The following is a 71758-nucleotide window of genomic DNA, read 5'->3' as shown; positions in this document are numbered from 1 at the left end:
TCAACAAATGATCTACACCCATCTCTATATTCCCTCGTACCCCTAGACTTTGTCATCCAAGTCTTGTCCATTTTCTTCTCTACGTACAATACAAAATAGTATAAAAATAAAGCAAGTAACATATTAGGAAGGTCATTATTTTTTTAGACCATTAATCTATCTCAGAGGGAATTGTTTATATATAATATTTTTGGTTTACATATATGATATACAAGACTTTTTCAATACACTTGAATAATAAAATGACAGTAATGGTGATCAAACAAGGATTAAGAATCTCTTAAATTATCAGTTCAAATTTAAAAGAATTCGAATAAATATCGTAAAAGATCATTTGTATTTGATTATGTGGTCCTATGCAAGAGGATCTTGATCCATCAAACACACAGACACCTTATTTATGAAACGCAGCCCTCATAAATGTGGGGCAAGAAAGTCTTAAATTGAGTGACAATTTCTTTTTATTTTTCTCTTTTATTTTTTATATAGATGAGTGACAATTTCTTACTACCACTTTTAATTGGACCACTAAATACCCAAGGAGGCCCAACAAGAAGCTACCAAGGCTTTTATATTCCCTACTTTTTCTTTTATTCAGAAAAAATTTATCACAATTTGCCATAATATAGATACAAGATTAGTTTCATATGTCATGCAAGGAAGACTGTACTGATTTTGACGCCTAAAGAGCACTGACTAACCCTATTCGCTATAATTTTAACTGGATCTCTTTTTTATTTTCAAGCATAATTTACTTTAATTTGTCTCTTTTACTGTTATTCTTGCCTTTCTATGTATATATAATTTCTCTTTTACTGTTATTCTTGCCTTTCTATGTATAATTTGTAACAAATTTTATGTCTTTAGAAATAAAAAGAGACATCATATAAAATGAAAAGTGAAAGAGCCAAAGAGACAATATTCTTTAGTTTATGAAAAATAACAAAACAACTAAATAATAATTGAAGGGAAAACATAACATTAAAAAAAAATGATTCAAATTTTTTCGCCAAGGTTGGGTTCTTTTTTTTAAGAATGATGAACTAGAAATGATAGAACGTCCCTTGTCCGTCACTTTTTTATTAAAAAATGTGTATTTTAATTTAAAAAAAAAATGAAAGAATGATAAAATAGTATATTTTTTTTAGATCCTCGATTTTAGTTCTTATCATGATAAGTATGGAGAGAAAATGTGACCTAATAGTTGGATTTGATAAAATATTAGACTAAAATAAAGTTATAAGTGGTGCATCTTTATAATAAGTCTTAATTACATCAAGTTATCTTAACTTAAACATAACCCATTTCTTATCTTATCTTCCAAATCAAAGAAGCCAAGGCATGAGAATGGCATGCCAGCACTAATCAATGTCACAAGCTCAATCTCTTTGTTTATGTTACTTTTAAACCAAATCTTCTTCTTCCCTTTTTTTTTTTCTTTTTTTTTTTTATTTTGATTTTAAAATATTTAATACATTTGAAACCAAAGTTTAAGCCTATTATAAATTCGGGACCTCGGTTATATTTTTCCATCTAATGAAAGTACAAATAAACTATTCTAATAAAAAAATAAATAAATAAATAAAAGCCAACAATATGCGTTGTTTTGTTTATTTTATTAGAGTAAAATAATTGTATTTTCGTATCTATTTCTATTACCTATTTGATGGAAAGACTGACGAAGGTCTGGGATTTAGAATGAACATAAATTTAAGTTTTGAATTTATCAAATTTTGAATTGAAAATTTGATCAGTTTAAGTCAAAATAAAAAATATTATAGACTGATAATTTATAACATTCCTCCGATATGTTAACATTAACATTCCTCCGATATGTTGACATAAGTTAAAGTTTCTAAATAAACTGATAATTTATAGAAAAGAATCAAGCCACTGAATGCACTGATCTTGGGCAAAAACCCCAACAAAAACCCCAAACAATAGAGGCCAAAATAAATGCACCAAGTAATAAAAACGAAAATACTAACCTTGGGCAGGGGTGATCTTGGGCGGCCAGGAATGGGCGGCGTCGGTGGTGGCCGGCGTCTAGCTGGGCGGAGAGCTAGAGATGAGAGAGAGAGAGAGTGAGAGAGAGCTAAAGAGAGAGAGAGAGAGAGAGAGAGAGAGAGAGAGAGAGAGAGGGAGCTAAAGAGAGATATTGAGAGGGAGAGAGAGAGAGAGAGGAGATGCATACCTGATCGGCGGTGGGATGCGGCGGCCGGCGATAGCTCAGATGAGAGAGAGAGGGAGAGAGAGGGAGAGAGAGAGAGAGAGTAGAGTGAGAGGAAGCTAAATCAAGAGGCCTGCAGGTTTCGTGCTTACAGGGGAGAACCGCGCGTTTTTGCGCGGTTCTATGAAAATTTGTGGCGTGTCTGACTGGCACGCCACAATTTTGTGGCGCGTCCAGTGAACACGCCACAATTTCTGTGGCGTGTCAGTCAGACGCGCCACAAAATTGTGGCGTGTCCGTTAGACGCGCCACAAAATTGTGGCGTGCTGATGTCAACACGCCACTAATTTAGTGGCCTTTATTTTCGACATGCCACTAATCATTTTAGTGAGGTGTTAAAATATAACATGCCACTAATTAGTGAAGTGTCAAACAGTAGCTTACTGTAGACACGCCACTAAATGCACTGTTTTTTGTAGTGATTACTTGCTATGTCCAAGAGAATATGAGCCACTTATTCCAACACAAATCCTTTCGATGTTTCTTTTTCATCCAACTTATTTTTATTTATAATTATTTTTCTCACACCAAAGCCAGGCTTTCAATAATTTTCCAATGCTTTCTGCATCCTTTAAATTCCATATCAACTTGAAGTGTCTAATCTATCTGAGTATTCATATTTTGCAAGGAATCGCTCGTAATGCTATCCATTTTTTTTTTTTTTGACAGAAAAGTATAATTATGCCATTAACAAATAAACCATAAAAAGTAATTTTAATTCTTTGGATGTTTACAAAATTAACTGCAAAAAAAAAAAAAAAAAAAAAAAAAAAAAAAAATCAAATCAAATCAAATCAAATCAAATCAAATTTTTAATTACTAACAAAAGAAAGTAATGGAACCAAAGCACAAATAATGCAGAAAAAATAGAGATGTACGTGAATAGTAGACAAACAACTGAAACAAACTAATTGTAAATGATTTCATGAGATGTGAATAGTAGACAAAACAACTTAAACAAAAATCCTGCATAGTGATTATCAACTCCTCCCTTTTCATTACTTACAGTTGATAGCTTCAAAAATAATGCAATAAAGCAAATACTAGAAATAAGACCTTAAGACAAAAACTTTTTAGAGTAAAATAACTGAAGAAGTCTGGTTGCACAAGCCCTTACATCTGAAACCTTTTTTGGGTTTTTTATTTTATTATTATTTTAAAATATATATATATATATATATATGAAGAAATAAGAAGAAAATTAATGGTGGGATGAAATCGTTGATATTGACGCTGTACGAGGACCAATCGCTGTTGCTGAAATCCAGAGAGCATGTTTGGCCAGATTCGGCCAAAATTGCCGGATTCCAACAGGACTCCTCCGGGTCCGGTCAGATCTGGCCGGATTTCGGCCGGATCAGTAGCCGGATCCGGTCAGATCAGGCTGGATTTCGGCCATTTTGGCCATATCTGGCCAGATCAGTAGCTGGATCCGGTCATATCCGGCCGGATCCCAGCCATTTTGGCCAGATCCGGCCGGATCAGTGTCCGGATCCGGTCAGATCAGGCCGGATTCAGGCCATTTTGGCCGAATCTGGCTGGTTTCTGTCCATGGCCGGATTCCGGCGGCTGGCAGTATTCCGGTGGCCGGATTCCGACACCGGCATTATTCCAGTGAGTTGATGATGCCGGATTCCGCTGCCGCCTAGTTTCGGACGATCGACTATTGCTGGATTCAAGTAGTCAGATATCAAACGTGCGTGTAAAGACGAAGAATATAATTTTGAAAAACGATTTACGGTTTTTAAAACCGTAAATCGTTTTTCAAAAATTAAAGAAGGTTTTACGGTCAAACTAAAAATGGTTTTCGTTGACCATTATTTTCGTCCCTACCAAACACCGTAAAATACCGAAATCATTTTCCAGAAATCATTTTATGCTGAAACAAATGAAGCATTAATGTAAAATTGATGTAAAATAATGTGATGTGTGAGTAATACATCCCAAAAGAGAAAGGAGCAACAAACAATAATAAAGAAAAAGAATACAAATTAAAGGAGAGTTCCAGGAGTGTACCCATAAGAATCGTAGAAAATGGCGGCAGCCAGTTTGGAACAAGATGGGCTCTCTGATTGGCTTGCCTTTGGACTTTTGAAGCTTCCCAAGAAGGAAAGCAGGCAAGAAAACTGGTACGTCTCTTGTGACAGGTGTGAACTTCCAAAACATTGCTGACTATTTCTTAAACAATGACCTCTTTTTTCTTTTCTTTTCTTTTCTCTTTTTTTTTTTTTTTTTTTTTTTTTTTTTTTTTTTTTGTGTCATTTATCTATTTTGAATTTGGATCCTCTCCATTACATTTAAAATAATTAATTATAAAATAAGGATATAATTATCTTTTCATATTTGAAATGGGGAGAATTTTTTTTTATTTAGTTATAAAGTAAGGACATAATTGTCTTTTTAAATTTGACAATTATGCCCTTACTTTATAACTAAATGAAGAGAATTCCCTCCATTTGATTCATTTGAAATAGAGAGAGACAATTATGCCTTTACTTTATAACTAAATGGAGTGAATCCTCTCCATTTCAGTTCCACCTATTTTGAACATCACTTCAGTAGTACCGGCAGAGATTAATTTAGCACAAAATAATTTTTATAATAAAAAAGTCCATAAAATATTTTAAGCTCAAATTTAAAAGTTCTTAAGCAACCCATCAAAATTAATTAAAAATAAAATTATATAATGGCTTCTCAAAATATTAATGACACCACTACCAAAAAAAAAAATGACATTTAGTGACGTGTTAATAGTAATAAATTTTTGGCTCATTACTAATTATTGATGTGTCAAAAAGTGACACATCACTAAGCTTTTTAGTGGCACGTGAATTTTGACATGTCACTAAATTTTACAATTATTTTTAATTTTTAATTTTTAATAAATATATTTAAACTTAAATAATTAGATGTGTCAAATGTGAAAGGTGACTAATTAGTGACTTGTCAATTTGACACATCACTATTTTTGAAATTTTCCATACAACATTTAATAACGTGTCAATTTTGACAAACTACGAATTGGTGCTGTGCTACTTTTTAACACGTCATTAATTTATACACATACTTTTAAAAAATTATATATTAAAATTTAAATAATTAGTGATGTGTTAAAGTGGACACGTGGTCACTTTTTTTTTATTTTTTCCGTCCTCTCCCCCTGCGTGAGCATCTTCTCTCTGCTCAACCAAAGTCGAAAATCCACTACTTTCTTCAGGTATAGCTCAAGCTGTAATTAATTACCGATTACAATTGGTATTTGGAGTCAATGTTGGAGCCACATAGCTCAAGCTGTAATTAATTACTGATAACAATTGGAATTTGGAGTCAATGGTGGAGCCACATAGCTCAAGCTGTAATTAATTACTGATAACAATTGGAATTTATTACTGACAATAATTGGAATTTGGAGTCAATGGTGGAGCCACATAGCTCAAGCTGTAATTAATTACTGATAACAATTGGAATTTATTACTGATAATAATTGGAATTTGGAGTCAATGGTGGAGCCACATAGCTCAAGCTGTAATTAACCACATAGCTCAAGCTGTAATTAATTACTGATAACAATTGGAATTTATTACTGATAATAATTGGAATTTGGAGTCAATGGTGGAGCCACATAGCTCAAGCTGTAATTAATTACTGATAACAATTGGAATTTATTACTGGTGGAGCCACATAGAGCCTTGAAGAGCCAAAATTGTCTTCTCCTTTTTTTTTCTTTTTTTCTTTTTTTGCTCTCCTCCATCTCTGTATTGCGCAAAGTGTTAGGTATCACTTGTTCCATCAAGATCGATCAATTTTTAGTTTTGGGTGTTGAACGCAACATAACAAAAATTTGACAGCAGCCCCTACTGTAAAATGTAATATTATTGCATTTTTTCTTTTTTTGGTATCACTCTCCATTTCCAGCATCAAGCCTTTTTTACCATCGTTGTTTCTGTATAATCATGCATGCATGCTTGTTATAGCTTAAACTAATAGGCTATTAGTCACTTAATTTTTGATAAACTAGTTTACTTAATTTTTAGGTTATTAGTCACTAATTCATATTTTATTTTATTTTTAAAAATAATATTAAAAGAAAACTAATCTCAAAAAACTAATTATATGATTAATATTTTGGATTTTTTTTTATTTTTTAATATTTTTTATTTAAAAAAAAAAAAAGAGGACACAAATTTTGACACGTCACTAATTAAAATCCAAATTAGCAACTAACACATTAACCACATTGGAAACACTTCACTAATGTTTAGGGATGTGTCAGAGCTTTTGACATATCAGTTTTTTTTTTTTTTTGGTAGTGCACTTTTTATACTGTTTTAGACTACTTAGAATTAGAGGTGTAAACGAAATGAGTCTACTCTTGAATTTACTCGAGATCAGCTCAAATAAATTCGACTTGTACTTGAATCGATTATCAAATGAGCTATTTGTAAACACGAAATTAGGCTCGATTATTAAACAATACAAACTCATATAAACTCGGCTCGACTCAATTAATACTCGTAAATCCGCTTGTATAAAAATCGACTCGTTTATTAAGGCTTGACTCAAATATATATAATAATAATAATTAAATTGAAAAAAAAAAAACAATTTTTTTTAAAAAAAAATAATAAACATAAAATTTAGTGTTTGGGGGGTGGCCGTTTGAGTCGAAAGTACCCAATGAAATCAGATTATTTTCCACATCTGGTACATGTCTAACATCACATTATATTCTAACCACACCTTCAAACATCTTAATTCTGATATTATATATGCCTATAATTTTACAATGTGCACCATTACCTATAGTAACTATACCAAAATTTACTGATCTATAGGTGTCAAATCAATCTTTGTTTGATGTTACTGGTACTCTCGTATTACTTGCTTTGTCCAAGAGAATATGAGCCACTTATTCCAACACAAATCCTTTCAATGTTTCTTTTTCATCCAACTTATTTTTATTTATAATTATTTTTCTCACACCAAAGCCAGGCTTTCAATAATTTTCCAATGCTTTCTGCATCCTTTAAATCCATATCAACTTGAAGTGTCTAATCTATCTGAGTATTCATATTTTGCAAGGAATCGCTCATAATGCTATCCATTTTTTTTTTTGACAGAAAAGTATAATTATGCCATTAACAAATAAACCATAAAAAGTAATTTTAATTCTTTGGATGTTTACAAAATTAACTGCAAAAAAAAAAAAAAAAAAATCAAATCAAATCAAATTTTTAATTACTAACAAAAGAAAGTAATGGAACCAAAGCACAAATAATGCAGAAAAAATAGAGATGTACGTGAATAGTAGACAAACAACTGAAACGAACCAATTGTAAATGATTTCATGAGATGTGAATAGTAGACAAAACAACTTAAACAAAAATCCTGCATAGTGATTATCAACTCCTTCCTTTTCATTACTCACAGTTGATAGCTTCAAAAATAATGCAATAAAGCAAATACTAGAAATAAGACCTTAAGACAAAAACTTTTTAGAGTAAAATAACTGAAGAAGTCTGGTTGCACAAGCCCTTACATCTGAAACCTTTTTTGGTTTTTTTATTATTATTATTTTAAAATATATATATATATATAGATAGATATATATATATATATATATATATATGAAGAAATAAGAAGAAAATTAATGGTGGGATGAAATCGTTGATATTGACGCTGTACGAGGATTGATCGCTGTTGCCGAAATCCAGAGAGCATGTTTGGCCAGATCCGGCAAAAATTGCCGGATTCCAACAGGACTCATCCGGATCCGGTCAGATCTGGCCGGATTCCGACCGAATCAGTAGCCGGATCCGGTCATATCAGGCCGGATTCCGGCCATTTTGGCCAAATCTGGCCAGATCAGTAGCCGGATCCGGCCGAATCAGTGTCCGGATCCGGTCAGATCAGGCCAAATCAGTGTCCAGATCCGGTCAGATCAGGCCGGATTCATGCCATTTTGGCCGAATCCGGCCAGTTTCTGTCCATGACCGGATTCCGGCCATATTCTGCCGGAATCTGGTCCGCCGACATTCGGCGCGGTTGCCGGTTGTCACCGGATTCTGGCGGCTGGCGGTATTCCGGTGGCCGGATTCCGACACCGGCATTATTCCAGTGACTTGATGATGCCGGATTCTGGTGCCGCCTAGTTTCGGACGATCAACTATTGCCGGATTCAAGCAGTCAGATATCAAACATGCGTGTAAAGACGAATAATATAATTTTGGAAAACGATTTAAGGTTTTTTTTTTGTTTTACGGTCAAACTAAAAATGGTTTTCGTTGACCATTATTTTCACCCCTATCAAACACCGTAAAATAACGAAATCATTTTCCAGAAATCATTTTATGCCGAAACAAATGAAGCATTAATGTAGAATTGATGTAAATAATGTGACGTGTGAGTAATACATCCCAAAAGAGAAAGGAGCAACAAACAATAAGAAAGAAAAGAATACAAATTAAAGGAGAGTTCCAGGAGTGTACCCATAAGAATCGTAGAAAAATGGCAGCAGCCAGTTTGGAACAAGATGGGCTCTCTGATTGGCTTGCCTTTGGACTTTTGAAGCTTCCCAAGAAGGAACGCAGGCAAGAAAACTGGTATGTCTCTTGTGACAGGTGTGAACTTCCAAAACATTGCTGACTATTTCTTAAACAATGACCTCTTTTTTCCTTTCTTATTTTTTTTTTTTTTTTATTTTGTGTCATGTATCTATTTTGAATTTGGATCCTCTCCATTACATTTAAAATAATTAATTATAAAAAGGATATAATTATCTTTTCATATTTGAAATGGGGAGAATTTTTTTTATTTAGTTATAAAGTAAGGACATAATTGTCTTTTCACATTTGACAATTATGCCATTACTTTATAACTAAATGAAGAGAATTCCCTCCATTTGAAATAGAGAGAGACAATTATGTCTTTACTTTATAACTAAATGGAGTGAATCCTCTCCATTTCAGTTCCACCTATTTTGAACATCACTTCAGTAGTACTGGCAGAGATTAATTTAGCACAAAATAATTTTTATAATAAAAAAGTCCATAAAATATTTTAAGCTCAAATTTAAAAGTTCTTAAGCAACCCATCAAAATTAATTAAAAATAAAATTACATAATGGCTTCTCAAAATATTAATGACACCACTACCAAAAAAAAAAAATGACATCTAGTGACGTGTTAACTGTAATAAATTTTTTTGGCTCATTACTAATTATTGACATGTCAAAAAGTGACACATCAGAAAGCTTTTTAGTGGCACGTGAATTTTGACATGTCACTAAATTTTACAATTATTTTTAATTTTTAATTTTTAATAAATATATTTAAACTTAAATAATTTGATGTGTCAAATGTGAAAGGTGACTAATTAGTGACTTGTCAATTTGACACATCACTATTTTTGAAATTTTCCGTACAACATTTAATAACGTGTCAATTTTGACAAACTACGAATTAGTGATGTGCTACTTTTTAACACGTCATTAATTTATACACATACTTTTAAAAAATTATATATTAAAATTTAAATAATTAGTGATGTGTTAAAGTGGACACGTGGTCACTTTTTTTTTTTTTCGTCCTCTCCCCCTGCGTGAGCATCTTCGCTCGACCCCCCATTTAGCAAATGGCCATGGCGAAGTAATCGAATGAAGGTATTCCGGGGGACTGTTTGATACACGGGCGAACCTTTGACATGCGTCACATACTCTCACCAGCTCTTTCGCGTCCCTGATCATCGTCGGCCAATAATACCCTGCCCTTATGATTTTGTTCGCCAACGCCTTCGCTCCTGAATGATTTCCGCACACACCGTGGTGTACCTCTCTCAAAACATAACTCGCATCTTCATCTGGCAAACACTTCAGCAGAGGAAGAGAGTACCCACGCCTATAAAGGATTCCTCCGACCAGCACATAGCGAGCCGAATTTCGAATGACTTTTTGAGATTCTTTCTTCCCAGAGGGGAGCTCTCCCATCTTCAAGTATCGCACAATTTCAGCTCCTCATTCAGGCTCCGTCTCATTCAGTTGCATCACTTTTGGATCCGACGATATTGTTGGGCAAGCTTTAACCAAGATCTTGCAGCCTCCTACAGTCACTGCTGGATCTGTCCCCGAACCGATGCGTGAAAGAGCATCCGCCAGGCCATTCTCCTTTCTGGGGACCATGGTTAGAGCAACCTTATCAAAGTAAGGGTAGAATTGGCGTACCTTGTCCAGGTACTGCGACATCCTCGCTTCTTGAGCAGCATAACTCCCATTCACTTGTTCAACCACAACGCGTGAGTCGCTCCGGATCTCCAAATTCATTATCCCCATCTTCCGGGCAATTTCCATGGCCGAGAGCACGGCCTCATATTCAGCTTCATTGTTCGTAGCAACAAATCCAAACTTGAGGGCATATCGGAATTCTTCTCGATTGGGGCCCCGAAATGCCCACATCTCCCTCCTGCCGACGAGTCGTCTACGTAGGCAATCCAAGTCAAGCTCTTTGGCAGTTCCTCCGCATCCGGAGTTTCATTCATTTCTACTACAAAATCTGCCAAAGCTTGCCCTTTTACGGCCGTCCGAGGGTGGTATTCAATATCATATTGCCCTAACTCGATCGCCCAATTGACCAATCTTCTCGACAAATCCGGCTTCTGCAATATTTTTCGGAGAGGGTATTCTGTTAACACCCGCATAGCGTGTGCTTGGAAGTAAGGTCTTAATCTTCGCGCCGAAATCACAAGAGCATATGCCAACTTCTCTATGCGCGAATATCGTTCCTCTGCGCCATGCAACACCTTGCTCGTAAAATACACCGGCCTCTGCTTGCCTGACTCTTCCCTTACTAATACCGAACTAACTACGGTCCAAGAGACCGCGAGGTACAAATAAAGGATCTCTCCTTCTACTGGACGACTCAGAAGTGGGGGATTGGCCAAGTAGGTTTTCAACTCTCCAAAGGCTCTCTCACACTCCTCCGTCCATCTGAAAGCTTTCTTCAGGACCTTAAAGAAAGGCAGGCATTTATCCGAGGATCGAGAAACAAAACGATTCAGTGCCGCTAGCCTCCCCGTTAACTGCTGTAACTGTTTTGTTGTCCGAGGGGACGGCATTTCTAGGATAGCCTCCACCTTGTCAGGGTTCGCCTCGATTCCCCTTTGTGACACCATAAACCTCAGGAACTTTCCAAAATCAACACCGAACGCGCATTTCTGCGGGTTTAATTTCATGTGGTACTTGCACAGCGTATCGAATGCCTCCGCCAGGTCTGCAACATGATTATACGAGGTCAAGCTCTTGACGAGCATGTCATCGACATACACTTCCATGTTTCGCCCCTGTGTTTGGAACATTTTGTTCACGAGCCTCTGGTAAGTGGCCCCAGCATTCTTCAGTCCGAACGGCATTACTGTGTAGCAATATAGCCCCCGATCAGTCGTGAACGAGGTTTTCTCCTGATCAGACTCCGCCATACGTATCTGATTATAACCAGAGAAAGCATCCATAAAGCTCAACACCTCGTGCCCCGCTGTCGAATCGACGAGCTGATCAATCCGGGGAAGGGGAAAGCAGTCTTTCGGACAAGCTTTGTTAAGGTCCGTAAAGTCCACACACATCCTCCATTTCCCATTCGCTGTTTTCACCAATACCACATTGGCCAGCCATTCCGGATAATCAACATCTCCAATAAACCCAGCTTCAAGCAACTTCCGCACCTCATCCGCAATCGCTCGGGTGCAAAAGTTCTTCTCCGCTGCTTCACTGGCCTGCAATTCTGATCGACATTTAATTGATGCTCGATGACGGAGGGGTCTATTCCTGGCATTTCATTGTGTTCCCAAGCGAAGACATCAACATGGCTACGCAGAAACTCCACCAACTTCTTCTTCTCCGCCTCCGGAAGCTGCGCTCCAATCCGAAGCTTCTGATTTTGGGGTCCGACCGTTACATCTTCTAAATCTCCGGTCGGACTCCTCGTCTGTAGTTACTACTTGTTTGAAGGGCCCACCCCTATGTCGGGGCGAGCTCCACTGGAGGGGCTCCCTAAAGAGATATTATAACACTTACGAGCTACTTTCTGCTCCCCCCGGACTACCCCCACTCCATCATCTGTCGGAAACTTCATGTAGAGATGGGGTATCGACGTTACCGCCTTCAACTCGGTTTGCGCTGTCCTTCCAAAGATAGCATTGTAAGCCGATGGTTGATCAACTATAAGGAACTTCACCGGAATCGTCTTCTGTGTTGGGGGCTCCCCATGGTAACTTGCAGCTTAATCGATCCCAAAGGCATCACCTGCTCTCCGGAAAATCCTACCAAAGGGAAGCGGAAGGCAGAAACTTTATCCTTGCTAATTTTCATCAGATCGAAGGCTGATTTATATAGGATGTCGGCAGAACTGTCGTTGTCCACCAAGACCCAATGTATCTTATGATTCGCTATCACCATCGTCACCACCAAGGCATCAGAGTGGGGCAAGTAGACCTCTTCATAGTCTTCGTTCGAGAAGGTGATAGTCAGCTTTTCTCGCTTTGTAGTTTTCAACGGCCTTGCGACCGAATAAATGGACACTTCCCTCATCTCTCGGGCATAAGATTTTCGGGTCGAATAAGTTTCGCCCCCTCTTCCAAAACCTCCAGCTATAGTCTGAATTTCTGGGAAATCGCCCGACCCATCCTGCCGGCCGCGACTCCTGAGGGCCTTGCTTAATGGTCATTAACTGTTGAGCGGGCTTCTTCCGGACAACGTCGGCCATAAATTGAGACGCGAACTTCCTGGCGAGGCTTTCAAAACTCGAGATCGAGCGGGGTGGCAAAGTCCTGAACCATTCCCGAGCTCCCCCTGCCAAAGTAAGGGGAAAAGCTCGGCATGCAACCTCGTCTGGAGTAGCGTGCAGCACCACGTGCGCACGAAAACTTGCCAAATGTTCAATAGGGTCCCCCAATCCTGTATACAAGGGTATTTCGGGCATTTTGAACTTACTTGGGAGTTGGCATGACATTATTCGGTCAGTAAAGGGGGACACAGCAGTAGAAAACAAGCTATCAGTCAACAAAGCTTTCCCCTTAATTCCTGCTTGAGTGGAACCCATCAAGTAGTCACACTGTTGCTCTAACTTAGTTAATTTCTGAGCCCACTCCTTTTTCACCTTCTCATTCTTCCTCATAAGGTCGGCAAGCTCAGCATCACTGTTGGACTCACTCTCACCTTCGACCACTTCTTCCGAACGTCCACATTCACGTTCGAGATTCACCTGATCACCCTGTGACAAGTCTTCTTGAGTTTTTGGTCGCTCCGTTCGGTCTCGTTCCTGCAACTCCTTCTCGAGTTGCGCTACTTTCTCATTCAAGCGGACTATCTCCGCCTGGGGGTCATGTGAAGTCCCTGCTTCCTCACGCATATTTTCTTCAGTCATACTTCTTCGAGTTAACCGCGTACTCACCATAGAAGGTTCCAAGTATGCTTGTATTCGCGGGAACACGTGACCACGTCGTTCCCACAGACAGAGCCAAAGTGTTAATGCTAAATTTCCGGTATGTTACGTGTCAGCTTCTGGTTGGTCTTCGGAATTGAATTGCTTGGAACAGTAACCTTGAAGGGACTCCTTCTATGCCCTGCAAGACAAAGGGCCGGCGGGGTTTCCAGCCACGCCCCCTCCGACGGTCAAGTTAGTATGAGCTTAATGAGAAGGAATTGATAGAATTTTTTTTTAGGATCAGGGAATCAGAAGGTTTGCTTATCTTTCTTTTTTCAATTGACCACCTTTTATCTGTTTTTCTTCTTTTTCCTTCCTTTATCCGTATTGCCATTTATTATCCTGAGATGCTCATCTTTTCTCAATTAATTCACTTCCGCGGACCCAGATGGTCATCTCATGCTACAGCTCGTGCTTTCCCAAATGGCGGCGGTTGACATCAAGTAGCAGGACCAGTGCTTTTAATGAGGTGATCCCCTCATTAAAGCCCTCATTTAATGTTCTAATCCTCCTCTTCCTCCGTCTGAATTTACCCTATTTGTAGCCGTTGAACTCTGCGCTCTTCCGGGGTCCCCAAAAGTGTCGTTGGGAATTTCCATAACACCAATAGATTTGGGATCTGTTCCACTCTAAGAAATATTGATTGCTTCCATTTGGCTCTAACCCAAACGAGAACACACCAGGTGCTGGATCTTCTTTATTTTTCCATAAAATGAGCTGCTGTGGTTTTCCAGTAACCTTATCAATCCCGAGCTTTGCACCTGGCAGCCATGTGTCGGTTGGATGGTCGAAACTTTCCCAAAATATAGTAGAGGGGTTCGACCTATCTCTCAAAACAAAATTCCCATCATCACGAAGTACTACTTCAGTTAAATTTGACCCGGGAAATGTCAAATTTGTCAACCAAAATGGGATGTTGGAGGAACTCCCAAACAGTAGTAGATTGCCATCTTCTGAGAGGTTAAGTCTTATGGAAGATCGGTTAGACAAAGGGTTTTCTCTATTTGCTACCCAAACAATGTCCTTCTCATCAAACTTTTTATACCATATGCATAGGTAGATTTTTAATGAACTGCCTGGTAAGAAGAAACCGAGCTCAAACTTGCTACCTTAAGATAATAAGGTGTCGCTCACTGAAAGAGACTGACCTGGCGAAAGGGTATCACCAGCTACGGAGAAGCATGCTGTGTAATAAGAGAGGATTAGAAGCAGAACAAATAAGAGCCATGGCTTACTCGTCATGCTAACCATCCCTCTCTATAACTTGCAATATAGCAGTGAGTAGTTACAGAAAACTTGGACTTTCTTTTTTTCTTTTTCTTTTTTCTGAGCAATAAATGCAGGAAGAAGAGGAAGGAGCAACAAACAAGAAGAAAGAAAAAAAAATAAAAAATACAGAGGGTTCCAGGAGTGTACCCATAAAAATTGTAGAAAATGGCGGCAGCCATTTTGGACCAAGATGGGCTCTCTGATTGGCTTGCCTTCGACTTTTGAAGCTTCGCAAGAAGGAACGCAGGCAAGAAAACTGGAAGCTTCAAAATCGTAGCCGTTGGTTGCATCCAATCCAAAGGCCTAAAACATACCAGTTGTCTTTTGTCCTACGGAGGACCATGTTCATATTTTAAAATAAAAAACATTTCACGTTCAAATTTCAAAACAAAACAAATTCCAAAATAATAATGTAATTGTTTGGCAAACAACTCTAGCTCCTCTTCTATTTTTTTTACTATTTTAAAAATAGTCAAATAACAAATATTTTTTATTTTTTTCACTTTTTATTTCATATTAATAATTTTTTATTATTATCCAAATAAAAAAATTTACTACAAAATAAAATTATTTCACTTTCTATAAAATAATTTTAAACTTTTTCATACTTTTATATTCTATCAATCACTTTTTACTACTATTCAAATAAATATTCTACAATTATAACTATTTGCCGAACAAGTTAAATAACACTTGTTATGTTAGAGCATCCCCAGTAGGTTATGTAAACTCAACTCTTAGCTAAAGTAGATGGCAAAAACACACAAAACTCTCCTCCAACAGATTATGCAACCCCACGCCAGAATACATCCATCGTCCATTTGTGAACAGTGTCACGCCTCATGTGGCGTGACACTGTTCACAAATGCATCTTATATTTTATTATTTTTTCTTACTTTTTCTCACTCTCTCGAAGCTTCTTGTTCTTTCTTTGTTGCTTGCTCTTCGGCGTTCTCTCTCTGTCGGTCATGCTTGGAGGATGGGTATGGTGGCGACCGAGAAGAGGACCACCAACGTCGAATCGCTCGGCGCCAACGAAGCTTCGCTTCCCTAACCCAGCCCCACCGGCGGCGACGATAAAGGCCTAGCAAGCGAAGAAACCCGTGGCCAACACCACCAACGCGGCACTTCACTGCGCTCGCAAGCCCCTCCCACACAAGCTTGAGCAGAACCCATGGGTCATTGTGTTCATCTTCGCCAAGAACTTCGTCCTCCTTGTGGTCCTCGTTGGCCTGATCCAATTGATCCGTAGACTCGCCGTGAAACCCAGCGACGCCGTTTCAGATTGGGATTTGGGAGGATGGGTACGGGTTGCCAATTTTCTGGAAGTTTCTGAGTTGGGGCGTATGGGTTTGGGTTGCTGATCTTCTGGAGGTTTTTGGTGGTCTGGCGCGGTGGTGGTGCGGTGGTGATGCCGTGATGGTTGTCGGTTGTGTGTAGTCTGTATGGTGTGCCTATCGGTCTATGATAATTCTGGTTGATTCCGGTTGGTTGATAATGGTGTGTTGAGTTACATTGGGTTGATTTTTGATCTTGAAAGTGCAGGTAGTTTGGTTGATGAAATACTTGTGAGACGATTTCGGTTTGCGGAAAGGAGTAGACATGAGGTTTTAACAAAAATAATAAAAAAAAAAAAAAAAAATTAAAATGATTATTTTAATAAATAGATATAAATTTAGATTATCTGATGGAAGATAGTTTTAAAAGTTGTTATGTAAACTAACAAAAAGTAAGTTTGATCATGTAAAATAGATTGAAATTTACATAATCTGCTGGGAATGGTCTTAGAATGTTAAAAGTATATGTAAGTATATCATTTTTCATATATTTTAAGAGATTTTGACTATCCCACCGACACATGACTGCCAGGTGAAAAGGTTGGGATTGATAAGATTATTGGAAATGAAATCGGAGCAGCAGCTTATTTCATAGTTTCCACATTGTCGCGTTATTGTCATCGACTCATTGGCACGAAAGATGCCAAGGATCAAAGACTTGTCTGGGCCGATCGAGCTCATGAATGTGAATAGACCCAATTATGCCGTCGGCTCTGCACAACGTTAAGACTAACATGTCGACGATGTCGTGTTGAACATGATCATCCTTTTTTGGACCTCTTAGAAATTACTCAGATGCTACTGATATTTTTTGTTAGTAAATTAATTATAAAATTTGTTAATAATTAAATTCACATATTTTTGTTAGCTTAAACTTTTAAAATAAAAGAATGCTAGAATTTTTTTAAGTATTCTTTTAGTATCCATTTGTAATGACATAAATATAATAAAAAAAAAATTACATCTATGTCTTTCTGAATGACATTGATGTAATTTTTTAATTTTTTTATTACATTTATATCTTTTCAGATGGACACCAGGAAAAATAGTAGAAGAAGCAGCTCTAGCATTTCTCTTTAAGATAATTGATAATTTAACATAATATTAAAATAAAAGTCATGAATTTAAATTTTGTCTTTATCATTTCTCTCTATTTGACACTTTTTTAATATATATATATATATATTCAATGCACCTTAATAAACAGAACAACAAAATCTTGGGAATGACTACACGACACCGATCAAGCCTGAACAAGAAATGATAAAAATACAACTAGTGCACAACTCCAAGACACATTGGGGTTGTGCATTAGTTGTGCATGAATCACAACCCAGCCTGAACACCCCCAATTCTTTTTCACAGAAGCTACGTACTCTGTTGACTGGCATAGCAGTCAACATTATGACGATTTCAAACTATCATAATATTCTTCAATATCTTTAAGGAAAATGCTTCTTACACAACACACTCACATGGGATAGGACCCATGTGGTCCCATCCCACCCCATGTGAGTGTACTGTGTAAGTGTTGTGTAGGAATCATGTCTCTATCTTTAAAGCATTTACAACAACTTCCTTTTGATTTTTTTTTAAAAATTTAGATAACAAAATTACTTTTTGCTTTCTTTTCAAATACACTTTACAATAGCTTCTTTTATATTTCATTATATCAATTAAATATTCTTTCTTTACAAATATAAGTTTGCACCTACCCTCACATTTTTCACAAAATTCCAACACAATCGCCAATGAAAGGTAAAAAGATGAGAGATGAGAGAAGAAAGAAAATTATTTTGTATTAAAATAATGGATATGAAAATTTTTTTAGTTCCCTACACATTGGGTAGAACTATAACATTCTCAATTCTTAAAGAATCGATAGGATATCTGTTGTGGGTGGTTTTTTTTTTTTTTTTTTTTTGACATTTGTCCTATATATATCCACAAAATAACGTCGTTTCATATGGGGTCTTAAATCATATCATACATTCGGCAACAAAAAAAAAAATGCTGAAAAACATCTAAAATAAGCCAAAGAAAAAGGTCCAATGAAGATTCAATACACAAAAATAGGCCCTAAATGTCCAAATTTAAAAGCGGTTATACCGTACAGTTATAGCTTTAAATAACCGCTAACTCGTGGTTATTTTATAACTGCTAACCATCTAAGGCGATGGCAGTTGCGGTTATAAAATAGAATAACTTATTAGTTATATGCAATAATTACTAACCGTTACCGCATTTTCATCCCTACAAATCGCAACGAAACTGTAGTTTGAGAGACCAAAGTCTTAAAGTAGTAGTTTGAAGGGTTTTTTTTTTTTTTTTTTTTTTCTTTTTGGGCTTTGCAAATGATAGTTTAGGGCAATTTGAGCATTTCAAGTCCAAAATATGTACGTGTATGGCACGTGCAACAAATTTTATTCATTCTAATGCCCAAAAATGGATTTTTGCATCTTAGTGGAAATTGGAGGAGGTTATGTGTTAAATATGCTAGTTTGGAGGCATAAGTGTGAAAAAAGATGTGTTCATAACCCGTGCATAGCGAGCGGGTTATAAGCTAGTTTTTAAATAATGTACGTGGATGGTACGTGGAAGATCAATTATACTTAGATTCTGCAAAAACTTATAAATTCTATGTGGATGGTGTTATTGGTAAAGAAACTAAAAATTATGAGTGAACTAAGACAACATTTCTTTTCTTTGATATACGAATCAGTCGTCGGGCTTCCATTATTAAAAAAATTTACGCTATTTTTTAAGCAATTTTCTGTTCTAGTGTTAATTGTTGAATTTGTATCCATCATATATATTCCGGTTTTTGGTAAACGCCGGTTGCTTGGGCATCTCCTTTTCTCTCGTTTGGATTGGTTTGGATTGGTTTGGATTAGACGTGTTGCTTTTCCTCTCCTATTTAGGAGACTTGTTTTAGCCGACGTCTAACGATCTATTCCTAGTCCTTTTTTTTTTTAAAAAAAAAAAAAAAAGCAAAAGGGTAGGCAGGAGAGAATAGTTATTGTAGTTGTGGGTGACCACGATAAGAATTACGGACGCTCTGTCAAATTTGATTGAATCTAATTTCATTAGAATATCAGTAGAACTCAATGTGACTAATACTAATTAGGTTTAAAAATTCTCATTGCAAAAGCCAAATTCTCACCCTAATACTTGGTTACTTGCCTAACCACTTAGGGATTACCCTGCCACCACTGAATTAAACCACCACTACTAATGATAGGTTCGTAGCTATTTTAGCACCATCTTTCAACTCGATATGCGAGTATCAATTCTTCCATAACAATAGAGAAACCTCAGTGTGGTATTGAGGGAAAGTGTGAGGTTCAAGTGATTAAAAAATTAGATTTTGAGTAGTTTTGTCGGTTGATAGTGAATTTCTCTTTCTGAGAGTTGTTATACATCCATCTCCTGCCCATTTCTTTTGGAAATTCACAATTTAATTTGTAAGATCATATGTTAGTTTTACATATTTAATGGTACATTTGTCCATTTCTTATATAAAAATAAATAAAAAATAAAAATCAAATATTTTTCTTTCTTGAACCACGTCAGATTTTGATCTAACGTATGATTGTCTTATTTTTATAACGTTGTTTATTTTTTTTATTTTTTTAAATCTTAAAATTATTGTCACAAACAAAATTTGGGTCTTCTTTCACGGGATGGCTACTTCCAAATTTCAAGTAGAAGTGAAGTTCCACAAGCAGGATGGCCTTTAATGAAGTTTCAAAATCAAGGAACATAGCCCCCGGCCACCTAGTTCCCACCCTGATTAATCATCACCAGACCGGCTTTTTGAAATATTATAAGATGAGTAATGCTATACATCATCCCGTTGTCCTCCTTTTGTCCTCCCAAATTTGATGTGGCTCTTAAAATCACCATTGAATTTATGATAGATCATTATTGAATTTTGATCCAATGGTGATTTTAAGAGCCACATCAATTTTGGGAGGATAAAAGATGGACAAGAGGATGATGTGTAGTATTACTCTTATAAGATAGTTTGGAGGCATAGAAGTGTGAAAAAAAAAAAAAAAAAAAAAAGATGTGTTTATTGGATAAGTCTCCCCTTTAAAGGAAAAGAGAAGAAAAAATTTAAGAATAATTACACAAAAGAGGATTGAATTATGAGATACGATGCATTGTTACTCTAAGACATAACTTTTGATCACTTTTGTTCACGTGACAACTTTTTTTTAAAAAAAAAAAAAAAAAAAAAAAACCTTAAAGCTAGTTAGGAGATCACCTTAAACAAGGTGCAAGAATTATGCCTTGAAATACTAATGTATCATGTCTTATCAAATTATACGTTGATTTGAGATAAGAATACTGAACTAGCAAACGTTTCAAACTAGGATATCCACGTTTCTAAGACATAACTCTTAAAAGTACTACGTTATAATTTGTTGTTAATTCCTCAAAATTCTTAAAATACTCATATAAATTTTTTTAAATTAATTCTGTGGGTTAAATTAACCATGGTTGGGTAAACAAAAAAGGAAATTAATACACACACGCACAATCACAAAGAGCCACCAACAGAGCCGCTTGAGTCCAGCTCTTTTTTGAAATTCAGTTAAAATCCATGATATAAACCACCAACTCTCCTCCTCACCGATTATTCTCTCTTCCTCGTCTCATTTCTCAGTCTTGCCCGCTTCTTTTTAATTTTCTTTCAGGCCTCCATTTCCAACGGAAAAGGCAAAAAAATGCAATTCCAAACCCTGATAGCTCGCCCTTCTCACATCCCTCTTTTCCAAAACCCCACTCAAAGACCACTCTCTCTTTTCCCTCGCTTTCACTCCCCTCTTTTCCCTTCTAATTTGTCGCTCACTTCAACCCCCAAAAGTCGTCGAAATCGGATAATAACCGCTTGCACTAGCCCTGCCGAAGAGCTCATCGACAATGACCCCGAAATCTCGGGTGAAAATGATGGCGGTATCGTTTCGGTTTCGGAAAAGGTATTGGGGGTTGTGGAGGGAAAGGAATCGGGGAGTGAAGAGAGACAGAGTATATGGAATCAGATGAAGGAGATTGTGAAGTTCACTGGGCCCGCCATGGGGCTCTGGATTTGCGGGCCCTTGATGAGTCTGATTGACACCGTGGTGATCGGTCAGGGTAGCTCCATTGAGCTCGCTGCTTTAGGTACTCTGTTCTCCTTTGAATTTGTTGTTGTTTAGAGTTAGTTCTCTGCTTGGTTGCTGAGAAAAGGCAGGAAAAGTTTCTAATTTTACAATTCTCGCTGGAGAAAAAAGAGGAACTTCGGCTCAAACTTACTCACTTTAGTTACTTTAATTGCTGAGTTGAGTTATGCTTTAATTTGATTGTGAATTTGGACTGACAGGCCCGGCAACGGTTATGTGCGATAATTTGAGTTATGTGTTCATGTTCCTTTCGATTGCTACTTCGAATATGGTTGCTACTTCCCTTGCTAGAAAGGTTGGTTTCTTTAACAATTGAAGGCCTTTATTGCATTTCGGGTGTGTTACTTCACTTTTGATCATTTGTTTTAATCAATGTCTCTTTGCTCCTCGATATTTTATGCTGCAATTTTGGTTTTTCATTTTTTGTTTTGACCGTATGGCATTGGTACATGATAAAAATGAAGTGCAGCATCACATATCTAACTTGCTCTTTATTGGGTTCACCTGTGACTGCTTGATGCTTTTGTTTATGAAGTTCTTTGGTTCATGGGCACTGACTGGTAATAAGGCTTAGAGCTTCTTTGGGCTATTTCTCAAACTACCATTGATAAACTGGGTGTTTGATTGTTTTGGGTAGTCAGTAGTTTTATGTTTTTCACCACTTAATAGATAATAGGAAGTATATTTTACTAAATGAATTCCAGACACACTCCAATGACTGATGAATATACTACTTCGCCTTTTCAGCTTTTACTGGACCAATGAATGCACATGTTGTACCTGCAGCAAACACATATGTTCAGGTACATTTTCTCTCTGAATCTTCAGTGTGTTTTGATATATACTTAGAATATTTCGAGTCATTCCTTTTGTGCAGACACATAATTTACATATATGATATAGCTAGTTGTGAATATACTTTTTGTAGAAATTCACATCATTGCAGTTATGTATATCGCATAATTTAGAGATATGGTTCAAAATCTTCAAGAAGATTGGTTCTAAGATATGAGTGAATCAAGACAGTATTTAGTGACATGTAGCATATATAAATCAACATGCATACAAATCGAATAAAAAGGTTGGTTGTACAACATTTATTTTCTTTGATATAGGAGACAGTCATCGGGCTTCCGTTGTTGAAATAGTTACACTATTATTTGAACAATTTCCTGCAATGTCAATTGTTGGATTTGTGTCCATCATGTTCCTGCCTGTGGTAAACGCTGGTTGCTTGGGTTTAGGTAGAGGTGCATGTTCATTGCTAATCATTGAGACTACATCAGGCATGGTAGGTCGATCAATCGGGCTTTCTTGGACACAAAGAAGGCCAATGTTAATGAATCTCAACATAATAGGGCTGGAAGAAGGATAACCTATTGTTAGATCCATCAACTCCAAGCTTAGATCATATATCCACAACTCCCAAGCCTAGTATCATATCAAATGAATGTAAGTTTTTTCTAATAATAAGAGCATTTCAATTTATAAGACAAAGGTAAAACATAAAGAAATTGAGAGAATATAAAAGATACTCACATATCTAAGAAGATTGAGTGAACTACTGTTATAGAAGCCAGTATTCTTTCTGCCACTTAAAATCTCTAAGAGCAATACTCCAAAGCTAAACACATCGGACTTTATCGAGTATAAACCATCTATAGCATATTCTGGAGACATGTATCCACTGGATTCCAAAATTAGCACACTTCTTTTAGTAGCTTGCTAAAAGAATTTAACTGGCAGTTGCAAATATCATATGTAAAACAAGTTGCATACTTACTAAGTTCCAACAATTCGGTTTGTGTTTGCTTCTGTTTCATTACCTCCAACTATTCGAGCCATGCCAAAATCTGATATTTTTGGATTCATTTCACTGTCCAAGAGAATGTTACTCGGTTTTAGATCTCTATGTATGATTCGTAACCTTGAATATTGATGAAGATAAAGAAGCCCTTGAGCAATCCCCTCAATAATGTGTACACGTGTCTCCCAAGCTAACATCTTTTTCCTGATTGGATCTGTTTAAATAGTACAACAAGGAAATTAGTCCTTAAGAACCTAGAAACACATGAGATTTAAATAAAAGCACATATGTACATAAACATGCACTCACCAAAAAGGTAGACGTCCAAACTTTGATTGGGCATGTACTCATATATTAATATTTTTTCATCTCGCTCGATACAACAACCTAAGATTCTGACAAGATTTCTATGCTGAAGTTTTGCAATTAATATTGTCTCATTTCTGAACTCCTCAATTCCCTGTCCAGATCTTTTTGAAAGCATCTTCACTGCAATTTCCTGCCCTTTGAGTAATTTCCCCTATGAAGGAGAACCAAAATTAAAGCTCTTTAAACTTTCATAAAGATTTACTACTAATGCTGGTTTTCTCGATAGTGGTCAAAGCACATTCATCAGAAAAATGTTACGTACCTTGTAAACAGGTCCATAACCTCCTTCTCCAAGCTTATTTACAACTAAAAAATTATTAGTTGCAATTGATACGCTTTCATAACTAAATAGTGGTAACTCAAAATCCTTCTCTCTTTTCTTCATATTATTGTTGGTATTCATTTCTTCATTGATTGCATCGAGCTCAGTATCGAAATCAAATAATAGTATATTATTGTTTGAAGCCTTCTCTCCTGTTTGATAAGAATTGGTCACTATAAATGGAAATCCAGTGAGGTGACATCATTAGGTTCACCAAACAGGCCAGCTCTACCCTATAGAAAATTAAGCGGTCACCTAAGGCCCCCAATTAATGAATATTAATAAATATTTTTTTATAAAAAGAATATTTAAAGGCTTAATTATAATCAATATTCTTTAATTAAGGCTCCTAATTATAGTAATAAGTAATTAAAAAGGCATTAATATCATTAAATTTTCCTAAAAACTTAACTCTTCAACATTCCATTCTTGAAATAAGTCTCAAACAATTGATAGTATTAAATAAGATAATAAAATAATATTAAAGACATTCTCAAATAAAACTAGTTCTCCAACTTAAAACATTCTATTCTTGGGATTGTAATGAGCATTGAACAGCTTTAACATTAATCAATGCTAATAATATATAATTATTCCAAATGTTAAAAAGATAGAAATTATGCTACACAATTAAGTCCTGCGTTCAAAATAGAATGGGAACAAAATTAAATGCTAAGAAGATAGAAAGTTTTTAAAAAATATTTTATTCAGTTATAAACTCATTTCTTTATAAGTTTCCATCTTTTTTTCTTCCCATTTCCGTATTCAAGTCTTATTCAAATTTGAATTATTCTCTTCTTTTACAATTTCATTAATTATTTTCCAACTCACTATTCAAGGCATTAAAATCATTTCATAGGACCATAGCTGATCAGTGATAAAAAGAAAAAGAAAAAAAAAATAGCCTCACTTACATAAATAAAAATAAGAATATAATACAATTTTTAAATAAAAATAAAAATATTAATATTAAAATAAAATATTATCTAATTAATTTTTTTTTTAAAAAAAAACACCGCACTTAAATTTGTCATTTTAAGCCTCAAAATATATTGAGCCGGCCCTATCACTAAAGTTCAACCATTGACCAATGCCAATTTCCAAAGGTAACTAATTAGTCATTTCCAAAGGTAACTTATAAGTTTATTTAGTCATTTCTGCAAATAAGTACTAATAATATAGTAATTCATTCCGATTCTAGTGAAATGACCAAATAACTGCAAATTAAACTCTTTAATAGAGACATGATGAAATTGGTAGGAGGACCTCCACAAACAGGAGCCTGAAACACACTATCTTCGCCAACTAATGATGATAACAGCTTTTCATTGATGTTCCTAAGAACAAGGACGTCTTGTCACAATTTTATTGTCTTAGATTAAGGTAGACTTCCTTGTAATTTTTTAAATTGATCGATTTATATGTACGGATGGAACGTTTACACTTACCTATGCGTTTGAGCTTTCCTTTGATTGAAAAACAAATGAAGAGACATAAGATAAGCCCTGTTGTTGGAATTAGCACAGCTACCCATACTTTCCATTTTTTGCCTGATTATGATGACAAGAATCACTATTAGCTCAACCATAACAGAGAGAAAGGTGACATAAATTTGTGTAAATTTTTCACCTTTGGTACTTTGACGCTCATCTGCAGCAAGTCTGAGATAGATATTGTTTCCAATCTCCCCACCATCTGAGAGTTGCTGTACGTTCAAAAGAGCTGCTTCCCATATTACACAGTACCCGCTGCTATTATAAGCATAAGCTGTGCAATAACAGTTATTCATGCAAGCCACTTCACAATTCGTAGCACTCGTTGATGCTTTCGAATTGTCAGGCAATCTCAGGATTGGTATCTTCATGAACCAATCTTTTTTGCCATTAGCATACGTATTATTTTCACATTGCAAAGGGGATTTCCTCACACAGCCACCTGACCAATCATTTAGACTGGTGTAGTTCGTTGAAAATGGTTCAAAACCTTTTAGACATTCACAGGGGCTCGAAAAATTCTCACGATACACGCCAAATGCACCACACAAACCATAGACATCAGATTGGTCCTTCGGTTGAGACCAAAATAAATTCCATTGCCAAGGGCCAGACATCCACGACAATTGCTGGATATGTCCTGTAGGCATCATCACAAATTTAGCAAGGATAGAAGGATCAGAAAGAGAATAAGTAAAATATCTTCCATTTTCATTTGACACAAAACTGAAGTCGAAGATATCATTCGCTTTCATCTCAGGAACAAAGGCAAAGGCGTGAGTTTTTCCATTCCAAACTCCAGAACTCCAATAGATTTGGGATCTGTTCCACTCTAAGAAATATTGATTGCTTCCATTTGGGTCTAACCCGAACGAGAACACACCAGGTGCTGGATCTTCTTTATTTTTCCATGAAATGAGCTGCTGTGGTTTTCCAGTAACCTTATCAACCCCAAGCTTTGCACCTGGCAACCATGTATCGGTTGGATGGTCGAAACTTTCCCAAAATATAGTAGACGGGTTCGACCTATCTCTCAAAACAAAATTCCCATCATCACGAAGTACTGCTTCAGTTAAATTTGACCCGGGAAATGTCAAATTTGTCAACCAAAATGGGATGTTGGAGGAACTCCCAAACAGGAGTAGATTGCCATCTTCTGAGAGGTCAAGTCTTAAGGATGATGGGTTAGACAAAGGGTTTTCTCTATTTGCTACCCAAACAATGTCCTTCACATCAAACTTTTTATACCATATGCACAGGTAGATTTTTGATGAACTGCCTGGTGAGAAGAAACCAAGCTCAAACTTGCTACCTTGAGATAGTAAGGTGTCGCTCTCTGAAAGAGACTGACCTGCCGAAAGGGTATTACCAGCTACGGAGAAGCATGCTGTGTAACAAGAGAGGATTAGAAGCAGAACAAATAAGAGCCATGGCTTACTCGTCATGCTACCCATGCCTCTCTATAACTTGCAGTATAGCAGTGAGTAGTTACAGAAAACTTGGTCTTTCTTTTTTTCTTTTCTATTTTTTCTGAGCAATACATGCAGGAAGAAGAGGAAGGAGCAACAAACAAGAAGAAAGAAAAAAAATAAAAAAAAAAATACGGAGGGTTCCAGGAGTGTACCCATAAAAATTGTAGAAAATGGCGGCAGCCATTTTGGACCAAGATGGGCTCTCTGATTGGCTTGCCTTTGACTTTTGAAGCTTCGCAAGAAGGAACGCAGGCAAGAAAACTGGAAGCTTCAAAATCGTAGCCGTTGGTTGCATCCAAAGGTCTAAAACATACCAGTTGTCTTTTTTTACGTTCAAATTTCAAAACAAAACAAATTTCAAAATAATAATGTAATTGTTTGACAAACAATTCTAGCTCCTCTTCTATTTTTTTTTTACTATTTTAAAAAAGTCAAATAAAAAATATTTTTTATTTTTTTTTCTTTTTATATCAGATTAATAATTTTTTATTATTATCCAAATAAAAAAATTTACTACAAAATAAACTTTTTTAATTTCTATAAAACAATTTCAAACTTTTTTATATTTTATATTTCATCAATCACTTTTTACTACTATTCAAATAAATATTCCACAATTACAACTATTTGCCAAAACAAACTAAATACCACCTGTTATGTTAGGATGTTAAAATTAAGTAGATGTAAGTATGCATTTTTCATATATTTTAAGAGATTTTGACCATCCCACCGAAACAAGGCTGCCAGGTGAAAAGGTTGGGATTGATAAGATTATTGGAAATTAAATCGAAGCAGCTTATTTCATAGTTTCCACATTGTCGCGTTATTGTCATTGACTCATTGGCACGAAAGATGCCATTGCCAAGGATCAAAGACTTGTGTGGGCCATGCAAGCTCATGAATGTGAAGGCTGAAGAGACCATTTATACCGTCCGCTTTGCACAACGTTAAGACTAACGTGTCGACGATGTCGTGTTGAACATGATCATCTCTTTTGGACCTCTAAGAAATTACTCAGATGCTACTGCTATTTTTCGTTAGTAAATTAATTATAAAATTTGTTAATAATTAAATTCACATATTTTTGTTAGCTTAAACTTTTAAGATAGGAGAATGCTAGAGTTCTTTTTAGTATTCTTTTGGTATCCATTTGGAATGACATAAATATAATAAAAAAAATTACATCTATGTCTTTCTGAATGATATGGATATAATTTTTTAATTTTTTTATTACATTTATATCTTTCCAAATAGACATTAGAAAAATACTGGAAGAAGCAGCTTTAGCATTTCTCTTTAAGATAATTGATAATTTAACATAATATTAAAATAAAAGTCATGAATTTAAATTTTGTCTTTATCATTTATCTCTATTTGACACTTTTTTAATATATATATATATATATATACACTTTAATAAACAGAACAACAAAATCTTGGGAATGACTACATGACACCGATCAAGCCTGAACAGGAAATGATAAAAATTCAACTAGTGCATAACTCCAAGACACATTAGGGTTGTGCACTAGTTGTGCACTATTAGTGCATGACTCACAACCCAGGTTGAACACCTCCAATTCTTTTTCACAGAAGCTACGTACTCTATTGACTGGCATAACAGTCAACATTATGACGATTTCAAATTGTCAGAATATTCTTCAATATCTTTAAGCAAAATGCTTCTTACAGAACACACTCACTTGGGGCAGGACCCATGTGGTCCCATCCCACCCCATGTGAGTGTATTGTGTAAGTGTTGTGTAGGAATCATGTCTCTATCTTTAAAGCATTCGCAACAACTTCCTTTTGATTTTTTTTTTAAAAAAATTTAGATAACAAAATTACTTTTTACTTTCTTATCCAAATACAATTTACAATAGTTTCTCTTATCTTTCATTATATCAATTAAATATTCTTTCTTTACAAATATAAGTTTGCACCTACCCTCACATTTTTCACAAAATTCCAACACAATTCCTGATGAAAGGCAAAAATATGAGAGATGAGAGAATAAAGAAAAATATTTTGTATTAAAATAATGAATATGGAAATTCTTTTGGCTCCCTAGACATTGGGTAGAACTATAACATTCTCAATTCGTAAAGAATCGATAGGGTATCTGTTGTGGGTGGTTTTTTGTGATTTTTTTTTTTTTTTTTTGACATTTGCCCAATATATATCCACAAAATAACGTCGTTTCATATGGAGTCTTAAATGACATCATACATTCGGCAAAAAAAAAAAAAGCTCAAAAACATCTAAAATAAGCCAAAGAAAGAGGTCCAATGAAGATTCAATACCCAAAAATAGGCCCTACATTTTTAAAAGCGGTTATACCGTGCAGTTATAGCTTTAAATAACCGTTAACTTGTGGTTATTTTATAACTGCTAACCATCTAAGGCGATGGCAGTTGCGGTTATAAAATAGAATAACTTATTAGTTATATGCAATAATTGTTAACCGTAATCGCATTTTCACCCCTACAAATCGCAACGAAATTGTAGTTTGAGAGACCAAAGTCTTAAAGTAGTAGTTTGAAGGGTTTTTTCTTTTTCTTTTTCTTTTTTTTTTTTCTTTCTTTTTCTTTTTTTTTTTTTTTTTTTTTTTTTTTTTTTTTTTTTTTTTTTGGCTTTGCAAATGATAGTTTAGGGCAATTTGAGCATTTCAAGTCCAAAATATGTACGTGTATGGCACGTGCAACAAATTTTATTCATTTTAACGCCCTAAAATGGATTTTTGCATCTTAGTGGAAATTGGAGGAAGTTATGTGTTAAATATGATAGCTTGGAGGCATAAGTGTGAAAAAAGATGTGTTTATAACCCGTGCATAGCGAGCGAGTTACAAGCTAGTTTTTAACTAATGTACGTGGATGGTACATGGAAGATCAATTATACTTAGATTCTGCAAAAACTTATAAATTCTATGTGGATGGTGTTATTGGTAAAGAAACTAAAAATTATGAGTGAACTAAGACAACATTTCTTTTCTTTGATATACGAATCAGTCGTCGGGCTTCCATTATTAAAAAATTTACGCTATTTTTTAAGCAATTTTCTGCACTAGTTTCGACAATATGGCGATGTTTTCTTTCAACAGACCCCATTTGATGATGTGTATGTGGACAACTAAGACGATAGGACACTCCCATGTTAGTTAGAGAGGTTTGAAGAGGACGAAATTCACCTCCATTGTCACTTTGAATGGAGATAATTTTGGTACCAAAATATGTTTCAACAAGTTGCTTAAAGCGGAGAAAAATAGCACAAACATCAGATTTTAATTTGAGAGGATAGAACCAAGTATATTTACTAAAATCATCCACAATACTTAGATAGAAACGATTATTGTTTACAGAGGTGATAGGAGCAGGGCCCCATACATCAATGAAAAGTAATTGCAAAGGATGACTAGAAATAGAAGGACTATAACTAAAGTGAAGACGATGACTCTTGCCCTGCTGACAGGATGAACAAACAGAAGATAACTTGGAGGAAGTCACGGGCAGTTTATTGGACTTGATGATTTGAGTGATAACTGGAGAAGCTGGATGACCCATCCGGAGATGCCATTGGTCCAAAGGGACTTTTTCACCGAAATAGGCAGCAAAGTTCTTGGACGAAGGAGCATGAGATGAAGGCCATGGATAGAGGCCGGATTTACTCGGGCCTTGGAGGAGCAGCTGGCGGGTGTGAAGGTCCTTAACACAGAAAAAAATTAGGATGAAATTCAATAAAAACGTGATTGTCACGAGCAAACTGGTTTACAGATATGAGATTCTTTTGGATTTGAGGAACATGGAAGAGTGAATATAAATGAAAATTGTGTGAAGGTGTAGGCAATAGACCACGACCAGAATGTAAGATTTTCAAACCTTGGCCATTTCCGACTTGAATCGTGTCAGGTCCAGTGTATTCAGCAGCATTCAAGTTGAGATTCGACAGGTCATTGGTGAGGTGAACATTGGAGCCAGTATCCGGATACCAGGAGGAGTCAGGAGCAAGAGTTGCTGAGGCCATGTTGACATGCATCGAGGAGGAGTCATGCTGGTTGCTTGGTTCATAACTGAACCAGCATGTGGCTGCAGTGTGGCCTTGTTTGTGGCATACTTGACATGTTGGTCGCTGAGAGGGGGAGTTCCCGGATGAAGAGAATTGCTGAGGTGGTCCTCTGCCATGGCCACGGCCTCTACCGCGAGAATAATTGTTGGTGCGCGGGCCAGGGTTGGAACCACGGTTGTTTCGGGAATATGACTGGTTCTGGCGTTGAGCAGTGTTGGCAGTGGAGATGTTCAAATCAATGGCTGATTTGTGTTGCTCCAAGCGCATCTCATAAGAGAGCATAAACCCATAGAGTTCATTAAGGGAGATGGAATCTTGTCGTGTGGTCACAGAGGTGACAAGAGAATCAAATTCTGGACCAAGACCAGCAAGTATAGCGGAGACAAGTTCCGAAGCTTCAATGGGCTTGCCAACTGCAGCCAAGAGATGTGAGAATCCCTGCGCTTTTTGATAATAAGCGGAGATTGCAAGAGCACCTTTCTTTAAGGTAGCCAATTGTTGCTTGAGTTGCATTATCCGGGACTGAGATTGAGCAGAGAAAAGAGATTCTAAAGTTAGCCATACCTCCCGAGAAGTGGTAAGACCAATGACATGGGGTAGAGCTTCAACTGAGAGAGTGGAGATGATGGCGCTAAAGATCATTTTGTCTTGATGATACCAGAGTTGAGAGGCTGGATTTGCAACAAGGAGGCCGGATGTTGAGTCTGGAACAAGCTGAGGAGGTCGTGGATGTGTTCCATCGACATAACCGAAGAGATTTTGGCCCTCTAGGAATGGAACCATCAGAAAGTGCCATAGGATGTAGTTGTCTTGGTTGAGTTTTTCTGAGATATGGTGATGAATATTCTGAAGAGGGATGGGGGTTGCGGAAGGGGTATGGGACGAACGAGGGGATGAGGTTTGGGTGGAGGATTCGGTTTCAAATGAAATTGCCATGGACGTTAGTCTTGAGATGGCTCTGATACCATGTAGAATTTGGAGATTTATTGGATAATTCTGCCTCCTTCAACCGTAGGTCAGACACTATATTTATAAGAAGAGAGTTAGTCCTTGGATAGGACTGTACAAATGTATTCTGAAACCATAGAGAAGTCCTTTAATAGGACTGTACAATCTTTAGATAAGAGACCTAAACTATATAACTTATAGTAGTAGAAACATAAGAGAACTATACAACTTGTAGTAGTAGAAACATAATAGAACTACTTATTGTTAGATTTATCTTTATCCGGAGATAAAGATATATCTGGTCTAATACCTGCAATTCTCATTTGATGGGTTTCTCAAAGTGCAAGGTGCTGCTGATGAACCATATCTCTTCCCATGCATCATCTACTGAATAAGCTTACATTGCCTTAGTATGGTTGTTCATACTTGTTTTTGACCTGCTAATGCATATACTCGTTAGCTAGGAGCTGTACTGGACAAATTTTGTTAAATCTGCAATGCCATGTTGGTGCTGCTTGCATCCTTTTCCATACAATTTTTTCTGACTGCAATAAGATATATTCCCTTTGTGTTTATAAGATATTGGGCTTGGTGTTTGACTAGGATACAATTTTAATTGCCCATCTCAAATGAGATATTGGCATGTTTAATTAAATTGAAACATTTGTTACTTCATTAAGCTTGTATCTGATATGTTCTTCCATTTCCCAGTCTTGGCATGAAAGATTCTTGGGGACCTTTAAAGGCTTTGGCGGTTGCCATTGTTGTAAATGCCATTGGTGATATAGTCCTTTGCAGCTTCTTAGGCTATGGTATTGCTGGTGCAGCATGGGCTACAATGGTTTCTCAGGTGCGCTGACTAAAAACTTCAATATTGATTTCTTTCAGGCTGAATATAATTTATAATATGCTCTTATTGATGCATTCTCAATTAAGCCAAGCAAATATACACCTATTTCTTTTTCCATTGCCACTCACCAGCATTTTTTCTAGGTTATTGCAGGTTATATGATGATTGAAACTCTGAACAAGAAAGGATACAACACTTTTGCTATCTCTGTTCCATCACCTCATGAACTTTTAACAGTAGTTGGGCTTGCTGCTCTAGTGTTTGTAACAATGATGTCAAAGGTTAGACTATAGTATTACTCAACGCTGTAGCGGTATTTGGTCTAATGTGATATCTCTATTTTTTCTGAGATACTTTGATGCTTCAGGTGGCTTTCTTTTCCCTCCTTGCATATTTTGCCACATCTGTGGGCACACACACCATGGCCGCTCATCAGGTTAGTTACACTTGTAATTTTTGTTATTATCTTCCTCCATCTTTGACAAAACCAATGACCATTTGCATTAACAACTTGCTTTTTACTCTAGGTCGTGGTTCAAACGTTCTTGATGTGTACAGTATGGGGTGAACCTCTATCTCAGACCGCACAATCATTTATGCCGGAGTTAATATATGGATCCCGTTGAAATTTGGAAAAGGTTAGTGATGGTAATTTTCTGATACTGCATCAGTTGTTGTTACAATCATGTTTTATCTTAAATCTTAGGGTTAAATACTTTTTTGCTCCCTGAGTTTTAATTCTACCTCTGTTTCATTTTGTATCATCTGTGGTACTTCGCTTGTAAAGACCAAGAAAATAAATAGAAAATTTAACAATTAATAAATTATATTTATTAATAAGATGGGACTAGTAGTTATAATATTTATATTATGAAAATAAAATGAGTTTAAAATGAATAATGAATAATAATAATGAGTCCTAGAGTAATAAATAATTAATTGTATTAGTTGAATGTAGTTAAATTAAATGTGGGGTTATAAATTAATTGTTAAAAGATAGTCTTAATAAAGTAGGGGTCTTGCAGTAATTTAATAAAAGTTGGGGCTTTAAAAATAGAAAAATCTCACTTTGCCGCATGTCACCATTGGATTGGTTAGGAGAAGATGTTATCTTCTCTTAACCATCCACAATGGGACACTCACTCTCTCTTTCCCCCTTTTTCCTCTTTCTTTTCTTTCTTCTTTTTCTTTCTTTCTTCCCCTTCTCCCTTGGTTCACGCATAGCCCCCCCATTCCCTTTCTTTTCTTTTCGTTTCTTCTTCCATTCCTCCCTTCTTCTCATCACACACGCACGCCCTCTTCATTCCCCTTTCATATTTTCTTCTCTCTTCTTCACACACACACACGTTGAGAGAGAGAGAGAGAGAGACCGAAACTGAGACTGAGAGGGAGAGCCCAAGAAGAAGAAGAGAAGGAGAAACGGATTTTCGGCCCTGGGTCTTTATAAGGTAAAATCTCTAGTTTTCTTTACCCATTCATGTTACCCATTGTCTCTACATCACGAAAATCATGTGGATCATTAGAGATTCTCGTAGATTTGAATTCTAGGTTAAAATGAAAATGGGGTTTCGGTTTTGGAGAGTTTGTAGTTGATTTTTGAGTTGTTTGTTAAGGGATTTCGTCTATAATATAAGTTAAGGTTTGAAGCTTTTCTTTATAATTTTATCATACCCATTGGATTTGAAGCTTGAAATCATGTTGATTTGTGGGAGTTCTATTTGGGTAATCTGAAAATTAGGCTTTATGTTTGGTGATTTTGGGGGTTTCCATGGACTACTATCCAATTGTGTGCATGTGTATGAAGTTTGGGTATTTGATTTACAATAATGGATCGATGATAGAGAATGTAGTTTTGGTTATGTTTGCTTGTTAGAAATTGTTAGTTGTGTTGCCTATGGAAGAAATTGAGTTTATTTGTGTTGGGTTGATTATGAATTGGTATGAAGCCTAATGAACATTGATGTGTAATTTTGTAAAAAATCTAAGTGTGTCACCACTTGAGAATAAGGAATTCATTGGGTATTTAAGGATGGAATGTTATGTAGTTTGTTAATGGATTATTGGTGATTATTATTATGATATTTTAGTGGGAGAAATGTGGGCATTTCCATTTCAGAAAAGGGTTGAATCTTAATATGCAAAGGGAGTTGATTTTGATATTTAAGAATAGATTGTTAATGGTTGAAAGGATTTTACTTGGATTTGTGTATAGAGTTATTGGAGGAGGTAGTTTTAGGGAATGTATGCGTGTATGTAATTTTTATAGAAAATTTATGTATGTGCCTTAAGCTTTCTTTAGTAAACGGATATAATCCAAATGAAATTATAATCTAATCTAACATGAGTTGTTGAATTAATATGTTAAACAAGATCAAAGTCGTATAGTCTAAACTACTTAGATGATTAATAATTAATAAGGATTAAGTATTAAGTGCAATGGTTAAAATGAATGCCGTAAAACGGTAAATTATCCATGTAACCTTAAGACAACAAATATAGATTAGTAAGGTTATAAGGATACATATATAGGCTCCGGATTTTTTTAGTAATGTAATTAGATAATTAATGCGTCTATTTATGTATGATGAAATACTCAACTATGTTATGAGACTAGGTTTAGCTTAATAAGAGTTTGATATATAAAGCTTAATAGTTAATAATGATAACAAGGTAACTAAGTACCTAATTCACCTATCCATGTACACCAAGTATTTTTAGTGTATCATCGGATTAGGTTTGAGCGTTGTATGTATATATGTATATATGTAGATATATACATATACATGTATATGGGTTATATATATATATATATATATTTATACACACACACACACGTGTCATAGAGTATAGAATTCAAAAGCATAGTAATGTTTGCAGGATCGTGTCCGTATTGGAGACTTTAATTGGTTCTCCAATGTAGTGTTCAAGTAACTAGAACACAGGGGAAATGTTGGAATCATGAGTCCTATGCAGCTAAGGTGGGTATTCTACTCACTGAGAAAATGTACTTTTATGTATTTAATAAATTTGCAAATGATATATGATTTTATTACCGAACCGACAATATGTTGACAATATGTTTTGGATGTGTTGAGTAATTTCAATTATGTTGAGATATATCAATGACGTTTATAAAATGATACATGAATGAAAAATGTGATTTAAATTATGATTTGAAATGTTTAATTGACTGCTGCTGTTGGGATTTAAATTGCTCAAATATTGATTGATGAATTGATGTGTTAAATTGTTTATGGATTTATATTAAAAGCATGTGTTAAAGGCATGATCATGAAATTAAATGTATAGTATTTGAGCATGAGCATTGAGCATGGAACATGAATGCATAAACGAACTATTAGGGGACCTAAGCCCTAGGGTACCTGGCAGATATTATTGGGGGACTTAGGCCCTATGGTATTTGTCAGGGAGGCAAAACTAGTATTGGGGGACCTAAGCCCCATATAAACACCAACAGAGAACAAGAAGAAGCATGCATAGCATTGTTTTTATATGTGATGTTTTCATGATATGATAATAGTTTTATGCTAAACGTATTAATATGCATGAGTTTTAATGGAAAAGAATATATGTATATTTTTATCGACTGGTTGCATGTTTTAAAAGCATTGAGCTTAGACTTACATGGATGTTCATGTTACCCAGATATGAGTAATGTTATGTCTATAAGTAAGTAGGTTGACTATCATTGTTCTTCACTAAAGACGAGCTTGCATATTAGAGTTCCACTCTAGTGCTCGCATGATCAACTGACGTTCAGGGCACGAAGCTGAAATACGATTAGAGATGGTGTTGTTTGTATTTTGGAGAATGATGATATCTTAGTATGGAAGAGTAAGATGTCATGTTTTCTTCCTTAAGACTTATGTGTAGGAGTCAATCCTACAATGGGATGATCGTGTGCACATATGTCTGAGTCACCAATCAAAAGTAATATATTGTAGATGAGTCTATATGTAGAAGCGTCCAAGGTTGGATGGCTGGAACTTCTATAGAAATTCACAGCTACATAGTATGCTTTCAATGTTTTCTAATTGTTGGTGTATGTTGTATCAGCTATTAGAGTTTTTCAAACAAAAGTTTATAAAATTGGTAGTTGTTATAGTGTACGCAAGACTAAAAAGGAAAAGTCGGTTCTTTGCAAAAACTCAATCAGTTTAATATCACTAAGGTTTCAGTATTATGTACTGAGACAGTGAACTCATCATTTCACCTATACAGATGTGGCAAACCTCCATAACCGTTTGGATGATGTTCTTTTGGCTGTAGGTATTCTGGTATAGTTGATGGTTTGGTAGCAGTGTACTTGGGATGTTATGATTGAAGCTCGCCGCGACAGTCGTAATTGCTGGACCACGGGTGTCCACTGTTTTATAGGTTTGGTATATGGCTTGTGACGCTTGTGTCACATATTCTTTGTAAAGCCATTCTTTGATGTAATTATTATTTTGATAAGCCTTAAACAGATAGACATTATGGCTTTTTTTGTGTAATTATTATCTGATGTTTGTAGATGTGACTTCTGCTGTTCAGATTATGTTTTCTGCTTCATAGATGTTACTAGATGTGTTACTATGATTATCAAGTACATATTGAAAGAAATCTAAAACCTAAAAGAAATAAAATGTGGAATAATAAAATAAGAGAGACAAGTGATTTTACGTGGTTCGGTCTATGACCTACGTCCACAGAGTAAAGCCCAAAGGGCTACATTGTTGCTCTTATTACTTGATTAATTTACAATACAAATGATCCCTATTTATAGGGATATAGAGAAAATACAAAATGGTATGTATAGAGAATATAATCAAATCAGAATTGAATGTATTCAAATCTGATTTGATTATAATCAATTACAATTAATGAGGATTAAATCAAATCCTCCAATATATGGAGAGTACTGTAATATACGGTATCAATATAAACCTAAAAGAAATAAAATGCGGAATAATAAAATAAGAGCGACAAGAGATTTTACGTGGTTCAGTCTATGACCTATGTCCACAGAGTAAAGCCCAAAGGGCTACATTGTTGCTCTTATTACTTGATTAATTTACAATACAAATGATCCATATTTATAGGGATATAGATAAAATACAAAATGGTATGTAGAGAGAATGTAATCAAATCAGAATTGAATTTATTTAAATTTGATTTGATTATAATCAATTATAATTAATGAGGATTAAATCAAATCTTCCAATATATGGAGAGTACCGTAATATACGGTATCAATATATTCTCTAACATCCCCCTGCAAACTAAATGTGGAAGATTCTGAAATCTTGAGTTTATATATATATATGAACATCTTTCTTCTTCTTCGTCTTCTTTCTTCTTCGTCTTCCTCCTTCTTCGAGCCAACTGGGGGCTAAATGGGCATGGGATTAAAATAAGACCACAAATGCCAAAATACAAATAATGGGCCAACTATGGGCCAAATATAAAAACCAACAATGAGCTAAAATAGGCCTGGGTTTGAAACAATACCACAAGAGCCAAAAAAAATATGGGGCCAACTATGGGCTAACATGGACATGGGTTTGAAACAATACCACATGCCAAAAGATGGGTCAATTGTCAAAATAAAGAGCCAACAAAGTGCGAATAATATGGGCAACTTAGCCACTTTTTTTCTTTCTTTTTTTTTTTCTTTTTTTTCTTTTTTTTTTTTTTTTAGGAACAGTACATAAAGAAGAGAAAACTTGAGTCTGTTTTCCACGGGAACAGAACGAAAAGGAAAAGAAAACTTGAAAACAACAATTTTTTTTTTCTTCTTTCAATACTATGCAAAATCTATGGTGAGGAGATATGTAAAATAATGACTATCAAGAAAGAAAAAAAAAATGAAATACAAGAAAAACGAAAAATTTCACAGGATCATTGGATCGAACACTGGTGTTAGCCTATAGCTCTGATACCATGAAAGAAATCTAAAACCTAAAATAAATAAAATGTAGAATAATAAACTAGGAGAGAAGAGATTTTACGTGGTTCGGTCTATGACCTACGTCCACAGAGTAAAGCCCAAAATGCTACATTGTTACTCTTATTACTTGATTAATTTACAATACAAATGATCCCTATTTATAGAGATATAGAGAAAATATAAAATGGTATGTAGAGAGAATATAATCAAATCAGAATTGAATGTATTCAAATCTGATTTGATTATAATCAATTACAATTAATGAGGATTAAATCAAATCCTCTACTATATGGAGAGTACCGTAATATACGGTATCAATATATTCTCTAATACATATTATGAGGTATGTATCATATGTTAGCTGAGCGACAAATAGTCGTGCCACTATGATGACGTGCTTTATGTTTGTAAAAAAATAAAATAAAAAAAGGGTCGTCACATCGCTTCTGGGCATATACGAGAATAGTATCTCTGTCCATCTACCGTTAAGAAAACTAACAGATTTTCATACCAAACCAATCAAAACTTGCCATGTGTTATATACATCATTAAAAAAATAAAAAATAAATAAAAATTTAAATTTAAAAATCAAGGAAATTTGTTTTGATTTCTTTTTTATTTTGTAATGAGGTATATGACACGTGGCAAGTTTTGATTGGTTTGACGTGGAAATCTGTTAGTTTTCTTAACGGCAGATGGACGAAGGTACTATTCCTGTATATACTCATAAGCGAGGTACTCTGTATGATATAAAATGTAACCAAGGTAGAAAAAATAAAGTAGTTAAAACCTAGGGAGCAAAAATGTATTTAACCTTAGTCTTATTGATGCATGATTTAGGTAAAGTCACTCACTCTCTACCAATTCTCTCTCTCTCCCTCTCTCTCTCTCTCTCTCTCTCTCTCCCTCTAATACGGACAGCAAGCAAGGGTTGATGTGGTACTGCAGCAACAACCCCTAACCCTAGCCGCATTTAACCCTAGCTGCCTCTAACATATAATAAGAAGTAGAATACTTCTCCATATTTTCTTTCTCCAAGTGTCTTAGCTAAATAAGGAATGTATTTCCATTCTTAGTTTATTTTTCTGCAGTGTGTTGTAATGGCTAGATCTAATGGTTAAGTCTTATAACCTAGCCGTCGAATGTCCAGGCTGGAGAACGGCCTCAAGCATTCAGACGTCCCCATGTTAAGCTGGATTTCCCAAGATTCAATGGAGAAGAAGACCCAACCAGCTGGGTTTGTAGAGCGGAGCAATTTCTCAGATTCCAAGGAACCCATGAGGAGGATAAGGCGACTTTGGCTTCCTTCCATTTAGAGGGAGAGGCCCAACTATGATTCCAAATCCTGCTATGTGAAGGAAAGGAGATTGGCTGGCCAAAATTCAAGGAAGGGGTATTTGCTCGTTTTGGACCGACCCAATTCTACGATCCCTTTGGAGAGCTCACGAAATTACAGCAAGAAGGAAGTATAAGGGATTACCAAGCCAAATTAGAGTCCCTACTCTCAAAAATAGGAAATTTATCACAAAGCCAACAAGTTAGTTGTTTTGGAAGCGGCCTAGAGGAGAAGTAGCAAGTTTGAAGACTTTTCCACATGAACTCCAGACAGATCTTGAGAAGTTCGAGTTAGAAATTGTTCTAGGAAAAGTTCAAGCATTAATGGCAAGATTGGAGATTCAACCCACGCTCCTGGAGAAGATCTGTATGGCACAAGACAAAGATGACGAAACGATCCGTCTAAAGGGAAAGATTAATATAGGTATGGGATTTTATATCACTTCTGATGGGCTGCTCAGGTATCAAAATAGAATTTGTGTTCCAAATGATAAGGAAATAAAGAAACTGATATTGGAAGAAGCTCATTTCTCTCCATACTCGGTACATTCTGGAGGAACGAAGATGTATTGCGACCTCAAGAAGTATTTCTGGTGGAATGGAATGAAGCAGGACATTGCAGAATTTGTGGAACGGTGTTCTACCTATCAGCAAGTCAAGGCGGAGCATCAAAGGCCTGCAAGACCATTACAACCTTTAGAATTACCAGTTTGGAAGTGGGAAGAAATAACCATGGACTTTCTAATTGGGTTACCACGAACTCGGACTGGGCACGATGCACTATGGGTAGTTGTGGACCGATTAACTAAGCTTGCTCACTTCATACCTATTGAGGTGAGGTACTCACTGGAGAAGCTGACAGAGCTCTACGTGAAGGAGATAGTTAGACTACATGGGGTACCTAAATCAATAGTATCAGACCGAGACTCGCGTTTCACGTCCAGATTCTGGAAAAGTCTACAAGCAGCTATGGGGACCAAATTGCACTTCAGTACTGCCTATCATCTTCAAACAGACGGGCAATCAGAGAGGACTATTCAAACTCTAGAAGACATGTTGTGGGCCTGTGTCTTAGATTTCAGCGGGAGCTGGGCACGTTACCTTCCATTAGTGGAGTTCGCTTACAACAACAGTCACCAAGCAAGTATTGGAATGGCTCCATATGAAGGGTTGTATGGGAGGAAATCCCATTCCCCACTCTATTGGGACGAATTAGGAGAACGAAGAATTTTAGGACCAAATATCGTGCAAGATACACTGGACAAAGTTACGTTGATCCAACGAAGACTGTCAGCCGCTCAAGATCGACAGAAAAGCTATGTCAATGTGCGTCGAAGAAGCTTGGAGTTTGCAAAAGGCGACAAGGTATTTCTTAAAATAGCACCAATGAAAGGAATTACTAGATTTGGCAAAAAGGGAAAGTTGAACCCTAGCTTTATCGGGCCATTTGAAATTTTAGAAAGAATAGGTCTTGTGGCCCATCGATTAGCTTTACCACCAAACCTTGCCGGAGTATATGATGTTTTCCATGTCTCCATGCTAAAGAAATACATCTTGGACCCGTCGCATGTGATCACACACGAACCATTACAGTTACAGGAAAATTTGACTTATGAAGGAATTTCGGTGAAGCTGTTAGATCGAAAAGTCCAGGAGTTGCGCACCAAACGAATTCCATTAATGAAAGTCTTATGGAGAAATCATGGGATAAAAGAAGCATCATTGGAACTAAAAGATGAAATCTGTAAGAAATATCCATCTCTTTTTGAAGGAAATTAGATTCTCAGGTACAATTGCCTAAACCCATTGTTTCAAATATTTAAATAAATATATATATTTTTGTGATTAGTTTAGACAAATTTCGAGGACAAAACTTTTATAAGGGGAGAAAGATATAACACCCCAGAAAAATTTAAAAATATTTCTAGCATCATTAATAGATTTTTTTTAATATTGGGTATTTTTTTAATTCTTGTGTGATTTTTTATATATATATATACTAGTTGGGATGACACGTGCTTAGTTCCCGTTGTTATGTATCACTATAATTGTTAACATTATAATTTAAATATCATATATATATATATATATATATATATATATATATATATACCTAGAGATTAATAAAAAGTGGTAAAGTCTTCTTAATAGTGACCTATTAATCTAGATATTATATTTACAAATTCAATATATTATGAATTTGTAAACAAGTCAAGTTTAACTTACATATTCTATGATTTAATGAAAGGAAGGAAAGGGAGAAAAGCAAGAAATAAAATGATGTCACAGGCCAAGTCCTATTCAATCACCACTCATAAGTCAGTCTTGACCTGAGAATTTAAACCCATCTTTGAGCTCATTTGAAGAAACAAAAAAAAAAAAAAAAAAACTAAAAACAAAATAGCCAGAATCTATGCAATTCTTAAGTTTGCACAAATTAACAGTCCAATTACTTATCAAAATAAAAATAGAAAAAAGGGAAGACTATTAAAGCCTCACATTCATGCAGACAGCCATACCATCTTTCATTCCAAACACATCAAAAGCATTGTAAAAGTGACTTAGAAATAACAACCTATAATGCAAACTATAGCAGCCAACATACATCATTAGCATTAAAAGTGATCAAGTAAAACAATGTATAATCCAGGGAAAATTCATGCAAATCTTTCTCAAGTATAAAATAGAAAAAGCTAGTACCATTTTGCTTAACATTACAACTGATTGGCTGTCGTCTCTTGAATCAACCAAATTAAGACTAAGTGGGAAAATCTCCACATTAAATTGGCGATGTTTTACACCCTCTTGTAAAATCAACTTCCTCGGTACTGCCGGTCCTCCTTTGTACCTAATCATAACAAAGACAAGTATGTTAGTGACTCCTTTCCTATAATTACTACCGTTTCATTATTCCTCCAACTAAATCTATCTTATTTTCGCTTCAAATCAACAAATAACCTTAAAAATAAAATAAAAAAGATAGGCAGAATCAGACAACAAAAGTATTTAGATCAGAGAAAAACATAAATATAAATATTACCAATCAAAAAGCTTTTCTCAAACTTCTTGAGGAACTAAAACATAGTCCACCTCTTCTCGCAAGGTTCCAAGGAGCTCTAAATCACTGCACTCACTATCATTCCTGTTTAGAACTATATCAGAATATTATCAATTGGTCCGGGTCTATCAGCCATTTTTGAAGGAACCACACTCGAATGTTGAGAATCAGATAACTGCTCATTAGTTGAATATTCAGCAGTGCCTTGCCCAACATACCTCTGCCAGATAAAATGCCAGAGCAATTGCATTTACAAACATGAGCCTTCTATAAAATTAAACCCATCTAACACTTTTGACAGCTCCATGAATTTTTTCCACCCCCAGTCATGCTCTTTCTTCCAAAATCGATGTAATGTATCTGCAGAACGCACATTTAATCAATCGCATCAATGCAAGAAATGAAAAATAAAATAAAATAAAAATCCACACAACTAAACCCAAAATTAACCAACCAACCAGAATATTTTGATTTCTTTGGATCTTTATTCACAACAGCTATAGTAAACTGTGCAAAATGGCTCCAGCCTGTTCCCCAGACAAAAGGAAGCTACATGATTACAACCAGACAGAACCAAGAACAATACACACGACTGAAAAATTCCAAACTCATCTAAATATAAAACTTGGAAGAAGCTTGTCGTGATTAGCAACACAGAGAAACAAAAAAAGATGATTGCAGACATCACAACCCTGGGGATAAATTAAAATGTACCTGCCACAAATAGCAAAAAGCTAAATACAAAAACTAAAAGGTTTGGGAACTTAAATGTAATCAACAGTTTTGCAAGATATGCTCATTTCCATTACTGTATCTACCATACCCTAGGAATTGTAGCAAGCACATGGACATGGACATCATTGTCCTGGATTACATTATCTACCATACTCGGTAACTTCATTGTAGTGTACATTAAAAAAAATAAATAAATAAAATAAAATAAAATTTATAACTTCATTATTGTGAGCAACAAATGGATATGTGATATATTTATGTCATCTTAATGCATATCATCAAAATGCACATATAGGAGTCATGTGAATGTTAACATATAAGCTGGAGCTGAGGATTTTGAATGGGGCAAACTCTGTGAATATGAATTATACATGTTGTGCTGCAAATCAATCCATCGATACCCAATTCAAGAAAAACAGAGCACATTCACCAGACCCAGAAGAAAAAGACCAAAGAAAAACAAAAAAACTAAGAAAACCCCAGAAGTACAAAACCCAGAAAGCGGAAATCGTTGGAGTAGAAATCTTGAATACAAACTAAGAGTCTAAAATCCATCTGCACCCAATTCAAGAAAAACAGAGCGCATTGACCAGACCCAGAAGAAAAAAAAAATCCAATAAAAAGTGAAAGAAAGAAGAAGACCGGACAGTGGTTGTACCATAATTATTTTATTCAAGAAGTAGAAACAACAATGAAAGATAAAACTTAAGCCAATGAACAAGAGAAAACTAAGAGCCAGGAGAAATGAACATAAAATGGCAATCAAGTTATTATTAAAAAGAGAAAAGATAAATTAGAAAGAGCTGAAGAGACCTAATAAGCATCAATGCCCATTAAGACAAACCTAAAAGCCAAAAATTTCTAGGAGAACACCAAAAGCCATGAGATCAAATCAACAAAAATGGCAATCATGTCAATATCAAAAAGAGAAAAGACGAACAAAAGAGCTAAGAGAAAAAAACAGTGGCAGATTGTCGCTTTGAGACCCAATAAGCTTCAATGCCCATAAAGACAACCCTAATTAAAAGCCATGAGATCAAGTCGACAAGGAGAAAAAAGAAAAAAAGAAAAAGAAGAAGACGTCAAGCATTGGCTCCTCAGCCACACCTCCCAAGATCCCTATAAATATGACATGAATTTCCTTACAAGAGGTTTCCCTCACTACACCAAATCAATCACACCATCTGATCAATATAATTCCACATAAATTCTTTCAATCACCAAAAAAAAAAAAAAAAAGAGCAATTACAAATCAGAAAAATGGAAATTTCCATAACCAATCACTACACCCTTACTAATCCAAGAGTTTAGAAATTGAGAATTCTTGATTTCTGTTAGGTTTACCTACGTTTTCTCAGCAAACAAACAGACCGTCTAACCAAAAATAAACAATAAAAAATTTAAAAGAAAAAATTAATGCCGATCAAGCAGGAAAGTAATTCAGATCAATTTCTAAGCGAAAGCATAAGAGTACCATCAACGACAAGAATCACCAACACAATCACATTATACACGTATATGGCTTAGAAGCAGGTCTCTCCAAACAGAAAAACATTAGAAGAAAAAGTAAGGATTATTATTCTGAAGCCCAAAGGATAGAAGACGAAATAACTGAAAACGAACCTTGTAAGGAGAATTTTTCTGAAGAACAGCTACATCTCTTGACCGATTGGAGAGATACAAACCATGGCACTGATTTTTAATTCCTCTATGCTTGTCTCTCTTTCTGTTAACCGAGCAAATGGAAGAAATTTTTGGGAGAAAATCGAGCCAGCTCTCTGATGGGGTTGGTACTCTGTATCTCTGAAGGATCAATAGATTTCTGACAAGAAAACAAATATTATCCAACAGGATGGAATTTATGCATTAGTGATCAGAAGATACCTAAGCAAAAGTACACCAAAAATGGAGAAAGAAATATATTGGCATGTGTTATATGGATATTTTTGAAATTAGATAGCAATAGAATAATGTAAGTGAAAAATAGATTAAGTAAAGACCACATAGTGGAGGCTCATAATTCTTAGGGAATGCACCAGCAAAATGTATTATACAATTTAAGCAGAAAGCTAACAAAAATTCAGCAACAATGCAAAGGCTTTTTGGTTTATGGAGAAGATTTGATGTGTAAATCAACTCAAAACGTATAACACTCATTTTCCAAGAGAATATAATCCCATAAAAATATTATGCAGCAGGATGAAATTTATGCATTAGTGATCAAAAGATACTTTACATAATTAAAAGTACACTGAAAATGAAGAAGAAATATATAGGCATGTGCTATATGGATATTTTGAAATTAGATAGCAAAACAATAATGTAAGCGAAAAATAGATTAAGTAAATCCACCTTAAAAGGTAACAAAGGCAATGTAGATTATATCGTCGATAACAATTGGAGACGTCAAATTTTATGTGAACCTGGGAAAATAACCAGAACAAAACACATAAATAATACGTTATATTATTTATGATGAGGACAAATATATAATATGCGATTGTTAAGTTCTATTTCTTTTTATTTTATTTTTGGAAAGGGGGTGCTAAGGGGCAGGGAGAATATAGTGAGCCTGGGCGTACTTGTCCATCAACCAAGTATTGAATCATTTATCTCTCAATAGACAAATAATGGGAAAATAATTCAGAAGGAATAGAAACAACCACCACAAAAATAAATAATAAATTGACAACAATTATACCTCGCTGCAATTATTGTTGTTATAAACTTATAAATATATATTGATCATTCTCTGTCATTCTACAACTTATGAAAATAAAAATAAAGTAAAATATTTAGATAAATTGAATTAAAAGGACCACTAAGACATTAACGACGACTGACACCACGGAATCAATGGGATAATGGCAAACTGCTCGATCCATATCACATCATAAAGAAAAGAAGATGAGCATGATGTTGACCACAAGAATAACCCTAGTAATTAGTAAAACAGAACCACTAATAGATCACAATTCTCATGAATTGAAAAGTAAGCTTGCCCAATCCAAAGATTTAAAAAGCTTCCAATAGCTATTGCACACCAAATTGATTTCATGCATGATAAGAATTGAGAGCAGAAGAAATTACCCCAGTCCTCCATCTAGCTGTCCCACTTAGTTGCACTACAAAAAAACGGGCCTTTGGTGACGCTTTTTAAACGTCACTATTCACTAAAAAAGTGTCACCATCAGTTAGTGTCATTTATTCTACGACGTTTGCTAAGGGTAGTGCACTGTCGGTCTGCAAATTTTTTTAACGACGCTTCTTCAATAAGCGTCATAAATTCATGATGCTTCTTCCATAAGCGTCATAAATTCCAAATAATGTCACTTTTTTGTAAAGGACGCGTTTTTGTTGTGACGCTTACGCAGTAAATGTCATTATTTTATGACGGCTACTATATAAAAAGACATTAATGTTTTATGACGTTTTCTGTATAAGCGTCACAAACTAATTTTTTTAAAAAAAAAAAAAAAAAAAAAAAAGCGGTTATTATATGAAATTTCCCCCTTTCAAAATCTGTTTTCACCTCATGATAAAACATCTACAAAATAACTTAATCAAAAACAAAAATCATATGGGCAAAATACCATCATTAGATTGCTAATTACAAATACATTCATTCAATGTTTCAACTAAATCCAAAACAAAACCATACATAATTTATATAAATAAACACCTAAAAGCAATGTACTCATAGGACCATTGTTTCAATTCCTTGATTACAAAAGATGAGCACAAATCCGGATGGATGGGTGAATTTTGGACCCCTCCATCAGCTTCTTCCAAAAAGATGAGCACAGATCCCTTGGCTCTATCTTCAACTATGCCCTACACAAATATATATATATATATATATATATATATATATATATATATATATATATATATATATAACGAAAATTAATAAATAAAAAAAAATAAAAAAAAAGGAAGTCTGCTAATGGATGCTATTTGCAATGACAGATCAATAGCAAGTCCAATTAGACTGCCATATGAAAAATACACATGCATCAGAAGCATCTATACCATGTGAAGTTCTGTATGCCAAACAGATTGTCAAACATATTTAAGCCTTAAATAACATGATTTCTATAACAAAACCATCATTTCATAGCATCAAAGGCTATCTCGGATATACTTTGAGGAAGCACACACAACACATAAAAAATATGTTGGCTATCTCATATATATTTATTAAATTGATCTTCACAAAATCATCATCAAAAGACTCATGAACACAATATGTCACCTCTGAAGATAATATATATTGTAAAAAGTAAGATTAACAGGTATAAATATTTTACCTCTTCAGCAGTAGGTCGATCCTTGGGTTCAAATGCCAGCATTCTTTCTAATAAGAGAAGTGCAAGTGGATCTGCATTTGGGAACTTCTGGGAAAAAGGAATGGGCTTCTTCTTCCTCATGCTGCTCAAGTATCTCCGAGCCTTCTCATTGCGTACCTGTCCATATAATACCAATGGTTCAGCAAAACCAATTGTTGCATGGATGAGGACAAGCAACAGAACAATAATGCATAACAACATACTCAAATCCATGTAAAGAACAAGTTAATCACAGGAAACATACCCTGGCAATGGCTTCAGCAGATGGTGTTTCCAACAGATCAGCCATCAGATCTAATTGATGGAAGAAAAATGGAAATGATCTAGCAAACCGTGACACTGCATACAAAGAGATGTAAAGATAAAAATTAAAATAATTCAGACATCAAAAGTAGATAATAACATATTGAATACAAAACAAAGATTCTTGGTTTTAATTAATATGAGAAGGAATTTCCATTATTTCCAATATAATCACAAGAACACTTGTCTGATGGGTGAATTCCTTGTCACTGTCCAAAAAACTTTTGTGCATTGCACCAGTCCAGAGAAGAGATTTCAAAAAAAATCCACCCTTGACATTTTTCCAAGTCCCACACTATATTACGAATCCACTCAACTAAGAATAAATCTAAAGAACAAAAAAAAAAAATTGAAATTTTGTTTGCGAAATTGGTAAATGATAAATCTTGAACTAACATAAAGACTTTAAAATAATAATAATAAATAAAAAAATTTAAAAAAAAAAAAAAAATCTATCTGTTCATTTCTCGTCATAACCAAACGGAGCATGAAGACACAGACCAAATTCTTCAAAAACCGTAGTTTGGAATAGAGAAATCGGAGCAACCCAAACGACAGCTCTGTTTCTCCCTTGTTCTCCCTCACTGTGCAGGTCTTTCTCTCTTATTTTTCTTTGCAGCGACGCCACTCCCTTTTGATTTCTCTGTGCGTCAAACCAAAGCATAAAGGAAAGAAAAAAATTGATCTATATACATGCGCGAGTCTGTGTATATAAAAAAGCATACGAGTGTATGTTATACATAAAAGACGTACTTACATGATGGATTGAAGATTTAGGGCATTGAGGAAGGCGAAATTGCAGGATATTAATGAAGGCAAAACGCACGATTTCTTGACCGATTGGAGAGATACAAAGCAGGGCGCACCCAAAAAAGCATACAAAGCAGGATATTAATACATGTGCGAGTCTGTGTATATAAAAAAGCATACGAGTGTATGTTATACATAAAAGACGTACTTACATGATGGATTGAAGATTTAGGGCATTGAGGAAGGCGAAATTGCAGGATATTAATGAAGGCAAAACGCACGATTTCTTGACTGATTGGAGAGATACAAAGCAGGGCGCACCAAAAAAACGAGGAAGACAGAATTTTTGTGGACGAGTTGATAAATAACATCGTCCTTCCTTCCTATTGAGATTTCACAAATCTCAACAGCAGGAAAAATCCTCTCAGGCTAAAAGTGACCGGCGTAATTTCGGACTGCATTTGGTAGAACAAATCTACCAAATCGTCCTTGGGTATGGCGGGACTGCGTCGAACACGAAAGAACGAGAAGAAAAAAGAACATGCGGGAAGAAGAAAGAAAGAGGGGCGAAACGTCTAAAAAACCAGGGGAAAATCTGATTCGTATGAAAACGAATAAGGTCAAAACGGTAAAAGCATACGCTGGTAAAAAAAATGCGAAAAATTTAAAAGACAAAAAGGCCCCCGGGGAAGAACAAATCTTTAACAAAGAAAAGGGCACAAAAGTAATTAACATTAAAAAGACCAAAAAACCCATATTTTTAAGGATTTAAAGGGGTAAAAACGTAAAACTTAGGCAGGATTGAAAAGACCAAGAAATTTCAAAAAACCTCAACTCTTTACAAACTTAGAGGGTAAAACAGTAATTTCAATTTAAAAGACAAAATGCCCAACAGATTTTTTTCCAGCCGAAGCATGTCAGGAGTAAAATAGTAATTTCAAAAATCCAACAAAATGTTGAAAGACAAAAATACCTCTGTCTGTTTTGATCCAATGAAGAAAGAAGAAGGGCAGAATCGGAAAAAAAAATGTCTAAGGAAAATCACTGTTCACACGTTCAAATGAATTGACTACTGTTCCGAGGCCTTCACCGCTTATATTATTAAGCTAAAGTAAAGATATATACAAATTTTTTAAATTCTCGTGGTCGACATTTTCCACCTTTCACTTCTCCCACGACAGATTTCATTTTTTCACCTACACGTTGCAGAAATGAACTGATTTCACCTTCTACGCGTCTAAAGCTTTTTGATCCAAAACACGAGCATTGCCACATTTCAATTCTTCTTCTACGCGTCAGAAGCCTCCTGCCTCATTACAAAGAAACATCGCCACGTTACAGTTTAGGCTCAACACGTTGAGTTCATGCCCAAATCCTTCAGCCTCTACACCCATTTCTATATTTTATATCTTCTTCTTTATTTTATTTTTTTCTCTTCTTTCCTTTCTTTTTCTTTTCTCTTTTATTCTTTTGTTCTATTCTTCTACCCATACGAGGAACCAGAGAAACTAGTGTTGAGTGAGAGACCAGAAGGAATGGGGAGAGACCCAGCCGGTGGGCTAGCCACCGGACTGGGCGGACGACGCCGCCGGGCCCAAAAGCCACGGCCCTGAACCGGCAACGCCACCGGAGAGCACTTTTCCGGCGACTTCTGGGTCCCCAAAGAAGAAGAAAATCTGTCCCCTGTGAGTGTTAATTTCTGGGTTTTTAATTTTCAGATTATGGGTTGAATGGGTCTTTGAGAAATCTTTGAGTCTTGATCTTGTTTCAGTTTGGGTTGATTTGTTATGAAAATTTTGGCTTTAAGAAGGATTTTTCGATAGAGAAGAGAAAAGAAAATTGAAATTTCTGAACTTTTTCTGAAGAAAAACCGTATGGGTGTAGAAGAAATCACTAGGTAGACTTTCGGGCAAGAGTTCTCTTGAGATTTAATTTTGGGGGTTATTTTTCTGGAGGATTTCTTTGCAGAAAACTGAATAGGTGTAAAATCTGTTGAGAATTGCTGGGTTGTTTTTCAGGTAGAGGAACCGAATGGGATTGAGAATTTCTGAGTTTTGTTTTGGGATGTTGTAGTTTTGATTGTCTTGTTGTGATGTTTTGATGTAATGAATTATCTAGTCAGTTTGGAGTGGTTTTGGGGCTGTTTGGAGATAGCCAGTTAGTGTTTTATCTTGGGCATTCTTATATTTTTTCTGATTAACCAAATAGGTACACTATGGATTGGGTTGAATTATTTAGAAAAAAATTTGCTGAATGCTAAAGGAATGCTGTGATTATTGGGCTGATTTCTTGTTGTGGCCATATGAGTATCGATTATATAATTTAATATATGATTTGTAATCTGGACTTTTGCTGAAATATTGAGACTCTACTCTAAATCTCTTATTTGGTATATAAGATAGGTTGAATCTCTTTTATATGAATATTGGGTTTTTTTTAACAAAGTATTGTTATTGGTGTGTGAATTGAGGCTATGTCTTGCTGAGTTTCAGTATTTTTGTTAATCGAAATTCTTCTTGAAAGTTCCTGTGAATAAATTTGATGCAGGAGGGTCCGAGTCTGATGACGCTGAGTTGTCAGATTGCACAATAAAGGCGCTGAATTACTTGGAGCAGGCGGATCAGCGCAAAATTGGCAAGAAATCGTAATCTGGTCTAATTGGGGCAATTTCCGAGTGCGCCGCAGTAATTTGGCCATAACTTTGGCTACGTGTATCCGTTTCGTGCATATGACCCCAATTCGGAAAGCTCTCTTCGGCGCGCACATCGTGGCCACCGAGCTTTGCTCGGTGCGCCTCGTTTCGAGCCCCAAAATCCGCTGTTTTCCTTGTCAAAATCCTAATTTTAGATATTTTTTGCTATTTATGGTAACTTTTCCTTTATTGTTTAGGAGGTGATTCTGAGCCCGATTTGGGCCAGATTTTCGACAGAATAATTATTTTATTATGTATTTCGTTTTATTATGGTTTTCGGGATTTTGCTAATTTTGGCAAAAATTCTCCTAAACCTAATTTTCAGCTATTTAAGCCCGGCTTGTGGGCGTTTTTTCGACAGTTCATTGTTATTGATTAATTATCAGAATTCAGAGTTTTTCTCTCTGTTTTGGGGTGATTTTCTTTGTTTCTTCCTTGCAAAATACTTAGTGTTTAGCCTACAGAATAATCGCTATTCTGTTCCGGCGTCAATTGGTATCAGAGCTTCAGCACCTTCCTGAGACGTGGTCTTCATCAGTTCCGATGGCTGGTGGTCGTGGTCGTGGTGGTCGTCGTGGGCAGGTTCCGAATGAGGAAGCTCCGCACCGTGATCGTAGCGTTCAGGACGTGATGATTGAAGATTTGCAGAGGCAAGTTGCAGAATTAACCCAGCGCCTTGCGGTGCAGGAATTCGGCAATCGTGAGATGGAGAACTCCGATTCCGATTCCACCTTCGACAACCCGTATCACAATCCCGTTCCAAACCAGGACCACCGTGGTCGGGAACGTCATCATGGAGCCCTCGGTTTCAAGGTAGACCTGCCCGAGTTTTCTGGCACGTTACAAGCCGAAGGTTTCGTCGATTGGTTGAATGAGATAGAGCGGATTTTTGAGTATAAGGAAGTCCCTGATCGCGACAAAGTGAAACTGGTCGCCATCAAATTAAAGGGTCGAGCATCTGCGTGGTGGGAGCAGTTGAAGCGGTCCAGAGAGAGGCAAGGCAAAGCCAAGATCACCGATTGGGAGAAGATGAAGATCAAGATGAAGAGTCACTTCCTCCCGTTCGGCTACACTCAAACCCTGTTTCAGCGACTTCACTCGTTGAGGCAAGGCATGAGATCGGTGGATGATTACACCGAGGAGTTCTATCAGCTGATCGCGCGGAATGATTTATCTGAGACAGAAGAGCAGATGGTGGCGCGGTATTTGGGAGGATTACGACAGCCCCTACAAGATGCCTTCAGCCTACACTCGTTGTGGACTGTTTCGGAGGCCTATCAGCGTGCACTTGTTGCAGAGAAGCAGCAGAACAAGCGGCCTGTGGTTAGAAGCGATCAAAGCAACCATCCGGTTCGGCCCCAAGAATTTCGTCCTGTCCAGCCGCCAACATAGGGTAATGGTAATACTAACCCTAATGTTAAATGTTATCGATGTGGGGAACAGGGGCATAGAGCAAGTGAATGCAGGAAACCTGCCAGCCAGAAGGGCAAAAACCTCATGCTTGAGGAAGACATGGTAGATTACACGTATGAGGAGACTGGAGATCCAGTGTATGACGAAGATGTGGATGAAGAGGTGCTGTATGGAGACTGCCAAGAAACTCTCGTCATTCGTAAGAGTCTGCTGACTCCCAAGGGGGACTCTAGAGATGATTGGTTGAGAACCAATATTTTCCATACCACTTGCACGGTGGCCGACAAGGTATGTAAGATGATCATTGATAGTGGCAGTTGCGAGAACGTAGTGTCTGATGAGGCTGTCCAGAAATTGCAATTGAAGACCGAACATCATCCTAAGCCATACAAGCTGTCGTGGCTCAGCAAAGGAAGTGAGGTAAAAGTAGATAGACGATGCCTAGTATCTTTTTCTGTAGGCAAGAAGTATTTTGACAATGCTTGGTGTGATGTAGTAGCTATGGACGCTTGTCATATACTATTAGGCAGGCCTTGGCAGTACGATCGCAGTGTGGTACATGATGGCAGGAAGAATACTTATTCCCTTAGCATCAAAGGGAAGAAGATTGTGTTAGCACCTCGTCGGGATGGAGCCAATCCTACCCAGGTAGCCGATAATACTAACCTGCTTTCTTTGTCCAGATTCTTAGTCGAAATTGAGCGTGAAGACAGAATTTTTGCGTTACTGCCTTGTGGGAATAGTGCAGTAGACGAAGCGCCAGAATTGCTGCCAGAAGTGCAGCGGATGCTTTCAGAATTTTCTGACCTCATGCCAAAAGATTTTCCCCCCGGACTACCACCGATACGAGACATCCAACATCAGATTGACCTGATTCCTGGATCGATTTTGCCGAATAGGCTAGCCTATCGCCTCAGTCCCAAGGAAGCGGAAGAGTTGCAACGGCAAGTGGTGGAGTTGCTGGAGCGGGGCTACATCCGTGAGAGTATGAGTCCATGTGTCGTTCCTGCCCTGTTGGTACCAAAGAAAGATGGTTCATGGCCCATGTGCGTTGATAGCAGAGCCATCAACCGGATCACCGTAAAATACCGGTTCCCAATTCCTCGCTTGGATGATATGTTGGATCAGTTAGCCGGTTCTCGGGTCTTCTCCAAAATTGATCTTAAAAGCGGCTACCACCAGATCAGAATAAGGCCTGGAGATGAGTGAAAGACGGCGTTCAAAACACAACATGGGCTGTACGTGGTTGGTGATGCCTTTTGGGTTGTCCAATGCACCCAGTACCTTTATGAGGTTCATGCATCAGGTTCTGCGGCCTTTTATGGGGAAATTCGTCGTGGTGTACTTCGACGATATCCTTATCTATAGTCCGACCTGGACGTCACATTTTGAGCACCTCCGTGCTATTTTCAGTACGTTGAGAACGGAGCGCCTCTTCGTTAATCAGAAGAAGTGTTCGTTCTTCATTACATCGGTAACCTTTCTTGGTTTTGTTGTATCTACTGATGGTGTCCATGCAGATCAGTCCAAGATAGATGCCGTTTTGGAGTGGCCCCAGCCAAAGACCTTACATGACGTGAGGAGTTTCCATGGGTTGGCGTCCTTCTACCGCCGATTCATCAGGAATTTCAGCACCCTGATTGCTCCCATCACAGAGTGCCTCATAGGTCGTGAGTTCCAGTGGTCTGAGGAGGCAGAGATCAGTTTCTAACTGGTCAAGCAGAAGATGACCGAGGCACCAGTTTTGGCACTCCCTGACTTTGAGAAGGTGTTCGAAGTAAACTGCGACGCATCTGGAGTTGGCATTGGAGGCGTTCTCAGTCAGGAGGGGCGTCCCATAGCTTTTTTCAGTGAGAAGCTATCGGGATCAAAGAAGAATTACTCCACCTACGACCTGGAGTTTTATGCCATCGTCCAGTCTTTGAAGCATTGGCGACACTATCTGGTACACAAAGAGTTTATCCTCATTACCGATCATGAGGCCCTGAAGTACATTAATGGGCAACACAAGCTAAGTAGACGGCACGCCAAGTGGGTGGCATACTTACAGGAATTTACCTTTGCACTAAGGCACCAAGCAGGAAGTCTAAACCGTGTAGCAGATGCACTGAGTCGTCGTACGATGCTCCTTACCACCATGAGCACTAGAGTCGCAGGGTTTGAAGCTTTCACTGACATGTATGCAGCAGACCCTTCCTTTGGGAAGATCATTCAGGAGGTAACAGATGGTCACCGTTCTGATTTCATTTTGCATAATGGTTATCTGTTTCGTGGGTTACAATTGTGCATTCCAGATTGTTCACTAAGGCAACAGATTATTAGTGAACTTCATAACGAGGGCCACTTCGGGCGAGACAAGACGTTGGCTCTTATCTCCTCTGACTACTATTGGCCCAAGTTGACCAGTGACGTGGCTCACTTTGTGGAGCGTTGTTATGTGTGTCAGAAGTCCAAGGGTGTCCTCACCAATGCAGGCTTGTACACCCCATTACCGGTTCCTGACGCTCCGTGGCTCGATGTCAGCATGGACTTTGTGTTGGGCTTACCCCGTACCCAACGGGCCTGTGATTCCATTTTGGTTGTGGTTGATAGGTTTTCCAAGATGGCCCATTTCATAGCTTGCAGGAAGACCATGGATGCTGTTCGGATCGCCCATCTCTACTTTAGGGAGATTGTGCGTCTTCATGGTGTCCCTCGATCCATCACTTCAGATCGGGATACCAAATTTATTAGTAGTTTTTGGAGGAGCTTATGGGGAAAACTGGGGACAAAGTTGAACTTCAGTAGTGCCTACCACCCCCAGACAGATGGCCAGACAGAAGTGGTGAACCGGAGTTTGGGTAACCTCTTGCGATGTCTGGCAGGGACTAAGCCAAAGCAGTGGGATTTGGCCCTAACTCAAGCAGAGTTTGCCTACAACAGGTCGAAGAGCAGGACCACAGGGATGAGCCCATTCGAGATTGTCTATGGTCAGAATCCATCCGGAGTATTGGACTTGGCTCCTGTTCCACGTGTCAGTCGCTTGAATCCTAAGGCAGATGAGCTGGCCGACCATCTTCGGGGCATCCATGAGCAGGTAAAACTGGCCATTCAGGAGAGCAATGACAAGTACAAGGCTCGAGCGGACCGCCATCGTCGTCAGGTACTTTTTGATGTTGGTGATTTTGTTTGGGCAGTGTTAACTCGTGATCGGTTCCCTGTTGGCGAGTATAATAAGCTTAAGGAGCCGAAGATCGGGCCCTGTGAAATATTGCAAAAGATCAATGACAACGCCTACAGGTTGCGTCTCCCCAGTCATTTGAAGACCTCTGATGTCTTTAATGTGAAGCACTTAAGTCCTTATTTTGCGGATTCTGATGATATTGCTGTGAACTCGAGGACAAGTTCTTTCCAACCCGGGGTGACTGATGCAGGAGGGTCCGAGTCTGATGACGCTGAGTTGTCAGATTGCACAATAAAGGCGCTGAATTACTTGGAGCAGGCGGATCAGCGCAAAATTGGCAAGAAATCGTAATCTGGCCTAATTGGGGCAATTTCCGAGTGCGCCGCAGTAATTTGGCCATAACTTTGGCTACGTGTATCCGTTTCGCGCATATGACCCCAATTCGGAAAGCTCTCTTCGGCGCGCACATCGTGGTCACCGAGCTTTGCTCGGTGCGCCTCGTTTTGAGCCCCAAAATCAGCTGTTTTCCTTGTCAAAATCCTAATTTTAGATATTTTTTGCTATTTATGGTAACTTTTCCTTTATTGTTTAGGAGGTGATTCTGAGCCCGATTTGGGCCAGATTTTTGACAGAATAATTATTTTATTATGTATTTCGTTTTATTATGGTTTTCGGGATTTTGCTAATTTTGGCAAAAATTCTCCTAATCCTAATTTTCAGCTATTTAAGCCCGGCTTGTGGGCGTTTTTTCGACAGTTCATTGTTATTGATTAATTATCAGAATTCAGAGTTTTTCTCTCTGTTTTGGGGTGATTTTCTTGTTTCTTCCTTGCAAAATACTTATTGTTTAGCCTACAGAATAATCGCTATTCTATTCCGGCGTCAAAATTACTGTTAGAATTAGGCTTGTATCCAAATTGCATCCTTTTAAATTCTTTAGAGTAATTCTGTACAGAACCATTATTTCTGTTTTAGGGAATTGTAATTTGGCTACTGACTTAGGATATAAACACTGAAATTGTTATCCCTGTGCTGTCTAAATTAGGAACATGAACTAATCCTTTGGTTACCACAATCTAAGCTAGATTTATATGCACAATTTTCATGGATGTATTGCAATATGAAAACTGGAACATCCTGGAAAGATTCAGATCATTCAAAGAGGCAATAATGGAGACTAGGAAATTTCCTTGTAAAATCACATGAGTTTCTATTGAAATATTGTAGTTGCTAGAATTTTTTATTTACCACTAAATAAGTGATGACCCATGTGATTATAGAAATTTTAAAATTACATTGCATAAACATGTCTTTATTTTAAATCTTTAGTGTCATATGCACCCAATTTAATTATTTCTAAAAGGAAGTAGGATGTTACTTGGCAAGGGCGAATTGCAGGAGTTGATGCAGCGTTGAAGACGTTCAAGGTTGATAAAGCATATCCAATGAGAAAATTACCTAAGGTTGAAAAACTTTCATTGTTTGACACTGGTGTCAGAACTGTTGAGGATAGGAAGAGTGAAGAGCTTTCTCAAGCATAGTTATGGGGTTTTCGAGCAGTTGGTCGGAGGAATCCAAAGAGTTTGAAATGGTGGTAGTGGGAGGGGAGACAATAGTCCGTATCAGGGAGAGCTGTAAGGGGAAGGATAGGTCTATCTTGTTAGATAGAGCTGAGTTAGCTTGGTTGTCAAACACATTTGAGCCTCTGGTTTGCATGGAAGACTCTCAGGTGTTTTGGGATCAATCTCAGTATGGGTTCCCGCGGATCATTGCGCAACGGCATTTTAACAGGCATGGTGGTTTCATGGTCATAGAAGAATTCAATGGTGATCGGAGGAAGGACTCGATTTTCATCTCGGAGGGAAGAGCTGGCCAAGGGTGGAATAGTTTTCGAGCGGAATTACGATTGGTTTCTGATTACTTTAGAGCCGGTTTCAGAGCTATGGTGGCAGAACCGAAGCATGCAGACATGAAAGGTAGGAGAAGTTTTGCTTCGCCACCGTTGGATACGCTGTTTGGTGATGTGTCTGGGCCAATAGCTAGAGTGCCGAGATGGGTCAAAGAATGCTCGGAGGAGATTTTTCTGGTGAAGCATGATGTTTCTCTTCTGGCGAAGGATTGTCAAGCCCAGGAATTTTTTCCGGCGAAGAAATACAGAACGAAGGAAAAGAGAAATTATCTTTGGCGTCCGGCGGCTCGGCAACATCTGCCCAATCCAATGGCGGGTAAGGTTGCTTCAATTCCTGCAGGGATCTCTGCTGCGATGGGTAGGTCGTATGACACTAGGCATGCAGTAGCCCCAGCTACGGTGCCCCCTATAGCACGCAACAATCACGTTGGTGATAGCCTCGATGTAGGCGCCTTCAGAGAGTCGTTAGTAAGGATTCAAACGGAAGTCAAATTTTGCCTGAAGGGTTTAGCCTTGGTTGAAGATGGGGGTCTGGGTCGAGCTTTTTCTCGACCCAAATTTAGGGCCCGTGCAGCTTCTGCCATGGGCTTCAAAGTGACTAGGCCCAAATCAAAATTTCCAACTCTTAACAAGTTAGCTCGGGCTTCTAAAGGAAAAGAACCTTTGGTTGGTCCGGTTGACCGGCCCAAGGGGCGCTTGGCTAAGGAGGGTACAAGTTGCCGTTCCCCGTCGGCTTCTTCAGGCTCTGGTGGATCGACTTCTAGGGCTATTCTGTTGCCGAGCTTGGTCGCTGGGATCTTCGTTCCTGGCGCCTCTTCGCTCCTGGCGCCTCTTCCTCAAGGCCGACACATTCTCTGGACCCAGTCGCCGGATATTCGTCTTCTGACGGCCAGACGAGTTTGCCGGTGATGGGTCCCACGTCGTCGGATATTTTGGGTTCTGGAGCGTCGGTTGCTCGGGTGTCTCAGAGCCCAGTCGTCGGTCTTCCGTTTCCTTTTCTTCCGGACTCAGTCGCCGGTCTTCAACGTGGCCACTCCAGTGTCACGGACAGGAGCGATTCTCCCCGAGGCAGCACTGAGCTGGCGGTGATTTCAGGGCCAATGCAGGTGGTGGAGATTCCGGGTCAGAGGAAAGAGGGTGCGGTGATTACAGGGTCTGGTTCATCTATCGATAAGAGGTCCTTGGTACAGTTTCAGCCGGACAGCCGAGAGATTTATGTAGGGTGTTCAGAGGCTGGTCCTGTTTAGGTGAGGGAATTGTCGGATCAATTTCAGTTGATTTTTAATGTGCCAAGGGTGCTGTTAGGGGCTGAGGTTTGGCATCAACCATCGGTGGATGTTGTGGCTGTTCCGTGCTTTGACAGTGCTGGAGGGCAGGTTTGTGATGGGAAGGGGGGGCCAGTTTTGGAGTTAGATTCTTCTGGTTTGCAGGTTGGAGGTGAGGGTAAGGTTTCCAGCGGTTTTCTTCCCGGGGGTGCTGAATTGTTGGAGGTTGAGGTGGGAGAGAAGGCAGTTATTGTGGGTTCTCCTCTCAATGCATACCATCCAGCTTCGAGGGGTGTGGGGTACTCTGATTGGGTTATTCAGTGTGCGAATGCGATTTATCCCATTTTAGGGATGTCGTTTGCGGGTCACAATTTGCAATTGTTAGCCTTTCTGACTTGTCTTGAAGAGGAGCGTCGTATTGGAGATGGAAGCACGAAGGGGAAGAGGGAGATCAAAAACCTGGAGTGTTCTATAAACTATGATGCCAAAGGCTCTTGCTCGGATCGCAGTAAAAGGAGGACAAGGGGGTTTGTAGTAATGCCATGAAGCCCAAGATTCTCTCTTGGAACGTGAGGGGGCTGAAAAATAGGCGCAAACGCCTTAGGATTTGTAACTTGCTTAGAGATTGGAAGGTGGATATTATTTATCTCCAAGAAACAAAAGTCAAAGATCCGACTAGAAGATTTGTGCGAAGCCTATGGGGGTGTAATTATGTGGATTGGTGTTGTTTGGATTCGAGTGGGGCTTCAGGGGGGATCCTGATTATGTGGGATAAAAGGGTGGTGGAAAAGGTAGATGTGTGCGTGGGGGTTTACACGCTTGCAGTATCCTTTAGGAATGTTGCTGACCGTTTTGTGTAGGGTTTTGCGGGGGTGTATGGGCCGAATATCAGAAGTGATAGGAGGGGGCTTTGGGATGAGTTGGCTGGGATCCTTAGTTGGTGGAATTTGCCTTGGTGTATTGGGGGTGATTTCAGTATTACTAGGTTCCCTAGCGAAAGATCTGGAGATGGCAGTGTGTCTGCTATGAGGGATTTCGGTAATTTTATCTCTGAACAGGGTCTTATGGATTTTCCTCTCGCTGGAGGATCTTTTACGTGGTCAATCTCTTGTGATTCGCTTGTTTGGTCCAGAATCGATCGCTTTCTTGTTTCTCCTGATTGGGAGGCTAGGTTTCCTGTGGCTTCCCAGAAGAGGCTTCCCCGCCTTTACTCGGACCATTTTCCTATTCTTCTCGATTGTGATATCACTTCTGCAAGAAGGAGGCCGTTTAAGTTTGAGAATATGTGGCTTAAGGCGGATGGATTTGTGGGGTTGGTGAAAAAGTGGTGGGATTCGTACTCTTTTCATGGCACTCCTAGTTTTGTGTTAGCTTGTAAGCTTAAGGCCCTCAAAAATAATTTGAGGACATGGAATGTGGAAGTGTTTGGCAACGTTGAGAGGAATAAGAGAAAGCTTTTCGAAGAGCTTCAGGAGTTTGATACTATTGAAGGTAGTTGGGCTTTGGGTGAGGGTGAATTCCTAAAGAAGGTAGAAATTGTTAATGAGATTGAGAGATGCTCGTTTTTGGAGGAGGTTAGTTGGAGGCAAAAGTCTAGGGTGACGTGGTCAAAAGAATGAGATAAATGTACTAAATTCTTCCATTCCATAGCCAATTCAAACAGACGGTACAACTCTATTGATTTCTTATTGATTGGAGACTCTATTTCTTCTGATCCGGCTAAGATAAGTGAGCATGTAGTTCAGTTCTATCAAGATCTTTTCTCTGAGAAGCACAGTTGGAGGCCTCGGTTGGATGATCTCTCTTTTGATGCTATTCTAGAGTCAGAATCTAGTTGGTTGGAGAGAGCCTTTGAGGAGGAGGTTAGGAAGGTAGTGTTTGCTATGAAGGGTGACAAAGCGCCAGGTCCGGATGGTTTTACTATGGCTTTCTTCCAAGATTGTTGGGAGGTCGTGCGCTTGGACATTATGGAGGTATTTTCTGACTTTCATGCTAGAGAAGTGTTTGAGAATAGTTTGAATGTTTCTTTTATTACGCTTATTCCCAAGATTCCTGGAACTATCTCTCTCAATGACTTTCGGCCCATAAGCCTAGTGGGAGGTATCTACAAGATTATTGCTAAAGTTCTGGCCAACAGATTGAAGACGGTTTTGGAAAAGGTTATTTCCAAATCTCAGAGTGCTTTCATCAAAGGGAGGCAAATTCTCGATCCGATCCTTATTGCTAATGAATGCCTTGACAATCGAATTAGATCAAGGGAGCCGGGAGTCATATGCAAAATGGACTTGGCAAAAGCTTATGATCATGTTAATTGGGATTTTCTTTTGTATGTGTTGAGGAGATGCGGTTTCGGGGGTAAATGGTGTTCATGGATAGCTCGTTGCATTTCTTCTGCGAAGTTCTCGATGCTTGTTAATGGGTCGCCTAACGGTTTTTTTAGTAGCACTCGAGGCTTGATGCAAGTGGATCCCCTGTCCCCTCTTCTGTTTGTGTTTGTGATAGAGGCTTTGAGTCGTATGATTACAGCTGCGGTCAGTGGGGGTTTGTTGGATGGTTTCAGAGTGGGTAATGTTTCCTACTCGGATCTTTTGTTTGCTGATGACACCTTGATTTTCTGTGATGCTACCTCCTCCAAGTTGCTGTATTTGCGGAGTCTTTTTCTCCTTTTTGAGGCGGCTTCGGGTCTCAAGGTTAACTTGGCCAAATCTAGTCTTATTCTAGTGGGAGAGGTTGTTCAAGTGAGAAGGCTTGCCGACATTTTAGGGTGTGAAGTTGCTTCTTTGCCAGTGAAGTATTTGGGCCTTCCTTTGGGGGTTTCTTACAAGTCCACTCGTATTTGGGATGGAGTTATCGAGAAGGTTGAAAAGTGGTTGGCTAGTTGGAAAAGGTTATACCTCTCCAAGGGTGGGAGAGTGACTCTTATCAAGAGTACCCTCTCTAACTTACCTACCTACTACATGTCTCTGTTCCCTATTCCGGTGTGTGTTGCTACTCGCATTGAGAAGCTACAACGAGATTTTCTCTCGGGTGGTATGGGAGAAGAATTCAAATATCATTTGGTGAGTTGGACGAGGGTTTGCACTCCAATTTCTAAAGGGGTGCTTGGCATTAGGAGTTTGGTGTTGTTTAATCGCGCTTTGTTAGGAAAATGGTTATGGCGCTTTGGTTTGGAAAAAGATGCTTGGTGGAGAGTTGCGGTGGACGCCAAGTTTGGTAGTTTGTGGGGTGGGTGGTGCTCCCGTGAGGTTGCAGGGGCTTTTGGAGTAGGGTTGCGGAAGTTCATAAGGAAAGGATGGGAGACTTTTTCCAGACTTCTTAGATTTGAGGTGGGGGATGGGAGTAGGACTAGATTTTGGCATGATCTGTGGTGCAGAGGTACGGTCCTTAAAGAAGTGTTTCCTGATCTCTTTGGTATTGCTCAGGTGAAAGATGCGTCAGTGGCTGACAATATGAAGATGTTGGGCGGGTCCATTCAGTGGAACGTGAGCTTTGTTAGAGAGGCGCATGATTGAGAAGTAGATGTTTTTGTCTCTTTTTTCCAGGTTTTGCACTCTACCAAGTTGAACAGAGATCAGGTTGACTGCCTTAGTTGGGGCTTTCTCAAGAAATGTGTGTTCAGGGTTAAGTCCTATTTTGATTCCCTGTCGGGTTCTGGAGGAAATCGGTTTCCTTGGAAGTGTGTGTGGCGGTCGCAGGCACCCCCAAGGGCAGCTTTCTTCACTTGGGCGGCAGCTCTAAGTAGAATCCTTACTGTGGACAATCTCAGGAAGAGGCGCATTATCATTATAGATAGATGCTGCCTATGTAAGCGAGATGGGGAATCAGCGGACCATATTCTTCTGCATTGTGATGTGGCTTCCGCTCTATGGAACAACATTTTCTCTCGCTTTGGTTTTTCTTCGGTCATGCCTAGGAGTGTGCTAGACCTTCTTGCTTTTTGGTGGAAGTCTGGGAGTTCAAGGAGCACTACAACTTGGAAGATGGTGCCTATTTGCATTTTTTGGTGTATTTGGAGAGAAAGAAACCTTAGGTGCTTTGAGAACATAGAGAGCTCCCTAGAGGAGGTATTGGAGTTGTTTCTCCACACGTTGTATCTCTGGTCGATGGCTTTTTTGTACCCTCTTTCTATCAGCTTTGCTGATTTTCTTATTTCTTTTTCCCTTTCTAGTTAGGTGGTTCCTATTGTATTCTTCTAGTGTACGTAGGAGCGCCTTACGCTTTCAATAATACTAATTTTACTTATCAAAAAAAAAAAATATTTCTAAAATATATATATATATATATATATATATATATATATATCCTCTAAATCTTTTTTTTTGTGATCCAATCTAGGAAGGAGGTTCTAATTTCAAACAAAAAGCACAGGTAAGAGGGAAAACACAACTTTAAAAACCCCGACCAATTTTTATTAAAAACATTTTTCAAAGAAAATGTCGAGGATTTTCATAAGATTCTTTCACTTTAGTCTTATTTGTAATTCCTTATGAAATATGATTGAACACCTTTAAGATTAACTTTGTATATGATGAGATTATGATTCTTCTATTTTGATGTATATTTTGTATTCACCACACAAGTTTTATCCCACAGCTCCAAGCCACGTTGGTAATCCGGATCTTTTATAATGAGGTGGGTAGTGAGGCAACCACACCAAAAGTGTGGTGCTATTGGTCGAGGGTCCTCACCTAGGGAGCTTCCCAACCCGGTGGCTCTCCCCTGTAACGACAGGATGAGCGTATGGGTCCTACGAGATCGGTCATTTGGACGAGCTCAACGTGCGCTGCTCATGGTTAAAATTAGGTGGTTGGACCAGTGGTTGATAAAACTTTCACACTGCAATAAATGAATGCTTATACACTTATTTGAATTGTTTCAATATATTGTCTGTTTATAACCTAAAAATATCAAACTGTGATTTTTTATGCTGCCATGAGCTAGTTTGTGTCCATTACTAAGTTGTCAAACTCACTCCTTTATCCCCAAAAATATTACAGATGGTTCTTCATATCATAGTGCTCCTATGAGGAGTAATTACTTATGATGATCCTGAGTACTGGCCGGCAGGAATGGACCAATAGGTTCGCGTGAGTTTCGAGATATATACACTAGTGGCCAGGGATCTCTTTTTGTGATGTAGATATGGTTAACTTAAAGACACTCAGGGATGGACATCGTTAAAAGGAGGGAGAGGACCCCTAATATTTTGAGCCATGTATTTAGCTGCTTTTGTAACTATATCAGTGTCTCTATTGTGTATTCCCTGGCCCCCATTAATGTACTAACTATAGTATGAACTCTAATATATGAATGATATATATATATATATATATATATATATATATACATATATGTGAAATGAAAGTGTTAAGCTATGCCTCGTCTTCATTGCTATATTTAACTATTTTGTGGATGATCTTTAATTATTTCTTGTGAATGAAATCTTTGTGTATTTTCTTAAGTTTGCGTATACCCTTATATCCCAAAATGGGGCCATGACAGAAATACCGTTGGATTATTTTCTGATTTGTTGATTGCCAACATATTTAATGACCAAGAAAAGAAAGAATAGATTATTGACAAATTGTGATTTGGAAGATATTATATATAATAACATGTCCTAAATTTCATGATTCCTCTTTTAGAAGATTCCAATGTTTAGATTTCCTTTGTCATCAAGTATTACTTTAGTTATTATATTTTTCCTAATATGGCTTAATTTCTTTTGGCACCAAGTATTTTCATAAATTCAGAATATCCTTTGGCACCAAGTATATCTATATTTTGCTTCTTTATTTTATTTCCATTCATAGGAGGATCTTATTACCTTTCGTGGCCTTAGGGTTTTACTATAAGTTTAGAACAGTTGTATTGGAATAAACAGTTTTTCTCATCAATATTATTATCAATTTTCTCTATCAACGTGTGTTGATTTTGTACGTGCATTGAGAAAAAAGTTTTTTTTTTCACATTTATCGCTTCTTACTACGTTAGAAAAGAAACGAATTGAAGTTTAGGTATATTTTGAACTTTCATTGCTTGGGTTTTCAATGCAACGATATAATTGGCTCAATTTAGATAAGAGGTTTGAAGCTTGGCAAAAAATATTGGAGCTTTAGAAAAGAGATGTAACTTTATAGTATCTATCTATATCTACAATTGGTTGAAACTCGTTCAAAAACTTTTGTACCCTTTTTGCCTCTAATGGGGCAAAATACTTTTGAGTATTGCAAAAAATTTCTGAGTTCTGTTTGGTTAATAAGAAATTAAGTACTGGAAAATTGGAATGGAAGTAGAAAATTTTCTAACAAAAACAAGGTTGTCGAAAGATAGGTGGGATTAGTTTGTGTTCTTCAACTAACAAAATTGCCCGTCCTGCTTTAAGACCAGAAAGCATGAAGTTATGTTTAATATGTATGATATTTTGGTCTCTTTCAAGGTGAACACTTGCCATTTCTTTTATATATATATAACGTTTATAATGGTATATTTTGGAAAACTGATTGAATTTATGAAGACCAATTTGCTAGAATTAGTGGATTGTGCCATGTTGTATTTCAATTGGGTGTTTAATCATAGCTTTGATTAATAGTTCTGTAATTATTGAAAAAATTTGTTGTCGATAATAGTAGAAATTTACATATATGATATAGCTATGAATATACTTTTTGTGGAAACTCACATCATTGCAGTTATGTATATCTCATAATTTAGAGATATGGTTCAAAATCTTCAAGAAGATTGGTTCTAAGATATGAGTGAACCAAGACAACATTTAGTGACATGTAAGCACGTTGCATATATATCAACGTGCATACAAATCAAACAAAAAGATTGGTTCTACAACATTTCTTTTCTTTGATATAGGATACATTTCATCGAGCTTCCAACGTTGAAATAGTTACGTTATTATTTGAGCAATTTCCTGCAGTGTCAATTGTTGGATTTGTGTCCATCATGTTTCGGCCTATGGTAAACGCTGGTTGCTTGGGTTTAAGTAAAGGTACATGTTCATTTCTAATCATTGAGACTACATCAAGCATGGTAGGTCGATCAGTCGGGCTTTCTTCGACACAAAGAAGGCCAATGTTAATGAATCTCAACGGAAGAGAACTAGAAGAAGGATACCCAATTGTTGGATTTATCAACTCCAAACTCCGATCATCTACCCACAACTCCCAAGCCTAGTATCATTTCAAATAAATGTAAGTTTTACTAAAAACTAAGAGCATTTCAATTTATAAGACTAAGGTAAAACATAAAGAAATTGAGAGGATATAAAGATACTCACATATCTAAGAAGATTGAGTGAACTACTGTTATAGAAGCCAGTATTCTTCTTGCCACTTATAATCTCTAGGAGCAGTACTCCAAAGCTAAACACATCAGACTTTATCGAGTATAAACCATCTATAGCATATTCCGGAGACATGTATCCACTGGATTCCAAAATTTAGTACACTATTTTTTAGTAGCTTGCTAAAAGAATTTAACCGGCAATTGCAAATATCATATGTAAACAAGTTGCATACTTACTAAGTTCCAACAATTCGATTTGTGTTTGCTTTTGTGTCATTACCTCCAACTACTCGAGCCATGCCAAAATCTGATATTTTTGGATTCATTTCACTATCCAAGAGAATGTTACTCGGTTTTAGATCTCTATGTATGATTCGTAACCTTGAGTATTGGTGAAGATAAAGAAGCCCTTGAGCGATCCCTTCAATAATGTGTACACGTGTCTCCCAAGCTAACATCTTGTTCTTGATTGGATCTGTTTTAATAGTACAAGGAAATTAGTCCTTAAGAACCTAGAAACATTTGAGAATAAAATAAAAGCACATGCACTCACCAGAAAGGTAGACGTCCAAACTTTGATTGGACATGTACTCATATATTAATATTTTTTCATCTCGCTCGATACAACAACCTAAGATTCTGACAAGATTTCTATGCTGAAGTTTTGCAATTAGTATTGTCTCATTTTTGAACTCTTCATTTCCCTGTCTAGATCCTTTTGAAAGCATCTTCACTGCAACTTCCTGCCCTCTATGTAATTTCCCCTATGAAGGAGAACCATAAGCTCTTTAAACTTTCATAAAGATTTACCATTAATGCCAGTTTTCTTGATAGTATTCAAAGCACATTCATTAGAAAAATGTTGCGTACCTTGTAAACAGGTCCATAACCTCCTTCTCCAAGCTTATTTATAGCTGAAAAATTATTAGTTGCAATTGATACACTCTCATAACTGAATAGTGGTAACTCAAAATCCTTCTCTTTTTTCTTCAAATTATTGTTGGTATTCATTTCTTCATTGATTGCATCGAGCTTCGTATCGAAATCAAATAATAGTAAATTATTGCTTGAAGCCTTCTCTCCTGTTTGATAAGAATTAGTCATTATACATGGAAATCCAGTGAGGTGACATCATTAGGTTCACCAAATAGGGCCAGCTTTACCCTATAACAAATTATGCAGTAACCTAACGCCCCCAATTAATGAATATGGATAAAGATTTTTTTATAAAAAAAATATATATTTAAAGGTTTAATTATAATTAATATTCTTTAATTAAGGCCCATAATTATAGTAATAAGTAATTAAAAAGGCATTAATATCATTAAATTTTCTTAAAAACTTAATTCTCCAACAATTCATTCTTGAAATAAGTCTTAAACAATTGATAGTATTAAATGAGATAATCAAATAATATTAAAGACATTTTTAAATAAAACCAATTCACCAACTTATAACATTCTATTCAATTTCTTGGGAATAGTGGAGAGAATGAAAATAGTAATAATATTTAATTACGTTGTGGATAAAGACTTTTTAGGCCTTATAGTGAAGATTGAGCAGCTTTAACATTCAATGCTAATCATTTAAAAAAAAAAAAATCAATGCTAATAATATATAATTTATTCCAAATGTTAAAAAGATAGAAATTATGCTACACGCACAAGTCCAACGTTCAAAATAAAATGGGAAAAAAAAAATTAGAAATTTTTTAAAAATATTTTAGTCAATTATAAACTCTTTACTTTATAAGTTTCCATTTATTTTTTTTTCTCTACATTTTCCAATTCAAGTCTTATTCAAATTTGAATTATTTTCTTCTTCTACAATTTCATTAATTATTTTCCAACAAGTCATTATTCAAGCCTTCCAAGGCACTAAAATCATCCCAAAAGACCATAGCTAATCAGTGATCAAAAGAAACAAAAAAAGGGGGGGGGGGGAAGAATCCTCACTTAAATAAATAAAAATAAAAATAAAATACAATTTTCAAATAAAAAAATTATATATATATATATATATATATATATATATATATATATATATATTTCACTTAAATTTGCCGTCTTAAGCTTCAAAATGTATCAAGCTACCCTATCACCAAAGTTCAACCACTAAGCAATGCCAGTTTCCAAAGGTAACTAAGTTTATTTAGTCATTTCTTCAAATAAGTAGTAATAATATAGCAGTTCATTCCGATTCCTGTGAAATGACCAAATAACTACAAATCAAACTCCTTCATAGAGACATGATTAAATCTGAAACCCTATCTTCACCAACTAATGATGCTAACGGCTAGCTTTCATTGTCCGGCCATTAGAAAAGTGTGCTAATTAAGTGACGTTCCTAAGAACAAGGACTTGTCACAATTTTACTGTCTTAGATTGAAGTAGACTTCCTTGTAATTTTTTGAAAGTGATTTCTATGTGAGGTAATTAGAACGTCGTTTACACTTACCTACGAGTTTGAGCTTTCCTTTGGTTGAAAAACAAATGAAGAGACATAAGATAAGCCCTGTTGTTGGAACTAGCAGAGCTACCCATACTTTCCATTTTTTGCCTGATTATGATGACAAGAATCACTATTAGCTCAACCATATATAACAGAGAATGAAGTATTAGTACGTTCATAACGAAAGATGACATAAATTTGTGTAGATTTTTCACCTTTGGTACTTTGACGCTCATTTGCAGCAAGTCTGAGATACAAAATCTCCCCACCATCTGAGAGTTGTTGTAAGTTCAAAAGATCTCTTTCCCATATCGCACAGTACCCGCTGCTATTATAAACATAAGCTGTGCAAGAACAGTTATTCATGCAAGCCACTTCACAATTCCTAGCACTCGCTGCCAAATATGCTTTCGAATTAACGGGCAATCTCAGGAATGGTATCTTCACGAACCAATCCTTTTTGCCGTTAGCATACCTATTGTTTTTACATTGCAAAGGGAATTTCCTCACACAGCCACCTGTCCAATCACTTGGACTGGTGTAGTTCGTCGAAAGTGGTTCAAAACCTTTTAGACATTTACAGGGGCTCGAGACATTATCACTATACACGCCAAATGTACCACACAAACCATAGACATCAGATTGGGGCCCCGGTTGAGACCAAAATAATTTCCATTTCAGAGGGCCAGACAGCCACGCCAATAGCTGGATCTTTCCTGTAGACTCCATCACAAATTTAGAACGGAAAGAAGGATCAAAAAAATAATATGTAAAATATGTTTCATTTTCATTTGACACAATACTGTAGTTGAAGAACAGAACATTCGATGTCAACTCAGGATTGGCAAAGGTTTGAGTTTTTTCATTCCAAACTCCAGTACGCCAATAGATTTGGGATCTGCTCTGCTCTAAGAAATATTGATTGCTTCCATTTGGGTCTAGCCAAAACGAGTACACACCAGGTGCTGGATCTTCTTTAGTTTTCCATGAGATGAGCTGCTTTTGTTTTCCAGTAACCTTATCAATCCCAAGCTTTGCACCTGGCAGCCATGTATCGGTTGGATGGTCGAAACTTTCCCAAAATATAGTAGACTTGTTCGACCTATCTCTCAAAACAAAATTCCCATCATTTCCAAGTACTGCTTCAGTTAAATTTGACCCGGAAAATGTCGAATATGTCAACAAAAATGGGATGTTGGAGGAACTCCCAAATAGGAGTAGAATGCCATTTTCTGAGAGGTTTAGACTTACGGAAGATTGGTCAGACAAGGGGTTTTCTCTATTTGCTACCCAAACAGGGTTCTTCTCATCAAAATTTTTATACCATATGCCCAGGTAGATTTTTAATGAACTGCCTGGTGAGAAGAAACCGAGCTCAAACATGCCACCTTGAGATAATAAGGTGTCGCTCGCTGAGAGAGACTGACCGGCCGAAAGGGTATCACCAGCTAAGGAGAAGCATGCTGTGTAATAAGAGAGGATTAGAAGCAGAACAAATAAGAGCCATGGCTTACTCGTCATGCTACCCATCCCTCTCTATAACTTGCAATGTCGCAGTGAGTAGTGACAGAAAACTTGACCTTTTTTTTTTTTTTTTCCTGAGCAATGCAGGAAGAAGGGGAAGGAGCAACAAACAAGAAGACAGAAAAGAACATAAAGGAGGGTTGTTCCAGGAGTGTACCCATAAGAATTGTAGAAAATGGGCTCTCTGATTGGCTTTGTTAAAGTTGGGTGCCATGAAGTCATCAAGTTGTGGCCCGCATTCAATGGATTTCCTTGTTGGTGTTGTATTAGGAGACTTTGACCGACTTAGTCACACTATACAATAGTCTCTTGTTAAATGATGAGAGAGAAGATGAGTGGGACATTTGTCCCATTGTGAGTGGTCGGAAGAAGATAGGATAATTTTCTCCTAGCCAATCTGGTGGTGACATGTGGCAGGATCAGATTTTCTTATTTTTAAAATCCTCAACTTATTTAAATTATATCAAGACCCCCACTTTAACAAAGTCCTATCATTTGACAATTAATATGTTACCCCCATATTTGAATTAACTACATTCTATCTATAAAATTAGTTATTTATTATTCTTGGTCTTTACAGAAGTAACTATCTATGAAGTAACCGGCCACTTCTAAATAATTTTATAGGTGATTGATCACTCCAAAATAGTTGAAGGGGTTGATCGACTACACTTAAAACTGTTTTGAAGATAGTTGATCACCTTCAAAATACCCGATGGAGTGGCCAGGTTAGGTATAGTTGAAATTGCGAATAATTAAGGGG

The 71758-nt window shown here is 37.1% G+C and overlaps 4 protein-coding genes, 1 long non-coding RNA gene and 1 pseudogene across 6 annotated transcripts; 3 read left to right on the top strand and 3 right to left on the bottom strand.

The window, feature by feature from the left end:
• The first annotated feature begins 20957 nt into the window (after positions 1-20957).
• On the top strand, positions 20958-33432 carry LOC133880966 (protein DETOXIFICATION 46, chloroplastic-like; annotated as a pseudogene).
• Positions 22500-26996, bottom strand: LOC133880965 (G-type lectin S-receptor-like serine/threonine-protein kinase At4g27290). 2 transcript variants are annotated; one of them, XM_062319935.1, is made up of 7 exons: positions 25603-26996; positions 25422-25523; positions 23914-24125; positions 23592-23802; positions 23259-23496; positions 23015-23162; positions 22500-22906 (listed from the first exon to the last, which is right to left on the bottom strand). In XM_062319935.1, the coding sequence occupies exons 1-7, from the start codon at positions 26918-26920 to the stop codon at positions 22598-22600; spliced, it is 2538 nt and encodes an 845-aa protein (XP_062175919.1). In that variant the 5' UTR covers positions 26921-26996; the 3' UTR covers positions 22500-22597. The 2 variants fall into 2 exon arrangements, with proteins under 2 accessions (XP_062175919.1, XP_062175920.1); XM_062319936.1 differs by lacking the exon at positions 22500-22906 and having other exon boundaries at positions 23056-23162; positions 23255-23496.
• A 9230-nt stretch (positions 33433-42662) lies between the features above and the next one.
• On the bottom strand, positions 42663-49400 carry LOC133880834 (uncharacterized). The gene is made up of 8 exons (XM_062319800.1): positions 49287-49400; positions 49031-49172; positions 48471-48565; positions 48188-48343; positions 46230-46300; positions 45501-45699; positions 43125-43502; positions 42663-42932 (listed from the first exon to the last, which is right to left on the bottom strand). Exons 3-7 carry the CDS (start codon positions 48513-48515, stop codon positions 43428-43430), a joined length of 546 nt encoding a protein of 181 aa, XP_062175784.1. The 5' UTR covers positions 48516-48565; positions 49031-49172; positions 49287-49400; the 3' UTR covers positions 42663-42932; positions 43125-43427.
• Positions 49401-50511: 1111 nt separating this feature from the next.
• LOC133882792 (uncharacterized) lies at positions 50512-52389 on the top strand. Its single transcript, XR_009902724.1, has 2 exons — positions 50512-50964; positions 51827-52389. It is a non-coding gene; the product is annotated as an uncharacterized LOC133882792 (long non-coding RNA).
• A 125-nt stretch (positions 52390-52514) lies between these two features.
• LOC133881996 (uncharacterized) lies at positions 52515-54593 on the top strand. Its single transcript, XM_062321076.1, has 2 exons — positions 52515-53294; positions 53415-54593. The coding sequence occupies exons 1-2, from the start codon at positions 52515-52517 to the stop codon at positions 54591-54593; spliced, it is 1959 nt and encodes a 652-aa protein (XP_062177060.1).
• An 11927-nt stretch (positions 54594-66520) lies between these two features.
• Positions 66521-71261, bottom strand: LOC133880833 (G-type lectin S-receptor-like serine/threonine-protein kinase At4g27290). The gene is made up of 7 exons (XM_062319798.1): positions 69687-71261; positions 69478-69579; positions 67891-68102; positions 67574-67784; positions 67258-67495; positions 67013-67160; positions 66521-66905 (listed from the first exon to the last, which is right to left on the bottom strand). The coding sequence occupies exons 1-7, from the start codon at positions 70999-71001 to the stop codon at positions 66597-66599; spliced, it is 2535 nt and encodes an 844-aa protein (XP_062175782.1). The 5' UTR covers positions 71002-71261; the 3' UTR covers positions 66521-66596.
• Between the last annotated feature and the right edge of the window lie 497 nt (positions 71262-71758).

This window comes from Alnus glutinosa, chromosome 11, assembly GCF_958979055.1.
Source record: "Alnus glutinosa chromosome 11, dhAlnGlut1.1, whole genome shotgun sequence".
In the NCBI taxonomy this organism is placed as follows: domain Eukaryota; kingdom Viridiplantae; phylum Streptophyta; class Magnoliopsida; order Fagales; family Betulaceae; genus Alnus; species Alnus glutinosa.
The sequence above is the reverse complement of the archived record's forward strand: the minus strand, read 5'-3'. Positions and strand labels throughout refer to the sequence as shown.

What these genes read in the sequence shown, in the direction of transcription:
- LOC133880965 (XM_062319935.1), bottom strand. Translation starts at nt 26,920, where the DNA reads ATGGGTAGCATGACGAGTAAGCCATGGCTCTTATTTGTTCTGCTTCTA. An exon ending in AGGAAAGCTCAAACGCATAG is followed by an intron (nt 24,126 to 25,421) that starts GTAAGTGTAAAC and finishes CTTATCAAACAG; the next exon opens with GAGAGAAGGCTTCAAACAAT. An exon ending in TTTGGACGTCTACCTTTTTG is followed by an intron (nt 23,497 to 23,591) that starts GTGAGTGCATGT and finishes CTATTTAAACAG; the next exon opens with ATCCAATCAGGAAAAAGATG.
- LOC133881996 (XM_062321076.1), top strand. Translation starts at nt 52,515, where the DNA reads ATGGCTGGTGGTCGTGGTCGTGGTGGTCGTCGTGGGCAGGTTCCGAAT. An exon ending in AGCAGAACAAGCGGCCTGTG is followed by an intron (nt 53,295 to 53,414) that starts GTTAGAAGCGAT and finishes TGTGGGGAACAG; the next exon opens with GGGCATAGAGCAAGTGAATG.
- LOC133880834 (XM_062319800.1), bottom strand. Translation starts at nt 48,515, where the DNA reads ATGGCTGATCTGTTGGAAACACCATCTGCTGAAGCCATTGCCAGG. An exon ending in CTGCTGAAGCCATTGCCAGG is followed by an intron (nt 48,344 to 48,470) that starts GTATGTTTCCTG and finishes TTATATGGACAG; the next exon opens with GTACGCAATGAGAAGGCTCG. An exon ending in ATCGACCTACTGCTGAAGAG is followed by an intron (nt 46,301 to 48,187) that starts GTAAAATATTTA and finishes TTATTTTCCCAG; the next exon opens with GTTCACATAAAATTTGACGT.
- LOC133880833 (XM_062319798.1), bottom strand. Translation starts at nt 71,001, where the DNA reads ATGGGTAGCATGACGAGTAAGCCATGGCTCTTATTTGTTCTGCTTCTA. An exon ending in TGAGCGTCAAAGTACCAAAG is followed by an intron (nt 69,580 to 69,686) that starts GTGAAAAATCTA and finishes CATCATAATCAG; the next exon opens with GCAAAAAATGGAAAGTATGG. An exon ending in AATCGAATTGTTGGAACTTA is followed by an intron (nt 67,161 to 67,257) that starts GTAAGTATGCAA and finishes TTTGGAATCCAG; the next exon opens with TGGATACATGTCTCCGGAAT.